Source organism: Ochotona princeps, chromosome 4, assembly GCF_030435755.1.
Source record: "Ochotona princeps isolate mOchPri1 chromosome 4, mOchPri1.hap1, whole genome shotgun sequence".
Taxonomy (NCBI): domain Eukaryota; kingdom Metazoa; phylum Chordata; class Mammalia; order Lagomorpha; family Ochotonidae; genus Ochotona; species Ochotona princeps.
The window spans coordinates 75,449,533-75,521,178 of record NC_080835.1 but is presented as its reverse complement, the minus strand read 5'-3'; the positions used below and the strand labels follow the sequence as shown (position 1 = coordinate 75,521,178).

Sequence of the window (71,646 nt, the reverse complement as noted above, 5' to 3'; positions counted from 1 at the left end):
AACTTTTTGTGTGTGTGCATATGGGTGAAATCTATTTGCCAGTCTTTGCCTGGTTGGTGTCCTCTGAGTTGGTAAGCAGGTATTTTTGGTTTAAGGACACCCTTAGAGGAGACCATGCGGCAGGTCTGGCACAAAGCATGGATTTGCCTAAGGAGTTAACGCATTTTAGGACAGGAAAATAGAGGGCTAGGAATCTGTAGCAAATCCAGGCCTATATCCAAAGAATTATGGATTTCAGTAAGGAGGGGTATGGCATCCTGTGAGGATAGTGCTATTTTGTCACCAACGAAGATCCAACCTTCTGGATGTTTCTGTTCTGAGGTGCAGAGGTTTTGTCACTCCTGTTGAGGGCAGGAGGGCTTGAGGGAGGTAGATAGAAATAGTGTGGGGGCTGTTGGTGTCTGAGTGCTAAGGCTACTAGCAGTGTGATCAGCCTTATTTTTGCCCCATGCTACTAGATCCTCAGAAGACTGATGTCCCCGGCAATGTACAATGGCCACCTGTGCAGGGAGAGAGAGAGAGCCTGGAGAAGTTTATTGATTAGTGCGGTGTTGGTTATGTGGGTGCCCTTGGTGGTGAGAAATCCTCTTTCCTGCCAGATGGCTGAGTGTGAGTAGGCTATGAGAAAGGCATATTTGGAGTCTGTATATATGTTGACCTACTTTCCCTGGGCCAGCATCAATGACCAGATGAGCACATAGAGTCCTGCCTTCTGGGAAGTCATTCCCTGAGGGAGGCACTGTGCTTCACGGACTGAGTCCTTGGTTACCACTGAATAGGCCGTGCGATGACAGCCATCGGCTCTCTGCACTGAGCTGCCATCCATGAAGAGCACGAGGTCAGGCTAAGGGAGAGGCTGGTCCTGGGGACCATTCCTACGTAGTAAATAAAAATCAATAACTTGACAACAGGAGTGTGAAGTCAGGGAAGCCGTTTGTGCAGGAAGGAGAGAGGCAGGGTTGAGTGGTGGAGACTGAGAACAATGTCTGGGTTTTCAATAAATAATAGTAGGTATAGCTCCTGGATATAGGAGGGGCTAAGTAGGGTGTGAATCTTCAATCCTAGAAGATCCTTGAGGTGGTGAGAGAACCACAGTAATGGGTGATTAGAGGGTGAGTTTTAAGGCTTCTCTCATTAGGAGAGCTGCCGCCGCTAGAGTCTACAAACATGCTGGCCAGCCCTTGGCTGTAAGATCCAGTTGTTTAGATAAATAGGCTACCAGCTGATGAGCTGGGCCCAGAGGTTGTACCAGCAGGCCTACAGTGATTCCCTGTCTCTCATCTGTGAAGAGGTTAAGGAGTCCCGCAGTCTGGCAAAGGCTCGTGCCACTTCCCTTGGGGAGGTTAGGGGTCCCTTCAAAGTCTCCTTGGCAGCCTGATAGAGAGGTTTAGCCATCACTGGGAAGTTTGGGATACAGTGTCTGAAAAACCCTATCAGTCCCAAAAAGGAAAGGATAGAGTTTGCATCCATGGGTGGTCCAAGGTCCTTAAGGGCCTGGATGCTGTCTGCTGTGACAGACTTCTGTCCTGGCTGGAGGAGAACTCCCAGGTAGGTCACTTGTGGAGAGGAGAGCTGGGCTTTGGTTGGGGAGACCCTGTATCCTTTGTCTCCCCCAAAATTTAGTAAGGCTGCTGTGAAGAATGTGAAGCCTCGAGGGAAGGGCTGCATAGAAGGAGCTCATCCACATACTGCAGTAAGGTAGAACTGCCTTGGTTATACAACACGAGGTCCTTGGCCAGTGCCTGGCCAAAAAAATAGGGGCTATCTCTGAACCCTAATGGGAGGACAGTCCACGTGAGCTGTTGTGACTGAAAATCTGGGCCCTCCCAGGTAAAGGCAAACCAATGGTAAGAGTTTTCATGGAGGGGGAGGAAGAAAGCATCCTTGAGGCCCGAAACTGTAAAGTGGGTGACGTGAGGAGGGACTCAAGAGAGTAAGGTGTATGGTTAGGAACTACCAGGTGAATAGGGACAACTGCGGTGTTAACGAGGCGGAGATCTTGAACCAAACAATAAGGCCCTGAAGGCTTGTGAACAGGTAGAATGGGGGTGTCATATGGGGAGTTGGTGGGAATCAGGAGTTTCTGGTGGAGAAGTAGATCGATAATGGGCCTAAGGCCCTGCCTGTGCTGTAGGGATATGGGAAATTGTGGTCTGGAAGGGTAGGGAACATCTGCCTTGAGGAATATCTGTACAGGCTGGTGGTGGGAGGCTACAACTGGCATAGAGGTGTCCCAAAACCCGGGGCTAACTATGGAGCAATGTAGGGGCTGTGATCCATCAGCCTGGCCACACTCCAGTAGAGGAAGGAGTGATGCCAACAGAGTCTGTGTCCCAAACATGTTGAGAGAGGCACCCAGGGTAGACAAGATGTCCCTTCCCAACAAGGGGGTGGGGACAGGATGGGATGACCAGAAAAAAATTGGGTAAAGGGTTTCCCCTCGAGAGAGCACAACAGGTGACCTTTTCTCAAAGGGTTAGAAGGGGTGCCATCTATACCCATAACTGAGACCTGGGAAGGATATGTTCGGCACAAATGGGCAGGTAATACAAAATAGGTAGCCCCCAGGCCCTGCACCACAGCCTAGTGGCTAGAGTACTCACCTTGAAAGCACCGGTATCCCATATGGGCGCTGGTTCTAATCCCGGAAGCCCCACTTCCCATCCAGCTCCCTGCTTGTGGCCTGGGAAAGCAGCAGGGGATGGCCCAAAGCCTTGGCACCCTGCACCCGCTTGGGAAACCCAGAAGAGCTCCTGGTTCCTGGCTTTGGATCAGCGCAGCACCAGCCACTGCAGTCACTTGGGGAGTGAATCATCGGACTGAAGATATTTCTGTCTCTCCTCTCTATGTCTAACTTTGCAGTAAAAATAAATAAATCTTTTTTTTTTTTAAGTTAGCCCCTGAATACTCCAAGAAATTGATGGACTTACCTTTTACCTGGAGCATTACCCTAAGCTCAGTGACAGTGATGGGGATCCTTGAGTCTGGGCGTCTCTAGTCATCCTCGGCCAGTCCTAAAGTTCATAAGACGGGGCTGCCTGGCTGGCTGGACCCTCGCGCAGAGCCAAACCGGCCAATGGGTAGTCACTCTTCCAGTGTTGTTTGCAGGCTGGACATGGCCCTTTAGGTGGACGAGGGTTTGGGCAGAATGTAGACTAATGACCTTCTCTACTGCACTTAAAGCAGGCACCAGGTGGAGTGGACCTCTGAGTTCCTTGCTGACTCACCGGCCTCAGGGCAGCTACCAGGGTTTGGGATTGAGAGGGATTTTTCTGTAGCCTAGTATCCTCCGGGTGTTGTACACCTTAAATGCAATTTTCATCAGGTCTCAAATAGGGGTCTGGGGACCCTCCTCCATCCTCCTGAGCTTTTTCCGGATGTCTGGAGCAGATTGGGAGATAAAATGGGTTGCCAGTATCGTGGCTCCCTGGGGAGACTCTGGGTCTGTCTTGGTATACCTCATGAGGGCCTCCATCAACCAGTTCAGGAACATTGCTGGATTCTCATTGGGGTCCCATATAACATCCTGTAACTTATCATAGTTAACCACTTTGTTGGAGACTGCCTGCATTCCAGCCAGGAGGTGTCAGATCATGCAGGCCATGTGGCTGCAGCCCTGCTGACCATGCTGACATCCCCAGCTGGGAGATGCATGGGGAACTGCGTCTTTCCTCTGCAGGAGTGTCAGGTCTGTAAGGCGTTGCTAGTTCGCATGATCCTGTGCTGCCTGCCAATGAGAAGTAGCTCTTCCGAGGCTAGTGAGGACGTGAGGATGGTGTGTATATCCTGCCAAGTTAAATCATAAGCTTGGGAAAGACGTCTAAACTCCTTGATAAAGGTGTCCGAGTTAGCAGAATAGGAACCCAGATGCTTCTCAATCTGAGAAAGGTCTTGGATGGAGAATGACACCTGTACCCGGACTATTCCTTCTGCTCAGCCACCTCCTGGAGAGGGCGCACACATCCTGCTGAGGCAAAGGGAATGGCAGAGTCGGGAGGGGGAATAGCGATCACAGCTTCACCTTGGGGACCTGCGGGTGTGACTGAGGTGTTAAGGGCATGAGAATGGGTACAGGAGCTGAATGGTGAAGGAGAGGAAGGGAAGAATGGCGTGCAGGTCTGAGGAATGGATGCCTGTGTGGGAGGCAGGGACCAGGAGGCCTGGAGAGAGGGGCTCAGCGCAGGTGGAGGCAGGGAGGGTTCTTCCAGCTCACTAGCACTGACTCTTGGCCTCGCCAGCACCTGCTTGCTCTGTGGCTTCCCAAAGGACAGACTAAGGACAGGTATCCCCTGAGCAAGGCCCCTCTCTGTCTGTATTCTTCACCCTGTGTTCACTGCTGTTAGCAATGCTAACATGCTTAATATTGCTAATTTGTGTACTATCAGGAGTTCCAGTGCCTGGCATGGTAACCTAATGACTAAAGTCCTTGCCTTGCACTGGCCGGGATCCCATATGGGTGCCGGTTCTAATCCCGGCGGCCCCACTTCCAATCCAGCTCCCTGCTTGTGATCTGGGAAAGCAATAGAGGACGACCCAAACCCTTGGGACCCTGCACAAACGTGGGAGATCCAGAAGAGGCTGCTGGCTCCTGGCTTCAGTTTAGTTCAGCTCTGGCTGTTGCAGCCCCTTGGGGAATAAATCAATGGATGAAAGATCTGTGTCTCCTCTTCTCTGTATATCTCACTCTCCAGAAAAAAAAAAGTTCAGGAGAGGTGAGGCCTAGCAGTGATGCAATATGGGCAGGAAGCCAGGGAAGGGTGAATGTCTACAGCTTTGTAAATGTGTCCGGGTTATTTGTAGCATGTCTCTTAGGATAACTTATATTGCTGGGGAAGCTGAGATATAGGTCTTCAGTTGAACGGATGGACTTTAGGGTAATAACTATTCCTCTTGCGGTTATGATTGACTGCATTGCCATATGGACTTGTGGTTTGCTATTTCTAGTGGGCCTTGTTCTCACCAAGCTTGGTTAATAAGGACACCTTAATAAATCCTAGACTTGTCTGGTATGATATCACTTACACCCCATGACAATGAGAAAATAGGGGTACATTGGGATTACCCAAGGTTTCTAAACTAGAATTCTAGAATTTTGTGCCTCAGGCTACTGACAGAGCTAGATTGCTTATTTTATGATCTTGCTTCTCTATTTACCTATCTTCGTTTGGGGCCCGGTGTGGTAGCCTAGTGGCTAAAGTCTTTGCCTTGCTTGCACTGGATCCCATATGGGTGCTAGTTCATATCCTGTGTCGCTGTCCCGCAGCGATGGACTTGGTGCACAGAGTAGATAATAACACACATGGACCCTGACTGATGGTCAAAGCCGTAGTTTATTAGTGGCATCAAACTTTATACACTGAGGGCCATACAGGATAAGGGAGGAAGTATTGAGCTCATCAACAAAACCATCAATGCTTTTGTTTGGAACTCTTTTGTCTTGTATATTCCACCAGGTGTTCTCATATACATACTCTCCACTCAGCTGTTCTTATGCAAATGATATCCAATAAGGTATACAAAAGGTAGCCGTTTGGTTATTCTCCAAATATTATCCATCCAACTGTAATCATGTGCTCACTGACCTTCTACGGTCACAATGTCCTCCTACATCCTGGATACTCCACTTCCTGTCCAGATCCCTGGTGTGACTAGGGAAAGCAGTAGAGGATGGCCCAAAGCCTTGGGACCCTGCACCCATGTGGGAGACCTGAAGGAGATCCTGGCTCCTGGCTTCAGATCAGCTCAACTCTTGCCATTGTGGCCATTTGTTGAGTGAACCAGCAGATAGAAGATCTTTCTGTCTCTCCTTCTCTATGTAAAATCTGACCTTCCAATAAAAATAAGTAAATATTAAAGAGAGAGAGATTGGTTTGTTTCTTTGAAATGCAGATAATTGCAGAGGGAGAGATAGAAATCTCCATTCTTTGCTTCGTTCTCCAGGTGGCTGCGCAGCCAGGCAGGGCTGAACCAAGTTCCAAGGCCAGGAACCAGGAGCTTTGGCTGGGTCTCCCGTTTTCCTCTTTTCCCAGGTCATTAATAGCTAAATCTGAAGTGCAGCTGCTGGGACACGACTTGCACCACACCCCTCCCTTCCCTAGACAGCCACTTTACCTGCTGTGTGGTTCTTTCATTATTAGAAAGACCATGCACAAATTACTTAATTTTTCTGGTGGGATCACAATTTGTAAATAAGGTATTAATAATACCATTAACTTTATAGGGTATGGTGAGGATAAAATGAGTTCATACGTGTAAGGCGCTCAGGCCGTTACCTGGTTTATGAGTGTTTTTCTTGGCTGCTGTTCTCACAATCCAGTTTCCTGGAGTGAACACCAAGGAAGCTAGCATAGGAGGAGTTAAGTACTTTCGTTACTTCCCCTGATGTGGGTGATCCAGACTAAGTTTGTGGTTTCTGTCTTCATTCTAGCCCATTCTAATCCTGGCTGTTGTGGGCACTATGGGGGTTAACCAGCAAATGGAAGACTTCTGTCTCGGGCTTTTCCTTTTTTTAAAAGATTTATTTATTTTTTATTGGGAAGGCAGATTTATAGAGAGAAGGAGAGACAGAAAGATCTTCCATCTGCTGCTTCATTCCCCAAGTGGCCTCAACAGCTAGAGCTGAGCTGATGAAAGCCAGGAGCCAGAAGCTACTACTGGTTCTCCCACACTGGTGCAGAATCCCAAGGGTCATTCTCGACCACTTTCCCAGGCTACAAGCAGGGAGCTGGATGGGAAGTGGGGCAGCTGGGACATGAACCAATGCCCGTATGAGATCCTGGTCAATGCAAGGTGAGGATTTAGCCACTAGGCCACCATGCCGGGCCTGTCTCTGTTTTTTAAAGCCAGGAACCAGGAATTCCGGTCCAGATTTTCCACATGAATGGCAGGAACTCAAGTGCTTGAGTCATCATCTGCTGCCCCAGATACATTAACAGGATTTGGGATCAGAAGTGGGATGGCTGCACTTCAGTCCAGGTTGTGGGCATCCCAAGTAACAGCTTAATGTGCTATATTATGATGCTTGGCTGTGAACACACATTGCCAAGAACTGAAACATGTCTCTCCACAATTCATAGTCAAAGCCAGGTCCTCAGTATGTGACAACATTTGGAAACAGGGGCCTTTAAGGAATTAATTAAGTTACAATGGGATCATTAAGGTAGAGGGAGAACTAACCCAACACCACTGGGGCCTTCATCAAAAAATCCTTCCTGAAGGAAAACTGTGAGAGGAGGCAGAGAAAGGGGCCACAGGAGATCACCCTGGTAACACTCTGAATTATGATTGACAGCCCCAATCTGGCATTGTGTTATGGTAGCCCTAAGAAACCAATAGGTACATATTCTACTAAGTAAGCCCAGGAGCTGAGATCAGCGGTTATTTCCTGAACATTCACTGTAATGCTTTATAGTGCTAGATGCTGGCCAGATGATGTAGGCACAGCTGCTTACATGAGAGCAGGCTCACGATTTAACAAGGCAGACACACATAATGGTGAGGAACAATTTGGCACCAGCTCAGGCACGTGTGTGCACTGCCAGCTCACCTGCCTAATGGGAAGATACATTTTATGAAGCTTACACCTGGATGAATTACTATGGTTATAGCAAAAACGTTTAAGTTGCAAGTAACAGAAAATGGTACAAGTAGCTCTTAAGTAAAATTGGAAGAGAAGATGATTTTTCCAGAGGTCATGGAGCAAGCTCATGGGGGTGAAACTGAAACCTATAGTGACAAAGTGTCGGGAATAAAACTTCTGTCTTCAGAAGACATGTGACTTCTCCATCACTTCTGTCTCATTTTCTTGGGACAGGATTTTTTTTAAAAGGCTTATTTATTTTTATTGGAAGGACAGATTAGATTAATGGAGAGAAGAAGGGACGGAAAGATGCCCCATCCACTGTTTCACTCCCAGAATGACTGCAACAACCAGAGCTGAGCCAAAGCCATGAGCCGGGAGCTTCATCCAAGTCCCCTACACGGGTACAGGGTCCTAAAGCTTTGGGTCACCCTTCACTGCTTTCCCAGGCCATAAGGAGAGACTTGGATGGGAAGTGGAGCAGGTGGAAGACAGACTGGCAACCATATAGGATGTTGGTGCTTGCAAATGAGGGTATAGCCAAGTAGCCTTTGCATTGGGCCCATTGGGACAGCATTGTTTGCTTCTTGGTGGATATGGTGGAAACTGACACAAGTCTCACCCTGACCTACAACACTTCTGACTCCTTGCCTTCCACAGCTCCAACAAGCTGGCTACTGGTTCAAAGTTGCAGGTGAGGGTCTAAGGGTCCATTTAGACAAGGGGCCTACCCCTTATTCTATTGACTTTAGTGAGAGAAGGTGGGATAATAACACATCTTCAGCCACTAGAACTAGAGAAAAAGGAGATTGTCTGAGAAGGATAGTGTGGATAGGCAGACATCCCAGAAGTTTCCTTCTATTTATGTGCTGAAGGGACTGAATGGCAGAGGTACACGGGGCACAGAGAGGATTCCCACGTGCTGGTTCACTCTCCGATGGGTCAGGCCACACCTACAAGTTCCATTAGAGACTTCTCTTGGACCACTGAACTTTCACCCGCCTAGGAGATAACAAGAAAATCAAGCATTGTGCTTCCCCTCTCTCCTTTTCTCTCGCTCAAGCCCTCACCAATGACAGGTGTGAGAGTGTGAGCAAACCTGGCTCCCTGGTGTAGCTTTGTCATCATCAGAGTTTCCGTGGGCAGAGGCTAAAATCCAGTCCTCTTGTTTTCCGATTTCGATTGTGAGAACTTCTGAGGCATTTGTACTCAAATCCTTATCTCAGAAATGCTTCAGGAGAGTAAGTCCTGGTTAAAGACAATAGCTTTAGGGAATTCTATACCTTCTACCAATATTAACATTCAAGCTGGCTTTCCGTAACTTTGTGACATTTCGGAGGTGGAGAACCATGACTTTATGAAGAGCAGGCAAGTTACCTTTTAGATAGGGACTGGGTCATTAGAAGCTTTTAGGGACCAAGAGTTTATGCCACATTGAGCTGAGCTGAACTGAGCTGAGATCTGATCTGGGAGCGTGGTTACTGGGTGGGGTGGGGTCTGTGGTGGCTCTGCAGGCTGCTCTACTGGCTGTTGCTTTCTTATCAGGGCAAGCTGTGCTCTGTGGCAGTGAACTTTTGGTGGAGCCTTGGCTATTTGCAGTGGGTCTTGAATAAACAAGATGTGCTGGAGGAGCACCAAAAGGACTTTCTGTTAGAAGAGGATTGGAAATCACAGTTATTTTTAAAAGTATTATTCAAATGTTGGATGAACTGAGACAATAAGAAATTGCCACAGCTACAATCTGTTTGAAGAAATTCCATGCCAGGTTTCTCTGAAGAGCATACATCCTGCAGTAATGGCTTCTACATGCATGTTTTTGGCATGCACAGCAGAGGAATTTGGAGTAGTTTCAAATATAAGATTGATGGCTACTGCTGTATCTGTTTTAAAAACTGGATTTTCATATGCCTTTCCAAAGGAATTTTTTTGCAGGATGAGTCATATATTGGAATGTGAATTATATCTTTCAGAGCTAATGGATATTGCTTAATAGTGTATTGTCCTTATAGACCCTTGCTCTGCTCTATGTGATGGACCTGGATCAAGGTCTGTTGCTTCCCCTTGCATGAAGGATAGTGAACGACACCTACAGGATGGGTCTTTCTTTCTTTCTTTTTTTTTTTTTTTGTTAAAAGAAAGCTGATTTTTTTTTTAGATTTATTTATTTTTATTGGAAAGGCAGATATACAGAGAGGAGGAGAGACAGAGAGGAAGATCTTCTGTCCAATGATTCACTCCCCAAGCAGCCGCAATGGCTGGAGTTGAGCCAATCCGAAGGCAGGAGCTTCTTCTGGGTCTCCCACATGGGTGCAGGGTCCCAAGGCTTTGGGCTGTCCTTGACTGCTTTCCCAGGCCACAAGCAGGGAGCTGGATGGGAAGTGGGGCCCGCCAGGATATGAACTGGAGCCCATATGGGATCCTGGTGCAAGGCAAGGACTTTAACCACTACGCTATCACGCCGGGCCCTGCATCCTTCTTTCATCATACCACATCTTGCCTCCATGCAGCCTGTTCTGGAGAGTATACAATGTCAGACAGTGGTTTGCTGAACTCTGTGGATGTGGAAAAGATTTTGAAAGTTATCAGGGTTATTTTAAAGCTAGGTGCACAGTTGGAGAACTTTGATGAGAGGAGAAGATGGCAATAATCCTTAGTAAGAGGTCGAAACCAAAACCACCTCCCGACAGAGAAGGCGCTAAGGCCCCAAAGAAGTGGGAACTTGAGATCCAGCCCTTCTTAAAACATTCCTAAGAATTCTGTAAAGGACCATTTGGAGACAAAGCACTGGTGAATTTCAATAACGCCTTCTCTGGAACACAAGTGGAAATGAATGGGGAGTTCCCATCAAACATATTGGGAAATGATTTTATTTCTGCAAAATAAATTTTTCTGTACCTTAGTTGATTCTAGTACATAATTGATTAAAATCTGGTTATAGAAGCTTGGAAAGCTTCTAAGAGGACCTACAGGCAGACAGACATTGCAAAGTTAATAACTTTTATCTAATATTTCTCAAATCAGATAATACAAAAAAATTTTAAGCCAGTAAACATAAAATATAAGTGTTTAAAGTTATCTTTGGGCCATTGGGGGACTAAAAAAGGACATAAAAAGTCAATATGTGAGTTTTTTTCCTCCTTTCATATGCTAAACTTTAAAGTTGTACTTACGAAATCAAATTTTACAAAATCCTGGAAGACTTTGATGATATTTAGGAAGTCGGGGAACTTAACCAAGTATGTATTGATTTTAAAAGTGTATTTCACTCAATAATTTTGGTGTCTCGACATGGAAAATAATACCCTAAGCTATTACAAAGTACAATATGAGGGGCATTGAAAAGGTTTATGTGGTCCAGCACAATGGCTCAATCCTCCTCTTACAAGTGCTAGGACCTCATCTGGGCAGTAGTTCACGTCCCGCCTACTCCACTTTTCTGCTTGTAGCCTAGGAAAGCAGTAGAGGAGGGCCTAAAGCCTTGAGACCCTGCACCCATTTGGGAGACCCAGAGGAAGCTTGCGGCTGCTGGCTTTGGATAGGTTCAGCTCTGGTCATTACAGTCATTTGGGGAGTGAACCAGCAGATGGAAGATGTCTCTCCTCTCCATAAGTCTGATCTGCTTCTCCAATAAAAATAAGCAAATATTAGGAAAAAAAAGAGAAAAGTTTATAGAAAACACATACTATGAAAAACTGTGCATGGACTAAAAAATTTCATTTTATATGAAAACAAATTTTAATTTCATTTTCCATGAATTTTATTTATAAAGATGTATTTATTTTGGGCACGGCGCAATGGCTCAGTGGTTAAATCCTCACCTTGTACATGCCAGGGTCCCATGTGGGTGCCAGTTCACGTCCCAACCACTCTACTTCCCATCCAGCTCCCTGTTGTGACCTGGGAAAACACTAGAGGATAGCCCAAAGCCTTGGGACCCTGCTCCCACATGGGAAATCCAGGAGAAAGTCGTGCCTCCTGACTTTGGATCAGCTCAACTTTGGGTATTGTGGCCACTTGGGGTGTGAATCAGCGGACGGAAGGTTTCTTCTCTGTCTCTCCTCCTCTCTGTATATCTGCCTTTCCAATAAAAATAAGCAATCTTTAAAATAAATATGTCGAAATTGTTGCTCGGTGCGAGCAAGAGCACACCAGACATGTCTAACGTTTATTTAGGAGTCTTTATTAACCAAACTTGGTGATAACAGGGCCCACTAGAAATAAAAAATCACAAGTCCATGTGGCAATGCAGTCAGTCATAGCCCCAAGAGGAACAAATGGTCATTATCTTGAAGTCCATCCGTTAAACTGAAGACCTATGTCCCAGCTTCCCCAGCAACATAAGTTATTGAACCATCATGCTGGGCCCGAGAATTTTTTTTTTTAATAATAAATGCACCTTTTTTTTTTTTTACTGTTATCGTTAGCCTGGACTTACACACTTACTACAGGAATCCTGAGCGAGAAATGCAAACTGCCTGAAAGCAGGTGACACAATTTCAAATGAGTAGTGTGTTTCTGGGGCTCGCAGAACTCTTGGAGGCAGGCGTGCCGGCCACCACAAGGTGGCACTCTGTCCTCAGCAGCCACAGGCCTGCTGGTCCGGGAACGTAGTCGTTTTCCCAACTCGTCTGCGTCTTCAGGGGCTCTAACTAGAGGTCTGTCACACTCCAGCCATAGTCAGCCAACCTGTTATTAGTGCCAAGGCTTCCTCCTGGAGCAATGACAGTGTAAATTTCGGCGACAGCAGAAAGGGGACAAATGCAGCTGTTGTGCATTTCAGAGTAATTGCTCCCGGCCATTTGGAGACAGCTTTGTAATAACAGCGCTCCTACAGACGCAGACAATATTTCTCTCTTCTATTTTAAATCCCCTCATCACCCTGTCTCCCGAACTCGTGACTACAACACACACAAGTCTGGAATTCTCTGTCCCCACCTCCCTCCTCAAATTTTGCAAAGTATGGCTGGTGGTCTCAGAAAGGCCTGTCCTGCTAACCTTCCTGCTGGGAGCCCCATTCTCCCCCACTTCCCCCAGTCAACTCCTGTACTCCCCAAGAATGACATTTGTGAAAAGTCCTCTTTTTCCATTCCTCCCTCAAGTCTGGCTCCTTTATCTACTTCCATCTCATCCAGCCTGTGCACACTTGGGGTGTTTCCCACTGTTTTCTAAGTGTTTCTTTTTTGTCCCCTCCAACCCAAGTCGCTTGAGTTTTCTTATCTGCATTAGATCCACAGTGTCTACCACAATTACCGAACAGAGCAAATGAATAGATGAGTGAATAAAGCAAGATCTAGATGACCAAGGGTTCAAAGCAGAGATAGAAATACCTAGAAATTGAGACCCAAATTCAAACATTTTACAGGTTGTTGTGTTTGCCCACACCTAGGCGTCTCCACAGAAAATTCCCATATGGGCCTAAAACGGAAGGTTCTAGAGCCCAGTAGTGAGCCACAGAGCACTACTGGAATAGCAAGACTTCACTTCCCAACTCTGAGGGAGGCCTGTGCACCATGACTTACTAAGACTGTTGCACGTTATGATTGAGGCAGCTTTTTGGATCTGCAGTAACTGAAAGCCTAAACACGGAAGCAACAAGCCTGTGTTCCTCCAAGTTCCTGCTGTGTCCTGTCTTCCCTCTGGACATCCCTTTGAGAGGATGTCTTACTCCCAGGGACCAAGGGTCCTAACTTGGGACACTCAGCGAGAATCCAGTGGAGGGATGACCTACCTGCACTCGTGTCTCATGGGTTTATCCCTGGCACTGCTTCTTTGTTGGTTCTGAAGTCAACAAATCTCGCTTGGACCCAAGATGCCATTGGCCACCCTGCGTGAGGTGGGTGGTGGAAGAACAGCACATCAGATGCAGTTGTGAGAAAGCTGCTCACCTCTTACTGTCATCTTTCCTTTGCGTTAACCAAAATTCTAGTTTGTCCACGTGTTAGTTCTTCCCATCTTCTCTTCCTTCCAGCTTTCTGAGCCATGTAGAGAGCATAGAGTTATGTACCTAGCAACTATCCATCTGTTAGCTCAATCCCAAATGGCTGTAATGGCCAGAGCTGAGCTGATCTGAAGCCAGAAGCCAGAAGCTGCTTCTGGACCTCCCATGAGGATCCAAGGACTCAAGGACTGAATCATCATCTGCTGCTTTCCCAGGCCATTAGCAGGGGCTGGATTGGAAGTGCAACAACCAGGGCACGAGTCGGCATCCCCTATGGGACAACACTGCAGACTGAGGTTTAGCCATCTGCGCCATGGCGCTGGCCCCTTGAGTTCTGGCCGAAAATGCTAAGTTTGTGGTGATTGGTCATGCAGCTGTCGCAGTGACCCAGTGCAGATTCAGCCCTTTGAGCAGATGGGGACACTCAGGCTCGGAGAAGCGATCTGACCGAGGCTGTGAGCACGCAGTGAGTGGTGGAGCTGAGAGGCTAAGGGAGGTGAGTGTCTCACTCCACAGCTTGATACCTTAGCAGCAGTGCTCAGGGTCATGCCCTAAGGGCATGAGGGCTCCTGGCCAAGAGGGACTCTGTTCCTGCATTCTTTGGGCATCAGAAAAGGTGCATTATCATTAAAAGTACAGTTCTGAACTCAAATCTTGAGTGTGCAGTGGGTTTGGAGAGGGCTGCTCCCTTGCTTGCCTTGAAATTCCATTTCAGAGGACAGCCCTATGGAGCAACAAAATCCAAACGGTGCTCCGCTCATAAAAACTTGCGCCTGGCCGGAGTGTCCGTTTCTGCCTTCCTCCTCCAGCCTGACCAGATGTGCTCAGAAAATTCAGTTCCCCCTGAATATGTACATCTGTCAAAATTCCTGTCAATTTCAGCATGCCTGCCAAGGGAGGGAACAAAGAGAGTTGGCGATTAACTTCCAAGAACTTTGTTGGAGAGGAATGAAGATATTTAAGGCCTATTTTGTGAACTAATTGCATTTGCATATTTATGGGATTTACTGATATAGCAGTAATTAAAAACTATTTAGTAGTCTTAAAGGACACATAACTCAGTTGCTGTTTGCATAATAAACACTTTCTTATTATGTTTGCATAATAAACCCTTTCCCCGGGCTTCTTCCTAAAGACATCGGTCCATGGAAGAGGTGCCATGCCTTCCAGGGAAATCAAGGGCAAGCGTGGCACAAGGCTCAGGGGGCAGTGCAAAGGGGTTTCAGAAGGAAATGCATGCCTAGGCACCTCCTAGGGGGCAGGCCTGGCCTTCCAGTGCCTTCAGGAATGGCCAGCTCAAACCTCAAGTGAGGTCTCAGCTTCCTGTGCCACGGTGAGGACACTGGAGGAACCCCTCAGAACTCCAGGTTTTTGACTTGAGAACACTGAACTGCTTGGAAAGACCTGAACCACATCCCTGCTCATGCTTCCTAAGAAGACAAAGGACGGTCAGGCGTTGCAGCTCAGGAGCTTTCCCTGGATCAGAAGTGCTGTATTTAAGGAGAGTGAGAAGGGTGATTTTCCCCCCTCTGGTAAAAACCAAAAGTTTAGGTAAGAAGTAGTACCAAAGCTGAAAGAACTGAGTGAACAAATCCAGACGGGGCAGCAAGGTGATTAAGAAGACCGTAGCCAGCCAGCAGGACAGACAGGAAGCACCTGTCTACAAATGACTCAGTTGATAAGTCGTTTTCACAAACCCGTCTTGGCAGGAGTCATCAGCCAGCAACCTGTGATGGGCAGGATCCCCAGACTGTCATTAAATTAGCTAATGAGGGTCATAATGTGCCTGCATCACACATCATTAGCAATGGCCTTCTAGTGACAGATGGGCATACAAGAAACTGTGAAGAAAAGGGAGGGGAGGCACGTCCCAGAACACCTTAGAGTCACGGCTTACTAAGAAGCCTGCAACGTCAGTCACCATATCCATGAAGACTGCGCATACAGGGAAGCTGCTGTGTTCTCTTCCCAGGAAAACGCTACCTGCGGAGCTCTGTGGCATATAGCCTGCCCTCCTTCTGTCCCAACTCATAAGCAGAAACAGGCAGTGCCGAGAATCTATACAAAGGGCAGGGCCTTGGAAACCAGACAATCATCTGGGAAGACCCATTTGTCTGTCCATCTTCCCCAAGATGGACATCTTCTGTTTCCCCGTCTCTCTGTAAATCTGCTTTTCCAATAAAAATGAATAAATCTTGAAAGAAATATTTCTCAGATAAACTTTTCTGAACTGCGTAGTAAAGTTCATCAACCTGGTTAAACTTAAATGTATTTTTCTTCTGGAATATTCTTTTTTGAAAGATTTATTTATTTGCTTTTAGAGATTTATTATTATTATTATTTTTTTTTTTAAAGATTTTATTATTACTGAAAAGCCGGATATACAGAGAGGAGGAGAGATAGAGAGGAAGATCTTCCGTCCGATGATTCACTCCCCAAGTGACCCCACAACGGCTGGTGCTGCGCCAGTCCAAAGCCGGGAACCAGGAACCTCTTCCGGGTCTCCCACACGGGTGCAGGGTCCCAAGTCTTGGGCCGTCCTCAACTGCTTTCCCAGGCCACAAGCAGGGAGCTGGATGGGAAGTGGAGCTGCCGGGATTAGAACCAGTGCCCATATGGGATCCCGGGGTATTCAAGGCGAGGACTTTAGCTGCTAGGCCATGCCACTGGGCCCTAAAGATTTATTTTTATGGTAGTGTCAAATATACAGAGAGTAGGAGAGACAGAGAGGAAGATCTTCCATCTGCTGATTCACTCCCTAAGAGACAACAGACGGAGCTGAGCTGATCCCAAGCCAGGAGCCAGGAGCTTCTTCTGGGCTTCCCACACGGGTCCTAAGGCTTTGGGCTGTCCTTGGCTGCTTTCCCAGGCCACAAGCAGATTTATTTATTTTTATTGGAAAGGCAGATTAACAGAGAAGGAGATGCAGAGAGAAAGATCTTTCGACTGGTTCACTCCCCCAAGCAGCCACAACAGCCAGAGCTGAACTGATCCAAAGCCAGAAGCTTCCTTCAGATCTCCCATGCAGGTGCAGGGTCTCAGGGCTTTGGGTCATCCTCTACTGCTATCCTAGGCTACAATCAGGGAGCTGGATGGAAGTGGGCAGCCAGGATATGAACCGGCATCTCTATGGGATCTCAGCACATGCAAGGTGAGGAGTTTAGCCATCAGGCTATTGCACCAGGCCTAAGAATATTCTAAAATATGTAGAAAATGTGAGAAAACAGTACCTCCCCACACAAACAATTGAGAGCAAGTTACCCCATGATGTGCCTTAAGCCTAGAATAGTTAGGGTATTTTTCTCACAAGTAAGGATTTCCTTTTACATAATGTCAAAAAGAAACCAAGAAATCACTGTTGCTATGTCACTGCCATCCAATACGCATACTCCACTCGGGTTTAAGCAGTTCTTCCCAAAACGTTCCTTGCAGCACATGAGCCAGTGTGGAACCACAGTGCCCTCCAGGTGGGGCATCTGTCCAGCCTTCTTTGGTTTGGTGCAGCTCCTTAGCTTTTAACCTTTAGATCCTTGATCTCTTGAGTACATGCTTATTTTTTTTTTCCTTGTAGAACACCCCATGGTAAGGAGTTGGCTGATATTTTCTCATGCACAGTCTCAGCGTGACAGTTCTGGCAGTGTTATAACAAATGAGCTCCTGAATCTTGTCAATTCATGCCGTCTCACGGCAGGCAGCTCCCATTGCTGAAGATGCTAATTGTCATCATTTGATTAAGATGCTGTCTGCCAGCTTTCTCCACTGAAAAGTTTTTTTTGTTTCTTTAAACTTTGTAATTAACAAGTGTTTTACATAAATGCTCTGATCTTCATCAAAGTTTCACCAACTAGTGTTAGCATCCATGGATGTTTCTTGGATGAATTAATGATCTTTATAAAGATTCCACTATACCTTTCCATATTTATGGGTTGACATTCTAATTTAAGGAAAAACTCTTTCTTCTTCCCATTTGTTTATTTAAATCAGTATGAACTTGTGACTTACTTTATTTATTTATTAGGCTATAATTTATTAGCATTCTTACTGATTTCAATCTTAAACTGTTCCATATTTGGTTAGTAGTAGCCCCTTCATGTCTTGTCTTATCATGTCTTCATCATTTTTATTTGTTAGTTCTTTGCCTTTCAGTTCAAAAAGATATTCTAGGCCTTCTTGCCCTGTCTTGGCTATAGCATCAATTTTTTTTTAATATAACATTTATTTTTTTTAAGATTTATTTATTATTTTTATTACAGAGAGGAGAAGAGATAGAGAGGAAGATCTTCCATCTGATGATTCACTCCCCAAGTGAGCCGCAATGGCCAGTGCTGCGCCGATCCAAAGCCAGGAGTCAGAAGCCTCTTCCGGGTCTCCCACACGGGTGCAGGGTCCTAAGGCTTTGGGCTGTCCTCAACTGCTTTCCCAGGCCACAAGCAGGGAGCTGGATGGGAAATGGAGCTGCCGGGATTAGAACCAGCGCCCATATGGGATCCCGGGGTGTTCAAGGCGAGGACTTGAGCTGCTAGGCCATGCCACTGGGCCCTAATATAACATTTATTTGGAAGAGTTACAGAGAGAGAGGAAGAAGGGGAGAGACAGAGAGAGAAAGAGAGAGAGAAATCTTCTATCTCTGATGTACCCCCTAGATGGCTGCAATGACTAGGAATGGGAAAGGCCACAGCCAAGAGCTGGAAGCTCCTTCCAGGTGTCCCATGTGGGAGGTGGGGTTCCACATACTTGGACAGGGAGCCAGGACAAGTCTTGAGCCATCATCAGCTGCTTTCCCAGGCTTATTAGCAGGAGCTGGATTGGAAGTGGAAAGCAAAAACTCACTCAGATAGGCAGTGACTTAACTTGCTGTACCTCAATGGTGGCCCCAGTGGTTACCATCTTCAATAAGCCTAGAAACATGACTTCTGAAGAAGCTATTTTTTGATTTGTGGGCAGTAGAAATTTAAGAAAGACCCCTGTTGATCAAAAATCAATGTTTCTTTTAATTAAAGGAGCCTCAAAAAACAAAAGCCACTCTTTGCAGTTGATTTTCATTAGACAATACCAGGTTTCCATTAGCTTTGTGTAATTCAAGAGTCCAATAACCATTGTCAAATGCTGAAGATGTTACTGCATAACTCTGATTTAGAACAGCTATTTGGATCTCAATTATTAATGAAATTAGCATCCTGAATGTCAGCAAGAGCACTGCCTTAGGTAAGGGCTGTAAAGAAAATCATATTAGCGTGGAATTTCCTCTCCTTAGGGGCTCCTCTTAGATTACATTATTCACTTAGCCGTCTCCTGCCAGGGAGATGGAACTGTTGGCCATGGCTGATCCAGGGGGCAGAACCAAACGGCAAAGTTAAGGGGTTTCATGACAGCATCATTTCCAAAACACTCATTGCTTGGTGCTGAGACAGCGTTTGGTTTCATTGAGTGTTTGCAAAACAGCTCCAGTAAGGAACTGGCAGAACAGGAGGGGCAGAGCGAAGAGGAACCTGGACGAGAAGCATTGAGTGGCCTTCCATCCAGGTGGCACGCTTGTGATTCTCCTCCTTGGGAACGCTTGCAGGGATGTGGGTGACTGAAATGGCTGCTCTGTGGCCCTGCATCCTGGCAGCTGCCTCAGGTGAGTCCTGTTGGTGAGTAGACCAGGCACTGGGTGAGCAGTAGCTCTCAGGAGCTCGTGACCGTATTTTTTATACATGTGGCTGTGTCACTTTCTGTGAGTGAATGCTTTTACTCATCATCTCTAAAATGTCAGTCCTTGTCCCTACACTTACAGATACACCCACGTATGTCGTCACACGGTGGGGCTACTTAGACATAGCTGAAAATATGCTCTGCACCGTTGGGCTTGTTTGATCAGACTCTGCTTCTCAGAAGTCAAGTTCTCCGCATCTGTTTACACTGAGGCATGGGGACATTCTGCTTCAGATTTTCTTTTATGTATGGATAATGTGTTTCTATTATCCCCAAAGAGTCTTGGTTTCATCATAAGCTGTTAGCAGCTCAAAGAGTCTCTTGGATTTGTCTTGGTGACACATGCTTATGCATCGTTTGAGTACCAGCTTTACCCATCCTCAGAAAATCTGTGTGCATAAAGGGTAAGCATATCCTAAGGACAGATCCATCATGTAAAATTATGAGTATGTTTCATTAGCTTGCAAATTTTGACTTTACAGTTCTTAATCATACTTTAGGCATTATTTTTTCCCCCAAATTTCTGAAATTGTTCTATGGTACTGATGTCAACTTTATTCAGGGTTGATTATTTTCTGTAGGATACAATTGATTCTTTAAAATACACACAAATCAAGAGGATATGCTGTCACTTTTCCAACATTCCATGTTCTGTGGTGCTCTTAGTGCTCATAAGCTTTGTAGTGTAACTGGAAGTGGAATGAGTCAATTATAGAAATGAGTAAGGAATTTGATGGCCAAGAAGCCGGAAATACATTTTTTTTTATTTGGGGAGAGAAGAAAAATAGCCAATTATCATTAAGGTATAAAAAGCAATCCTGGAAGTTGAATTTAAAGGAGAAAGCCATCTTAATTGTAAAATTAAAACCAGGAAATTTCATTAAATGCCAAATGGGTTTCTTCGCATAGAACAATTGTGAACATTAAAGTAAGATAAAATATAAAAGCAGAGGTAAGAAAACAAAAGAACTTCTTAATATCTTTCTACTGTTTTACATCATGCTTGGTTATTGTTCTAAATGTGGCAGAAAAGGTGTTTTAATAGTGTCTAATAAGCATCACTTTGCTACAAATCACAATGAGGAAATTTGCTGCTGAAAGTCTGTCTTTCAGAATTTTGCTAGATAAATATCAAGGCAGTTTGCTGTAAGAGAACTGAGCCAGTGAATGGCTGCTCCTGGAGTAGTATGCGGACAGGAGGCCTGGATGAGGAGAATGTGCTAGCTTCTGCTTCGTATTCACAAACCGTATGACCCTCAAGTTTCCCTGAAATTTAACATTATTTTGAATACTCATGAAGATCGAGTAGAAAAGCATTCTGAAAGTTGTAACTGTAAGTTACAACATATGTTGTGGTTAACTTTTCTGTTAACTCACAAACACACAGAAAATAAAACCAGCTGTTGCTGCCCAGTAATGTATACCAGCGACATGTTTGTCCTGCTTTTGAGTGGTCAACTCACTTCTGTTTCTATTATTCTCAGGGAGAGATGGATCAGTGTAGCATCATGATTAGGAACTGAGTCTTTGGATCCAGATCAATTGCGTTTAAATTCCAGCTCCTTTACCTGTAAACTGTATAATGTTGGACAGTATCAATCTCGCTAAATCTCTCATTCTCACCTGCAGTAACAGTGCACTTCTCATGGGCTCTTGGAACACCGAGCTCAAGAGCCACTGTGATCGTTCATATAAACAGTTACTGCCTGAGCCCTGACATATATTAAATATTCAGTCAGTGTAGAGATACGATTTCCTAGTAGGATTTCACCTAATATCACATACTGTAACCAAACTCAAGATACATAATCACCAGAGAAGAAGTAACTCTTTGCATCAAAGGTCCCAGATAGCTGAAGACAGGCACACATAGAAAAAGCAGCTCTTTCAAACAAGGCAAACGAAGAAATGAGTCTGTTGTATTCCTAGTTTTCTTAAATCTCTCTTTACCTACAAGTGCTTCATAGATCTATCCCTACCACATTCTACTGCCCAGAAATCTCACAAGTGAATTATCTGAAGTTCACTATTAGCATTCAAGGAGGCGATGTTGCTAGGAATCTCTTCTGGGCCTGTTGATGGCTTCCGTCAGTGTCCGTTGAAATATCACTGAACTGTGAGTCATTTAGTGCTTGTGTGAATGTCACATTGCTTTCAAGGGGCATAATTTACTGTTAATTAATGGTCACTTAAATCCTTAATCTCTCTCCTATAATTGATCTCTCTCCTTAGGCCAATTTGTATTCATAGTAGAAATGCAATTTATTATTTCTTCCCATCTTAAACAAAGAACCATCTTTCCCCTTTTGGTTTATGTAAGCATACGTAGTTGTGTATTCATTTTCTCTTTTCATAGCTCATTTCTCTTTGCTCCCTAGTTCAGCTTCTAGAACTTTCTGTTGTTTTTTTTTTTCCCACCAGAAAACATGTGTTTATCCATAGGGGACTGTTTTCTAGGAAAGATTGAAGAGGGAAATTTGAGTCCTTTTTAACACAGGATGTAGGGGACACGTATGCATAACTCAGAATTAAGTATCCTCTGTCTCAGGTCATCTCCTGTACTGAAACACATACCCTTCGGCCTCTGCCTGGCTGAGCCTTGCATTGGGGGCTTCGAAGCAAAGTGAACTCCCCAAAGTGCTCACCAAAGTGCAAGGTTTGCAGAAAGAACACTGGGCCAGCTTTGCTTTGTGCTGCCTGCCTCTCTCCCCTGGAGTGTGCCAGTAAGAGTGGTCTCAGGTAGAGAGATTCACAGCACATTTTTTGACTGTAATTCTTCACAAGCAAAAAAAAAAAAGAAAAAAAAAACCCAACTAAAAAATGGTGCCCAGTGCAAACCACCCACCCACCCATCTTAGCACCACACATTTGAATAGCAGATGCCGTTTTAGGCATCTCCTTGGGTGGTTAGGAAGTTAACATGCTCCTAAGGCACCCAGTTCTGTTGGTAACAAAAGTGTGTATTCCACCGCTGACAGTGAGTCTGGAATTGCACGTCCGGCCTCACTGTTAGCATTTTGGTCGCACTGACATTGATAAATCATAGAAATTGCTGCCTGTGGCAGCAAATGACATGACATCATTCATAAAGAAATGGGTATAAACAGGATTGTCACGCAGGGAGAAGCGATCTCATTTACAGTTTCCTGCTGGATCGCTCACACTTTCAGCAGCTCATCAAAAAACCCATCAACATCTCTGAGAGCCCAGACGATTTCACACGCAGGACACTGCAGATACATTTCACTCATACACCGTGTCAGGAGGTGTGGAATTTGCTTCAGTCCAATGGCTTGGCGAGGTTTTAAATCCCCTCAGGGATGGCGAGGCTGGTGAGCAAAATAACTTTTTGCAATTCGGAGCAAGCTCTCACAAATTTGTCACTTCCAATTGTGGGTGCTCATTTCTCATGCTTCCTTTCCCCTGGCCTCCCCTCCCTCAACACCAATCACTGTTCCCCTGCAAATCAAGATTCCTGGGCCGGAGGAAATGGTTGTTCCTTAGAACCAGAGAGATTGGCCTAAAACCAAGATCTCATTTTCTGACAAGTGCCTTTTATTTAAAAGAAAGGAGTAAAAAGGAGATTTTTTTTTTTAAAGAGAGAAGTAAGCAGGAATCAGAATCTTGTTAGTTCCACTATCTAGGCATCCTTACGATTCTTGGGGTTCACAGGCTTGTGGTTTTGCTTGGGTTATCTATGTAGTTGTTGAATTACAAAGGGAAAATCAGAAGCAAATAACCAAGGTTAAGTGTAACCTTTTGGCTAAGTGTATAGATGAGTTTCTTCTCTATGCCAGGAGTGGGTGATGCTGGAATAAAGAAAGGGCTTTGCCTCTAAGCTGCAAGGTGGCTGTCCAGTGGAATTGTAGGTACTGTTTGTGTTCTTGGTGACGGGCCTAATGTACTTAACCTTACAATTAGATTCCTTTATTGGGCACTTAGGTCAACAGCTTCCTCTTTTTATCTTCTTTAAGACTTGCTTATTTTTATTGTAAAGTCAGATTTACAGAGAGAAGGGGAGACAGAAAGATCTTCATCCACTGGTTCACTCCGCAAGTGGCTACAATAGCCAGAGCTGAGCTGATCCGCAGCCAGGAGCCTGGAGCTTCCAATGAGTTTCCCACATGGGTGCAGGGTCCCAAAGCTTAAGGCCATCCTTCACTGCTTTCCCACGCCACAAGCAGGGAGCTATATGGGAAGTGGAGCAGCCGGGACACGAACTGGTGTCCATTTGGGATCCCGGTGCATGCCAGGTGAGGGCCACTAGGCTAATGTGCCAGCTTGCTTTAAGGATCTGGCAGGGATAGGTGCTATAACACACTGGGTTGGGCTGCCACCCGGGTTGCCCACATCCAACATCAGCATATTGGTTCGTATCCCACATACCCCTAGCTTCCAGTCCAGCTGCCTGTGAAAGACAGCCTCTGATGAATGCAAGACCCTGGGTTCCTGCTGCCTCTGTGGGAGATGCAGAGGGATTACCAGGCTCCTGTCTTTGGCCTGGTCCAATCACAGCTATTGCGGGCATTTGGAGAGTAAACCAGTGTATGGAAGATTCTTGCTCTCCTTTTCCCTCTGCCTCTCCTGCTTACTCTGTCACTCTACCTTTTAAATGGATAAATACTGTGGCAAACAGATCTGTACTCTACTTAAGAGTCACCAAGCGTAGCCTGGTGGCTAAAGTCCTCGTCCTACACACCCAGGTTCCTATATTAGCGCCGATTCATGTTCCAGCAGCTCCACTTCCCTTCCAGCTCCCTGCTTGTGGCCTGGGAAAAGCAGTCGGGGACAGCTTTGGGACCATGTACCCATGTGGGAGACCCAAAAGAAGCTCCTGGCTCCTGAATTCGTATCGGCTCAGTGCCGACTGTTGCAGCCACTTGGGGAGTGAACCAGCAGATGGAAGATTTTTCTCTCTGTCTCTCCTTTACTCTGTAAATCTGACTTTCCGATAAAAATAAGTAAATCTTAAAAAAAAAAAAAAAAAAAAAAACGAGTCACCAAGCACTGAATGTTCTGAAGCTCCCTAAAATGTGCTCAGTTCCTCTTATTTTTGCCTCCCTGGTGATCCTTTTCCTTTACAGGAATTCTGGCTATGGATACTCCTCATGCCAGGAATTCTGCTCTCTATCATCTCACCAAGCAGCTCTTACAGAAATATCAAAAGGAAGTGAGACCTGTTCATGACTGGACCGAGGCCACCACCATCTATCTGGACCTGTCTGTTCACGCCATTTTGGATGTGGTAAGGACTATCTTGCCCGTTCTTATTATTGGCAGCCTCCTTTAAAATGACCTGCAGCTTCTGAAGAAGTCTGAGAGAGGTTACATTTTGTTGAGACTTTAGTTGAATTGTTAGGAGGGTTGTACTCTTCAATTTTAGCTGTTAGTACTTAATAGGCAAATCATGCTTTATAGTCTCTCAATTTATGTTATAAAGGGCAAATAGTCACAAAATCAGTTTGTGGAGCCTGGTGTGGTAGCCTAATGGTGAAATCCTTGCCTTGCAAGTGCCAGGAGTCAATATGAGTGCCAGTTCATATCCCGGCTGCTTCACTTCCCTTCCAGCTCCCTGCTTGTGGCCTGGGAAAGCAGGGAAGGATGGCCTGAAGCCTTGGGACCCTGCACCCACATGGGAAATCTGGAGGAAGCTCCAGGCTCCTGGCTACGAATCAGTTCAGCTCCAGCTATTGCGACCAGTTGGGGAGTGAACCAATAGATAAAAGAGCTTTCTGTCTGTATCTCCTTCTCTCTGTAGAGCTGCCTTTCCAATAAAATAAATAAATCGAAAGAAAGAAAGAAAGAAAGAAAGAAAGAAAGAAAGAAAGAAAGAAAGTTAGTTAGTTTATGAAATTAAGATGTTTTAAGAGTTGTGGTCATACATCAAAAATCTGGGTGAATGGAGACTTGAGGTTAACTGTGTCAGCCAATGGACATTGGGAGAGTTGCCTCAATCTTGGATTGGCAAAATTAATAGCATTTCAGAACTATCCAAACCACTTGGCCAGAATCCTCAGAACATGCACACATGAGGACCTTGGGTTGATACTGGGTGGTGGTTCCCATCCCTGGGTACTGGGACATTTTGAAGGCTGGGTGTGGCTTCTCTACTTCTCTCTCCGCTTCCCCCAGAGACAAGAAGAAATAGAGAACTTGGAAACAATGATTTCACCCACTTTTCCCTAACCCTGAATCGTTCTCACCTTGGTCAATCATGTAATGATCATCAAAAATAAAAAAATAAATAGCAATAAAAAAGAATTGTGATTGTACATATGTGAACATTCTTGAAGATAAAAGTGGTAATAGATATTTGTTTATAATTATTAATGATAATTGTAGGTTCATGAAGAAATCCAGCATATATTGCCTGGATATTTTTTTCTTTTTCAATAAAGAGAAAATGAGGGAGGAGGGAGACACACACACAGAGAACTCTATAAACACCTGCTAAGGCCTCAGCTGGGCTACAGCTAGGAGCTGCGAGCACAGTTCCTGGCTCCCACTGGGGTGTCAGACACCCAACCATCTGAACCACTGCTGCTTCCTTCCCAAGGCTGTGTTACCAGGAACCTGGAATGAGGAGACACAGGCAGACATGGAGCCCAGCTACACCCCCACAGGATGCAAGTGTCTTGATCAGCTTCTTAAGTGCTAGGTTCATTTCTTCTGCATAAAACCTAGAAGCTGAATGAATGGGCCACAGGATCGTGCACACGTAGTGAGGAACTGTTATTCTGATTTATGTGATCATACATTTTATACACTTACCATTATGTTATGAGAGCATGTTTCACATACTCTTCAACATTTGATGTTATCAGTATTTTTTTTTAACATTGAGTTATGTTACTTGGAAGGTCAGAGTTATAGAGAAAAAGAGGGAGAGACAGAAAGATCTCCCTTCTGCTGGTTCACTCCCCAAATGGCTGCAACAGCCAGAGCTGAGCCAACCCGAAGCCAGGAACCAGGAGCTTCTTCTGAGTCTCCCACGTGGGTTGCAGGATCCCAAAACTCTGGGCCATCCTCTCCTGCTTCCCCAGGGAGCAGGCAGGACAGCAACCTGTGCCTGTATGGGATGCCAGGACCACAGGAGGATTCATCTGCAATGCCACTGGGCCAGCCCCTGTAATTGGTATTTTTAACTTCAATCCTTCAAGTAAGGGTAGAGAAATATTTTAGCTTTACTTCACATTTCCCTGTTAGCTAATGATTTTGAGTTCTTTTTCATATTCTTATTGGCTCTTTATAGCTGTTTTCTTGGGAGGTGGCCGTTTAAGCCTTTTTGCCTTTTTAAAAATTGAGTCATTGATCTTTTTTTTTTTTGAGTCATTGATCTTTTTACTGAATATTCATAGGAGCTGATTTTGTATATACAGACACATACATATACACATACATATTTGTGTATATATCTTTTTATGTATAACTTTAAAAAAAAGATTTATGTATTTTATTTTTATTAGAAAGTTAGATATACAGAGAAAAGGAGAGACAGAGAGAAAGATCTGTCCGATAATTAACTGCCCAAGAGGCCACAAAGACTGGAGCTGAGCCAATCGAAGCCAGGAGTCAGTAACCTCTTCTGGTTTCCCACCTGGGTACAGGGTCCCAAGGCATGCAAGGTGAGAATCCAGCCACTGGGTTACCATGCTGGGCCTCTCTTTTGCCTTCCTATATGCAATATAGAATCAGCTTGTGAACTTCATATCTTTTTTTTTTTTAATCTTGCTGGTAATTTGGAATGCTGTGGAATCTACAGATCAACTTGAGAGAATTGTCAACAGTATTGTTTTCCAACTCTTTAATGTGGCATATCTCTCAACATTTCTAGACTAAAATTGTGTTTTCTAATTTGCTGGGTAGAAGTTTTACATATATAATTGTCTGTTTGAATGACTAGATGATGTGTCTCTTTTATTCAGTGAATGTGGTACAGTATTTTGATCCATTTTCAAATGTTAAATTATCTCTACATACTTGAAACCAATCACATTTGATTTTTTTTAAAAAAACATTTCACTGGGCCTGAAGCAGTAGCCTTGTGGCTAAAGTTCCTGCCTTACATGCACCAGGATTCCATATGGGCACCAGTTCTAATCCTGGCAGCCCCACTTCCCATCCAGCTCCCTGCTGGGAAAGCAGTCGAGGACAGCCCAAAGCCTTGGGACCCATCCACGTGGGAGACCTGAAGAGGCTCCTGCTTCCTGGTTTCGGATCAGTTCAGCTCTGGCCATTGTGGCCTCTTGGGCGGTGAACCATTGGACGGAAGATCTTTCTGCCTCGTCTTCTCTCTGTAAATCTGTCTTTCCAATAAATAAATAAAACTTAAAAAAAACCAGCAACTAGTTGAGAGATGTTCCCTCCTCAATTTTCTAAAGGATATTTTTCCTTTCTTATTATCTGATAGAATTTACCAGAGCAAACATAAAGACATGCAGTTTTTTCAAAGATGAAATCAGTTTTTTTTAACACTTAGAGATGTTCATGGTTTTGATTCCTTCATGTGTCAGTTTTGTAAATTCTTTATTTTTGAGGGAATTTGCTTCATTCAATTTTTTGAATTTCTTGGTTTAAGGTTTTCACTTTTCTTTCCATTGTTTTAATGTCCTTGAGTTCCCTGGTGACATAGGCTTAATATTGTCAACATTTACAATTTTTTTTTCAAAGATTAAAATTTGGACTTACAAATTTTGTTTTTTAATTCGCTGATATCTGCTCTTATCTTTATTAATTGTATTTTCCTATTTTTACTTTGGATTCAGTGTGTCCTTTATCTGGCTATTAAAGTAAAAAGTTAGGTAATGGATATTGAACCTCTTTTCTTTCTAAAAAATATTTGTTTATCTGAAAATTAGAGTTACGGGAGAGGGGAGACTCACAGAGATCTTTTTTAAATTTATTTTTATTTTTGATGATTTTTACATAGTTGGTTAGGACAATAAGGCTCAATGGCTACAGGAAGGTGGGTGAGAGAACCATCTCCACATTCTCTTTTTTCCTAACTGTAGCTGGGGATAAGTGAGAAGACAAGGAGAGAAGCCACATCCAGCCTCCCAGCCATCCCAGGGTCACCAATGAGGGGCATGCGCTGAGGGTCTTGCTCACGAGTTTTCAATAGTTCAACAGTTCCAAATTACTGCTGATCTCACCACTCCAGCATGATGAAATCTCTCCAGAATCTACTGGCTGACATAGTCCACCTTAAAGTCTCCGTTTGCCCAGATATTCACTGCCATCACTTGGTTGGGGTAGTTGATCAAATTTCCTGCCCTCCATCCTCTGTTGTGGTACCAGGTGTCCTCTGCAGACTCCGATATACTGTCATATCTCTAGGTGTACCCAGACATGCCGTCCACTGCTCCGTCTAAGACACTGAGGCCCATCTCTGATACATGCACTCCACAGTCAGACCATGGAACCTGCAATTCTCTCCATGGTTGGAGTTCGGAGTCCAGCAATTCAGTTGGAGGGATGTCCATAGAAACTTCATCTGAGGTGATCTCAGACCTGATTCTTGTGTATGCTTGCCAATACAGGGTCCGGCACAGTCTGTCGTCCCAATCAGCTTATGCACATGCTGGTGGTTGCAACTGCTGGGTCAGTTCTGCCTTCAGTCCTGTCTTCTACACAAACCAATGGGTGTTTATCCAAGTCTGACTGCCCACCACACACTTGGCCTTCACACAAACCAGTGGGAGCTGCAGCCTCGTCAGAGCGACCCTCAATAATCTCTACTAGGCCCACCCCCTGCCCTGGCTCCCATGTTGGCCAGTATGTACAGCAGATTGGTCCAGTTTATCCCACATCCCATTCAGCTCTCATACATGTCAATGGGCATTATAACCTAGTTCAACCCAACCAGCCCACAAACATGCCAACGGGTGCCATTCTCTGTCTAGTCAGGCCTGCCCCACTCCTGGTTTTCACGCTCTTCAGTCAGAGTGGCAATCCAAGAGGGAGGTGCCAACTGTTTCCCTACTGGGTCCACTCCCACTCCTAGATCTTGCACTCTGCAGATGATTCTACAGTTTAACTTGACAGAATTTGCCACCCATGCCAGCATCTGCCAGCTGATGCTGCAGCAAAGCCCATCCAACCCACACTTATGAGTGCCAAAGGGTGCTGTAGCCTGGCTGGGCCCGTACTACCTCCAAATCCAACTCACACTGGTGGGGGCTACAGCCTAGCCCAGCCCAGCCAGCACCCAGTACTTCCCTCATGTGACCTGACATGTGCTGCGACCCAATCTGGCCTGACCCATACTCCATTTTAGCACTCCGATTCGCCAGTGAGTGATGTGAACTGGCCCAGTTTGGTTCACCCCCAACCTGGGCCAAATGTACGCCTATGGGTACCATTGCCTGGCCTGGTCTGGGCTGCTCCCTGCTGTAGTTCTTGCTCTCACTAGCAGGGACTGTGTCCAGAGAAAGGAGTTCCCCAAGCTCCTCCATCAGAAACTCTCCCAATGCCAGATCTCACGTCCATTGGTGGGTCCATGGGCCAGCCCTTCTTAGTCCATCTCCTGTCCTAGCAGGAACAGTGGACTTTCCTGACTGGTCTTTAACCCGTTCTGGTTTTACTGTTGGGTATTACAGCCCAGCCAAGCCTGGTCTACACCCAGACACAGTTCACACATGGCTCAGCAGGGGCAGAGGCTTATCCCAGCCTGTCCTACACCCACCCTGGTTCTCATGAGCACCAGTGGGTGCTGGGGTCTAGCCCAGTCTGGCACACCCCAGACCCAGCCCACACTTGTGCTGAGGAACAATGCAGTCATATCCAGACGAGATAGAAGCCCCTATTTGGGCCCTCACACTCACCAATGGAAACCCCAACCCAGCCAAGGTGTCCCTTTAGCTCCCCAACCAGGTCTGTTCCCAGCCATACATCTTGGGAGTGCCAATGGTTACTCTGACTCAGTATGGCATAGCCCCTCACCTGTCTTGGCCTTTGTCTTTGGATGCTGTAGCCTGGCCTGATCTGGCCTGCACACAGTCCCAACTCTTGCTGGCAGGTGCTGAATCCTGGCCCTGCTCAGTCTGCTCCCATGCTTGGCTCATGCAAACCAATAGATGTAACAGCCTAGTCCAGCATGACCTATGGTCCAACCTGGTTTCTGTACTTGCCAGTGAGCTAAGGTTTCTTTGGCCCTTCCTGGTCCACCTGCTTCTAAAAGTAACCCACACATTTGCCAACAGTTGGAGTTACCTTATGCAGCCTGCCCGAACCCCTTGCCTGGACCACATACTCACCAGCAGGAGCTATGACCCATTTTGGGAGTTTCCCACGTTCCCCCACTCAGCTTACTCCCAGACCCAGATCTCGTGCATGCCAGAGTGTTCTAGGCCCTTGCCTGCCATAGCCTGCCCCTCCTTCTTAGCCTTGTATGAGCTGATGAATGTTGCAGCCCAAACCACTTCACACGCTGTTTTATGATGCACACGCGGGTGCTGCAGCCTGGACCTGCCCAGACACTTCTCAGTCCCTGTGCCTGTGAGAACTGGCAGGTTCTATGGTCACACCTAGATCAGCCCATCCGCATGCCAACTCCTGAGCTAACCAGCGGGACTTGCATTTTCACAGGGTTTGGTCCACATATCTCCCACAGAATCTAGCCCCAGACCTGGTTTTCTCATGTGAGGGTTAGTGTCATGGCCCTGCCTAATGTGACCCGTCCCCTGTTCCAATTTTCAGTCAGCTACTGGGATGAAGCCCTGCTAGAAAGGCTCGCAGCCCTAGCTGTCATGTGGATTGGCATGCGGTGGTCAGCAATGTTCCATGCTAATAAGCCCTATTCAGGACTCCCATGTGGGCTGGTGTATCAGTCTGACCCATACAGATCTTCCAGTCTCTCCCCTCCAAACCACCAGCTCTCAGTACCCTCACTTAACCTGCAAGTACAGTGGCCCCATCATTGGGAGTCCCTCAGGATTCATTCCTGACGTATATGTCCTGTTGCCTTATCCATGGATGACCCTAGGCAGTAATCCTACATGCTCAAGACCCCAGAGCTCACCACTGGTTGGCCAGCAGGTGAACTGCGGTGCCATTGGCACTCTGGCTGCCCACAAACCCAGGATTCACTCACTGCTTGGCAGTGGTGGCTGCGGCTAGGGCTCCAAGCACTGAATCCAACCTGACTCGGGACCCCCAGCAGCCACCATGCTTCCGCGAGCTCCATTCACCCAAGCCCCAAGGTCGAACTCACTTTGGCCTCTCCTACCTAGATGGTGGTAGTGGGTGATGGTGGTGGGCGGAGCCAGGGATCTGGGAGCCGAGGCCTTCGTGGTGTAATTACCTTGAAGGGAGAAAACTCTCAAGCTTAAGCAAGTCCGGGATTTGCTCACTGCTTGGTAGTGTTGGCTGGGCTGGGGCCCCAAGCACTGAGTCCAACCTGATTCAGGTATCCCCCAGCAACCGCCACGCTACTGGGAGCTCCATTCACCCAAGCCTCAAGGTCCTCATAGAGAGATCTTATGTCTGCTGGTTCTCTCCCCAGATATCTGTAATGGCCTGAGCTGGGCCCGGCTGAAGCCAGGAACTTCTTCCAGGTCTCTCATCCAGCACATGCTCTGCCACTTTTCCCGTTAGCAGGGAGCTGGATAGGAAGCAGAGCAGCTTGAACTGCCAGCATTGCAGGTGGTGACTACCTGCTACACGACAATGCTGACTTCGCTTCTCTATTCTTTCTTTCTTTTTAAAAGTAAGATGTATTTATTTTGAAAGTCAGAATTATATATGGAGAGGGACAGACAGAGACAAAGAGAGAAATCTTACATCCACTGTTTACAACAGCCTGCACTGACTGGGTCAGGAGCTTCATGCAGGTTTCCCACATAGTTCAGGAGCCTAGACATGTGGACCATCTTCCATTGCTTTTCTCAGGTCTAAAGCAGGGAACTGGAAGTGTAGCAGCTGGGACATGGATTTGCTCCTATGGGATGCCAGCATCACAGGCAACAGTTTTACTAAAAAGTCAACCCCATTCTTTTCTAATGTAAGCATACACATTAAAAAGTTAGAGCTTTCCCTCTAAACACTACCTTAGCTGCATTCGGTAAGTTCTGATGCCTTTTTTTTAAATACAGCATAAATTACATAAACTGAAATTCACCTTTTTAGAGTCAATGCCTTCCCACCACTCCCAGTTCCTGGGAATCACTGACCCAATTTTACACCATAACCTTTCATACAGTAGAACCATATAATGTTTTACCTTCTGTGTTTGGCTTTTTTCACTTCACATGATACTGTTGATATTCGTGCACATCTTGTGTATTTCAGTGGTGGTATTCTATTGCACAGTGTACTGTAATCTGTGTATCTGGTTTTCAGTTGTTGGACATGTGTATTATTTCTACTGAAGGCAGCTGTGAAGAAAGCTGCTATAAACATTTGAATATATCTTTTTAAAAAAGATTTATTTATTTTTATTGGAAAGGCAGATATGCAGAGAGGAGGAGAGACAGAAAGGAGGATCTTCTGTCCGATGATTCACTGCCCAAGAGGCCACAACGGCTGTAGCTGAGCCAATCTGAAGCCAGGAGCCTGGAGCCTCTTCCAGGTCTCCCAAGCGGGTGCAGGGTCCCAAAGCTTTGGGTTGTCCTCGACTGCTTTCCCGGGCCACAAGCAGGGAGCTGGATGGGAAGTGGAGTTGCCAGGATTAGAACCGGTGCCCATATGGGACCCCGGTGCCTGTTCAAGGCGAGGACTTTAGCCATTAGGCTACCACACCTGGCCCAACATTTGACTATATCTTTATTTCTCTTGAAGAATACTTAGTGGTATTATTGCTTAGTGTTATGATAAGTCTGTGCTTATTTTTATAAGAAAATTTTCAAGCTGTTTTTCCTAAGTATCACAATGTTTGAGAATTATATTTCTTCCACACCACCCTCAGCACTTGGTATTGTCAGTCTTCATGGTGTTTAGCCTTTTGGTAAGTTTGTAGTAGTGTCTTTATGTAGTTGTTTATTTTCCTAATGGCTGCTGTTATTGAATTTTTTCATGTGCCTATTTGCAAACCATACACCCTCTTTGGTAATAATCCTGTTCAAATCTTTACGAATCTTTAATGCACTAGGTTGCTTATTATTTCAGTATTAAGCTACATGGACACTTTATATAGTTTGAATTTATTTCTGGATTCTATCCTAGCCAAGTAAATTTCAAGTTTCTCTTATACCAATAAAACACTGTCTCCGTTACAGTAGCAAAACCAACATCTTGAAGTCTGATCATGTGAGCCTTCTAATCACCTTTTTCAAGATGTTTTGACTTTTCCAGTCCTTTGCATTTCCATATAAACGAGTTAGAATACCTCATCAATTGCTACACACACACACATACACAAATCCTTCTGGAATTTTAATCACAATTACATTGAAGCTATAGATCAATTAGAGGAGAAATGATATCTTGCCTTTACTGAGCTGCCCAAGCCATGAGTGTCATTTGCCTCTCCACTTATTTAGTTATTTATTTTTTCTTATTAATGTTTTATAGTTTTGGTGTTTTGCACACCTCTTGTTAAATTTCTTCCTGACAATTTTGTATTTTGTTGCTATTTTAAATGGTATGCTAAATTTGAATCTAGTTGTTTATTGTCGGCCTGCAAAAATGCAGTTGGTTTGTACATGTTGTCCTTGGATTCTATGAGCTTAACACCTCTTTGTAGTTTTGAAGGCTTACCTGAGTATATTCTTTCAGATTTTATATGTAGAAGGTAATGTTGAATAGAAAGGTATGTAGAAATCAATTCAATAATGTGGTTGACAGTGTTGCTAAAGTCTTCTAAATTATACTTTCAGTTTTTGTCCATTTTTACTCAATTAATTTCATAGAGAAAAAGGTTATATGAAATCTTGAATTATGATTACTGTTTGTTTCTCTTTGGTTATGTTCATTTTTTAAAAGATTTATTTATTTTTATTACAAAGTCAGATATACAGAGAGGAGGAGAGACAGAGGAAGATCTTCCATCTGATGATTCACTCCCCAAGCGACCGCAACAGCTGGTGCTGTGCCGATCCGAAGCCGGGAACCAGGAGCCTCTTCTGGGTCTTCCACGCGGTGCAGGGACCCAAGTCTTGGGCCATCCTCGGCTGCTTTCCAGGCCACAAGCAGGGAGCTGGATGGGAAGTAGAGCAGCCGGGATTAGAACCGGCGCTCACATGGGATCGTGGCACGTTCAAGGCGAGGACTTAAGCTGCTTGGCCACAGCGCCGGGTGATTCTGTTCATTTTTATTTCATGTATTTTGGAACTGTTTTTTTGGCTCTGTTACACTTATACAATTTTTGTCCTCTTGGTGATCCTATGCTCCTGTCATTATGAAATGCCCCTCTTGAATGGGGTCTTTTAAAGTTTAAGGGGAAAATGGAATTTAAAAAGCAATAGAAGATTCTGTGAAGACTTTTAAACCTGCTGATACTCCACTTTTTTAAAAATAAAGATTTATTTATTTTTATTGGAAAGGCAGATGTACAAAGAGGAGGAGAGACAGAGAGGAAGGTTTTTCATCTGATGGTTCACTCCCCAAGTGGCTGCAACAGCTGGAGCTGTGCCGATCCAAAGCCAGGAGCCAGAAGCCTCTTTTGGGTCTCCCATGTGGGTGCAGGATCCCAAAGCTTTGAGCCATCCTCCGTGCTTTCCCAGGGAGTTGGATGGGAAGCAGGGCATGTGGGACTAGAACCTGTACCCATATGGGATTCTGGTGCATGCAAGGCGAGGACTTTAGCCACTAGGCTACCTCACTGGGCTCGGTTTATTTAATTCTTATTTGAAAGGCAGAGTTACAGAGAGAAGGAAGGAGAAAAAGAGAGTGAGAGAGAGATCTTCCATCCACTGGTTCACTTTCCAAATAGCCAAAGCAGTCAAAGCTGAGCCAATCTGAAGGCAGAAGCCAGGAGCTTCTGCTAGATCTTTCATGTGGTTCAGGGGTCCAAGAGCTTGAGGTTTCCCCTGTTGCTTTCTCAGGCCATAAGCTGGGAGCTAGATCAGAAGTGGAGACTCAAACCAGCACCCACCTGGGTGCAGGTGCTACAGGCAAAAACAGCCCAATATACCATGCTGCCAGCCCTTTAAACTTTGCTCATGCTTACTTTTTCAAGGTATATCTTTGCCATCCTTTTTCTTCCTCCTTCTGCTTTTCTTTTTCTTCTTCTGATTTACTTTATTTAAAAGAGAGCACGATAAATTCTCTTTCTGCTATTTAACTCTCCAAGTGATTTTAACAACCAAGGCTGGGTCAAGTTGAAGCTAGAAGCCTGGAACTCCATCCCAGTTTCCCACACTGGTGGTGGGCCATCATTTGATGCTTTTCCAGGGGCATTAACAGGGAACTGGAAGGGAAGTGGAACAGCCAGGTCTTGAACACTGAGATGCCAGGATGCCACAGGTGTCAGCTTAACCCTCTGTGTCCCATGACTTTGTTATTTTCAATCTATTCCTGACATTTGTATTTGAAGTCATTTATTGTAGACAGCATGTAGTTAGGTCTTTTCTTTTTCAGGCAAACTGGGCCTTTTTTTTTCTTTTTGAGCAAAAAGTTAGGTCTTTTTTAATCCACATTTTATTTTGAAATAATTATAAATGTATGGGGGTTGTGAGGAGTCATACTGGGGCATCCAGTGTATCCTTCACCCAGCCTCCCTTAGTGTTGTCTTGTACAAAGATAGTACAGTGTCAATACTAGAAAAGTGACGGTGGTGCCATCTACCAAGTTGATTCAGAGTCCTCCAGTATGCTCTGTATGTGTGTGTGCATGTGCGTATGTCTGATTTTATACCACTTTATCATAGGGGTAGCTTTGTGTAGCCACCACAACAGTCAGCTGTCTCATCTGTTCCAACTGTTATCCATCACCACAGTTTTCCTGGTGCTGATTTAAAAATTATTTATTTTTATTGAAAAGGCAGATATACAGAGAAAAGGAGAGACAGAAAGATCTTCTGTCCACCAGTTAATTCCTCAAGTGGCTGCAACGGCCAGAGCTGAGCCGATCTGAAACCAGGAGCCAGGAGCCTCTTCTGGGTCTCCCACGCAGGTGCAGGATCCCAAGGCTTTGTGACATCCTCTTCTGCTTTTCCAGGCCACAAGTAGGGAGCTGGATGGGAAGCAGGGCTGCTGGAATATGAACTGGAACCTGTATAGGATCCCTATGTGTGTAAGGCGAGGACTTCAGTCACTAAGCTACTGTGCTGGGTCCCTGGTGCTGATTCTTTGTAGCAACATCCAGCTGTAATCCCTAGCTCCTGGCAGCCACCACCAGTATCTTCAGGATCTTTATGTTTTGTTTCAAGAATATTATATAAGTGGAATCATAATGTGTATAACCTTTGAGATTGCTTCTTTAGTTGAACATAATTTCCCAAATTTTTTTGTGTTGTGGTACATAGCAATAATTTCTGTTTATTCATTTTCATTATTCACTAGTATAGTACATTATTGCTTTTAAAAAGCAATCTGACAATCCATGCATTTTTTTTAAAGTGCTAGATCAAATTTGCCAAAACAATCTTTCCATTTGTTCTTTTATTCCTTAAGCCTCCCTTATTTTAGGCAATTAAAAAATTTTTTAAAAAGATTTATTTTATTTTTTATTGCAAAGTCAGATACACAGAGAGGAGGAGAGATGGAGAGGAAGATCATCCATCTGATGATTCACTCCCCAAGTGATCGCACAACGGCTGATGCTGTGCCAGTCTGAAGCCAGGAGCCAGGAACTTCCTCCAGGTGTTCCACATGGGTGCAGGATCCCAAGGCTTTGGACCATGTTTAACTGCTTTCCCAGGCCACAAGCAGGGAGCTGGATGGGAAGTGGGGCTGCCCGGATTAGAACCGGCGCCATATGGGATCCCAGCATGTTCAAGGCAAGGACTTTAGCCACAAGGCTAGGCCACCCCAGAGGGTCTCTAGGCAATTAAATTTTTAAATAATAATGTATTTAAGTATTAAAATATCTGATTTTAGTTCTTCTATTGAATTTTTAGCTATCTGTATTTCTATTATATAATATGGTTTGCCTAAAACATTCTCATATTCATCATTAGCTTATTGTAACTAACATGATGAAAACCACATAAAATGTCCATAATTATAATGGCTAGATTATATCTACCTGCCCCTCATTTTTATGCTATGTTTAATAGTTAGTTTTGTATTCTTATAAAGAATACATATTACAATATAAGGTTATTATCTTAATTTGTTTTGTTTAGATAACTTAATGATTCCTCTTAATATACTCTAATGGATGTGTTTTTCAATGTTAATATCTTAGGGCTATGCAGTGAATAATAGGATTTTAGTTTATTTTATTGATAATTAGGTAGTGAAATTTACCAAAAATTACATTTTAATCTCGGAGTATTGGGTTTACTATTTTCCCCTCATTTGATTTACTTTAGTAATTTTCCTTCAACGTAAACAGATTCTTCTTAATTGTTTTTTTTAGTATACAAAGATATTCAAATGATACTCCAAAGTCTCCTCTTTTAGCATTAAATTGTAATTTTCTAAGTTTTTTTTTTTTTGTTCATTCTAGAAGAAGTATGTATCTTCATGCCCCCTCAAAAATATATCTAGGTCTCAGCGTTGCAGCATAGCAAGTAAAGCCGCAGCCTGCAATGCTGTCACCCTGCATGGTCACTAGTTTGAGTTCTGGCTGATCCATTTCTGATCCAGCTCTAAGCTAATGGCCTGGAAAAGTAGTGAAGGACAGCCCGAGTGCTTGGGACCCTACACTCACGGGAGAGACCTGGGGGAACGAGACCTGGGGGAAGAAGACCTGACTCCTGGCGTCAGCCTGGCTGCTCTAGGCATTCAGGGAGTGAAGCAGCCGATAGAACATCTGTCTTTTTCGCGCTCTCTGTTTCTGTAACTCTGCCTTTCAAATAAATAAAGAAGTCTTTTAAAAATATGTAAATTAATAAATCTAGTCTCACCTGTAAGTGAATACTGACCTAGAATTTTAAAGACCTAATGTCTGAGAACTGTTTCTTCACCTGGTTAAGGAGAATATTGTTCTTGCCATGTGTCAGTAAGCGATTCTGCACTGTGCACCAAGCAGTCTCCAGTGGTGAAAAGTGTGATTTGAAAAGACACTTCCTATGATCCATGGCATGTGACCCTCCCCCCGCCAGGGCAGAGGCACCCTGCGTCTAGAGTAAACCTTCTGCCTCCTGACTTCATCTTGATGAAGACAAAATAGATCTGCTCGGGTGTTCCTTTAGGGGATGATTGGGAGATAAATATAGAAAAAGAGTAAGGTATTTCTGTCAAAGTGTATCAAGTATATCAAATTGAAACATTCTAAATCTAACTCATTCTTTCTACTTTGGTAAAAGAAAGTAAAATTATATTCCTGATGGTAAGAAGAACACCATTATTTTCTCAAAAATGTGTTTTCCCCTGTTGTAGAATGTTAAATATATGTTCATGTGTATGGCTAGTTTCCGGTTGCAAGTCTGGAAAGTTCTAGCATCCTGTCCCTCTTTTATCCCTGTCTTCTTACTTACCTCATTTTCTTCATGCACTCAGTGCTACAAGCAACCTCTACCTGCAGCTGTTTCCAGCCTTATGCTGTTCATTCTGCTGCTTCCTTCTCTTCATTCCCCATCTGCGAAGTATTATATTCCTTCAAATCACGGCACCTAAGATATATTTTCCTCATTTCTCCAGGGTGACAACAGTGTCTCCTTCCTTTAAATCCCCTTAAGCCTGTTTTTCTTCTTCTTCTTGCGCGTATTTATGTGTTAAGCTGTCATGCATCCCAATTTATCATCAGCTATTCATATTCGTCTCAAACCTACACATAACCATGTCCATACATTTTACTCTGAAGACACTGGATCAAGTCTTACCATGTGAATGAAAGAATAATGTACAAAATCTGAGTACCAGCTCTAGGCTTGTCTTTATAAATACCAGGAGACCCTGAGTATGTTTTGCAACTGACTCTGTCACCTCTAGGAAGGCTGAATCTCTGGTTCTGTCCAGGGGCAGGGACAGTTTTGAAGGACTTGGCAAAATGGCTCACAGACTCTACCCTGCTAAGGACACTCAATTGTGAATAGATAACTTGGATGCATCTGCCAGCCACTTGACTGCTGGCGATTTGTGTTTGGAATGAAGAGCTTTCAGCCCAACTTTCATCACATGACACCTCGCTTCCATGATAATGTTTTGCCTCCTGTTTTGTTCATATAAAAGACTACAGTCTTGTCGGAGAATTTCTTGGTATTATGAGTACCTTAGGGAAATCTGATTATAGCGATAATCTACTCAACACAGAAGAGTTTCAATTTGTTTCTATTGAGTTTCATCAATTCCGAATCCCAGATACCTTTGTATTCCAGTCCATTGACTGGAGCCTCGCAGCCAGACGTTGAGGCATCTGTTTCTATAGTCTCCGGAACTGGGAAAGATAAATAAGAATGTGGGAGAATTATCTGTATATTTGCTAACCACCAATTTAGATCTAAATAGACTCCCTCTGTTAGGAAGACTAATGAATTCCAATTCTCTGAAATATCCTTTGCTTTTAACAAGCAAGATGGAAGGTATCTAAAGAAAGAGAAAGGCAGAGAGCCACACAGAGGGAAACGCTGTGAATAATGCCACCAGAGAACCAATTATGTACACCAGCTGGCATTGAGGGACTTGTTTCCTTTAACAAAAAAAGAAAAAAACATTTTAGTTTTCGCCTCAAACTACTTTTTACATTGTGTTCTGTGGGGCTGGATGACAAATCTTCCCAGCCACCCCCGTCATGTGTCAGAAAAAAAAAAATTCTTAACATTATTGTTACATTTAGTGTGACAAAGCAGTAGGCAGGAAGAGAAAAAGGACCCAAAGCATGAGACTTGGCATGTTGATAAGATAAAATGATAGTGAAAACGAAACACTGGAATATCCCGCCTTTGGACTAGGTCAGCGAGATGATTCATGACCTGGCGTGGAAGGACACCGTGTTGATGTACAAGTTTGTTTCTTGGGAAGGGCAGGGCAAACAGCTCTATCCACCAGAAATCTAAGTTGGATTTTACGTATTTTTTTTTTAATTCTGTTTATGGAGACCCTGAAGGATGGGTACTAAGCCTAGAATTGGGCCTTTGCTGCTTATGCAGGTGAGACTTGATACATTTCATGATCTTTCAGCTGGTAGAATTTGGAAGGAAGTGGTGTCATCTAATCCTAAATTCTCAGTAGAGGTCTTTTTTCAACTCCCAAGACCCCTGCTGAGCCAATCTTGGCTGGGAGTCCCCTCTGGTCCTCCTACGAGCTGCTCCTCCGGGAAATACTTGTGAATTCAATCTTTTCACTTTGTACATCACTTTAAAAGCTGCCTTTCCCAAGTATCTATTTGAAGCCCATAAAAGTCTGTAGAATGAGTTCATTCAGCCCAGCCTTTGCTGTGCCATGGCAGCGGGTGACTGTGACAGCTCACAGTTTTGTCTTCTTTCTCCAGGTATGGAGAAATGCATATTTGCCAGCAATTTGCTTTCTTGATTGTTAAAAGGGAAAACTTGAATCTAATAAGTGTATTGTTTTCTCTTTCCAATGATGCAGCCTTGTGCAGAATGCCTGTGCATGACTATCAAGTCTGCATACTGTGCAATCCCAGGGGTACTAGAAGAACCCTGCTGCATCACACCATCACTCCCCATTTCCTCTAGCCCTACCTCCCCTTCCACCTACTGTCTCTATGAATTTCACTACCATGAGTACTTCATGCAAGCAGGCTCAGTTAGTATTTGTCCTTTCTGTGACTGGCTTATTTCACTTAGCAAAATGTCCTCACCATTTATTTATGCACCATGTGTGAGAATTTCCTTCTCTTCTAAGACTAATATTCCAATTTAAGCAAAACATTCTTATTTTCCTTGTCTATTGATATGTGGATATAGAGTTGTTTCCAGCCCTTGGTTACTGGGAATAGTGCTGCTGTGAACACACGTGTACAAATATCTATCCAAGTCCCTGCTTTCAAGTTTAGGGGGGTACATCCTCAAAACTGGACTTGTTGGTGTGTATGGTAGTTCTATTTGTTATTGTTTTAGGAACTGTATCATTTTACATTGCCACCAACAAGGAATGCCCAGCAGTTCTTATTTCCCCACATCCGTGCCAATATTTATTGTTGTTTCTAGAGTATCCTAATGAGTGTGAGCTGCTACCTTCCTGTGTGTCTGCTTTGGATTTCCTTATTGATGGATGATTGTATTAGTCAGTTTGAACTAACACAACAAATACTGTGGAGATTTATTCCTTAGTTCTGGAGGGTGGGAAGTACAAAGTCAAGGACCTAGATGGTTTAATCCTTGGTGAGGCCCCATTTCCTGACCTGTAGATCACCTTCATCCTATGGATAGAGTTCTTTCTCTTCCTCTCCCATAAGGCCATCAGTCCTATCAGATTAGGATTCTGGGGTTACAATCTCATTTAACCTTAATTACATCCTGAAAACCCTCTTTCCAAATACACACACTGGATTTTAATTTTCATGAAATCCCATGTATGCATCTGCTTTTCATTATTTTAATTAAAATTCCTGAGAGGAGCATCTTGGGAAAGCAAAGGTTTATTTTCATATGCAGTTTGGAAGTGATAATTCAGGATTGAGTGCCGCCAGATTATGGTGAGTGTGGACTAGAGAGAGCAGCTAGGCAGAATATGAACTCTAACAATCAACCCTCTCAAGAGAACCATCCTGCAAGGGCATGCCATCAGACCCACCTTTCAGGCACAAGTACTAGACCAAACCCCCACCCTTTATCTTGCGTGGATTTTGAGGAGACAATCCTATTCAACCCATAACAGCCCATCGATTTTTTTTCCCTTTGTGCTTCTGGTGTCATAATATCTAAGAAAGTGTTGCCTAATTCAAAGTGATGATGAATTATTTCAATGTTTTCTTCTAAGAGTTTCATAGTTTCAGATCTTCCGTTTGGGTTAATGATCCATTTTAAGTTAGTGTCTATGTGGTGTGATTCCTTTTCTTTGAATCATCAGGAACATTGTAGATCTCAAAGTTCTAGAATGTTTTTCACTTGATTATATATAAAAAAACTGTGAAGAAAGTGTTTTTTGGTTGCTGTTTTTGGAAATCTTAAAAAAAATCACTGAGTCATTGCAGAATGGAAAATCACATTTATTATAGCATCTAAAATAATACCTCATTTACATTAAGCCATTTAGTTTTTTTATAAGCATAGCAATCCAAGTAGGGATAGCTTAACAAGAATGGCTGATGAGATAACTCTACACTCTAGAAAGATTATGAATAATATTTTGATTACAAATAAAAGTTTGGTCTCATCTTTTTAGCTCAGAGTTGGCTAAAATTACAAGTCACTTTTTAACTTGATTAATGGCAGAGCAACTAATTAGAATAGAAAATAGATTAGCAAATCATTCAAGATGTCAGGCGTTGGCAAAGTGTCATTCTCTCATAAATAAATAATACAATAAAGCATATAGCAACAGGTATGCATACCAATTAGGAACTTAGAATATTCACATATGGAAGGGTGATGTTTTTAGAATCACCATTATCTTATTCAGCTTTATTTTCTTCCTCTGAGTTGTCATACTGTTGAGTTGGTCTTTGATTTATTGATATTCTGAGACTCAGAGTGGATTTTTTTTTTGTCTTGCAGGACGCACAAAATCAAAAGTTAAAAACAAGTGTGTGGTACCGTGAGGTAAATGATCATGTTTTCTTCCTTGTGTACTGGCTTTTAGATCTGCTATAAAATATAATTATTCTAAGAACCAGGTACTATCTTTGTGCTTTAAGGTGCTTAGATGTGCAACAACCCTAATTTATTAAAATCTATGTAAGATATATGGACAGAGTTTATGGTTGGGGCACTGGCTTTAAGATTTAGGTGTGGGGCCCAGCACCATAGCGTAATGATTAAGGTCCTCACCTTGGACGCACCGGGATCCCTTATGGGCGCTGGTTCTAATCCTGGCAGCTCCACTTCCCATCCAGCTCCCTGCTTGTGGCCTGGGAAAGTAGTCGAGGATGGCCCAAAGCTCTGGGACCCTGCACCCGCGTGGGAGACCCAGAAAGAAGTTCCAGGTTCCTGGCTTCGGATTGGCGCAGCACCAGCCGTGGCGGCCACTTGGGGAGTGAATCATTGGACGGGAGATCCTCCTCTCTGTGTCTCCTCCTCTCTGTACATCTGCCTTTCCAATAGAATAAATAAATCTTTTTTTAAAAAAAGATTTAGATGTGAAGTTCTCTCCCCTGATAAAGAGAATCTAGGGGCTCACAAATTGGTTTATTAATCCAAATCTCTCCCCTGTTCTTTAGTGAGATTGACCTTGCCTCATTTTGATAAATACTCTTTCTGGTCACTCACCACAGGTTTGGGATGATGAGTTTTTATCCTGGAACTCCAGCCTGTTTGATGAGATCAGCGAGATCTCCCTGCCTCGAAGTGCCATCTGGGTCCCTGATATCATCATTAATGAATTGTAAGCATGCCAGGTGTATCTTTATGGGGTTTTGGACTGCTGTGAACTTCCAGTTGCTGCTTACTTTAAGGGTTGTTCATTTTTGTTTGTTATTTTGTTTCTCAACTTGAAGGGGAACACATTGTTGGGAATAGTCAAGTCAGATGTACCATGAGTTGACTTCATCTGAGACGAAGATTTGATGAGTAATGACTGAGGTCACTCATTAAGTCTGTGTTGGCACAGTAGCCAATGAGTGAGCCTATGAGGCTGGGACTGCCTACCCTGTCTCCATCAGGGTGCATCATCTCAGGGGAAATGTCATCCCGTTCTGAGGTGCTAGGCTAGGCCTGGATCTCTCAGTCACTGCCTCCTCAGAACCAGTCTCCTGTTTGGGAAGGACTAGAGCCCCCTTTGTAACAGTTCTCTGTGTTCTTTGTAGTGTGGACACTGAACGATCCCCTGACCTTCCCTATGTGTATGTGAACTCATCTGGGACAATTAAGAACTCCAAGCCCATCCAGGTGGTCTCTGCGTGCGGTTTAGAGACATATGCCTTCCCGTTTGACGTCCAAAACTGCAGCCTGACCTTCAATAGCATCCTGCACACAGGTAAACCACGGGAGCGGCAGTTCATTTGTTGGGAAGCACACCTTCACTAGGTTGGCCCACACAAATGACAGGGTATGACATCATGCTCAGGCTCATTTTATTCTCACATTTATAACTGATTATTAAAGCTAAAGCTCTAACTACCTTCTTGCAGGTATTTGGTTCTTGCTGTAGCTCAGGCCCAGTGGACAATGTTAGAGCCCATTGCTATTGTTGGCTTGTGCAGCCTCCTGTGCCAACGAGAATGTCACAGACATCACAGGACAAGCTCTGACCTTGCCTGTCAGCTCCATTGTTCCACGGAGAGTGGAGAGTTAACTCTTAAGTCCTAAATTCATAATTGTCACAGTTGTGTGTGTGTGTGTTTGTGTGTGTGACTAGAATAAAATCAAGACTAGTAATGCTGTATTTTGGGGACGGGGAAGGGTGGGGAACAGGAGAAAAAAAAGGGTCTGAATTGGGAGGAAAACGTGTGCTGATGCTGGCGCCTCAGTCTCTACCTAGGGAAGTCTATTGCTTCTGTTGTTTCCAGTGGAAGATGTAGACCTGGCCTTCCTGAGGAGCAGGGAAGACATCAACCGCGACAACATGGTTTTTCTGAATGACAGCGAGTGGGAACTGCTTTCTGTGTCATCTGTGTACAGCATCCAGCAGAGCAGCATCGGAGATTTTGCACAGATTCAGTTCAATGTAGGTTCTGCCCCTGCTGCCCCATTTTGCTGCAGTCCCTGGCTTCCTTTCCTGGGCTGCAGGATCCTTGTTCCATTCCGGATCCTCAGTTATGAACATCCAAAAACAGATGCGTCAGTGGCTTTGCACATGCAGCTGCACCCCAGCATTGCAGAGAATGGTGGTCCAAGGAGAGACCCTGGACCCCTGCTGGGGATACCACCCAAGTGCATGGGGAGAACATGCTGCTCAAATACCAGAGACCCAAACCAGCCCCTTCTGTAGAGATCCTCTTTGAACACATACTAATATTACAACTTCTTATTGCTACTAAAGAAAAAAAATCAAGGAAATTCACACAACAAACAGAAAACTCTCATTAGCATTAGTGTTCTGAGTGAATTATCAATTCTAGATGATTACATTTTATCTTGGGTATCTGAAGAGATTGGCCCAATCATTGCCAGCAGCACCCTCAGAAACCACTGGTGGCTTCTGGATCAGAGGGGACAACGTCCTGAACAGGACATGAAGAGAAAGCATCCCTAGGGGTGCTGCATCCCTGGGCATGCTCTTAGCTGTGCTGCTCTTGGGTGCATCACCTGTGGTCAGGGGGCCATGGGATGCAGGCTAGTGAAGCCTGCTGCTTTGTATCATAGAGGCAGCATGTCTCCCAGTAAGGCCAATGCAGCTACTAGGCTTACGTCATTAGTATTCAGGGGTCCCCTTGGCTTTACTGCAAGTCAGCTAGTGGTGGCCATCATGGTAGAGAGGAGGGACAGGGGAGGACACCTTCATGCCAAATCATAGATCTAAATGGAAAGCAGTGACGTGAGCAGGTCAGAACTGCACACAAGGTGAAGGTTCCTAGAGACAAGACAGGAACAAGAAGGATAATGTTGACCAGTGCTTCAGTTGTAAAGGAGATACTAAAGGATGGCAGAGAAATAAGCTCTTACTGAGAACACAGGTGTCCCTGTATTGGTCCAGCAAAGCTCTGACATAGCTGTGATGTAAATTTGACACATGAATAACACTGGCTGATAACGAATCCCAACCCACATCTTCCTAGCACTGGAGTTTTGGTACTGGCCTGGAATGTTGCTTGTTTTTTAGCAAATCTAGCATTGTGGCCTGTTTGTCCACTTTTTTTTTTTTTTTTTTAAGTGAGGGAAAGGAAGAAAAAAAAAGAAAGGTTTAAAAAAATTTCAATGAGTTTCTTGGCTAAGAGTAAACACCTCATTAATTTTAAAGATATCAGCCCACAAACATTATTAATGCAGCTCGAATAATGGCGAGCATTAACAGGAAATGCGAGGGAGTACCACGTGCAAGGTGCAACATAGTCACCTACCAAGCGCTCCAGAGAGCACTGCACACATCATTACCTACACTGCATGGAGGAGACGAGCAGGTAAACAAACCTGCACATGTGCACACACTCACACATATTCCATGGAACAGCTATTATTCACAGTTACATGCCACTGTTCACGCTGGATAATAATTTGTCAACAGTCCCTGAAGCTTTCCTGTGATGAGCAAGAAATGGTAAGAGATTGCTTAACAAAGGGGAGGTCCGTGAGTCTAGAAGTCATGGTCCCGATACCTGGCTTGAATCCCTGCTGCTCTTCCTTCCCGTTAATGTTTGCATGGAGGCTGGCTTCGTTTCATTTCTTGGAGCATTTCCCCAAACCCCTTTGCTCTGGTGGCTCACATGGGTGTCTAGCTGAGTGGCTTCTATCCTGGTCTTCAGAACAACTCCCAAGTAGAGTCACAGATCATATGTACTTGGCAGGGCAGGGTACTAGACTTGGGAGAAATTCTTCAGCTTTGGAAAGACACAGGTTCAGCATCTATCACAGCTCTCCATCTCTCTTAACCCCATCGCGGCAATATACACTGTGCCTGAGCTTACTGCCCACACATCCCACTCTGAATTTAGCATCCCAGGTATCCAGATGCCCTTCAATTGTTCTTGGCCAGCGAAGTGAAATTCAGAGTCCAGTTCCATTCCAACATGGGCCTCACCAGTGTCCTAACGGGAAAGGGCCAACTCATCTTAATCTAATCATTCACCAAGTCTCAGTTCAGGCTACCCAGCAGGAGGTTGAGGACAGGTGGGGCAGGCAGGCGAGGCAACAATCTATTCTAAATACATCATCGCCCTGGGCCTGATGGGCACTGCTGCCATTTATACTTAATCAAAAGCTCCGGATGCCCTGTTAGTTCCAACTTAATGTGCAATCATAGCTGTGGGCTCCGGGACACGTATTGTTTATCTGAGGGCATTGCTGACGCTTTGGAGTCAGGCTGCATTCCACAGGGGGCCCAGAACGTAGGCACTTGTCCCTACAAGGATGTCTGTGTGCAGCCTGGGACCTGATCCAGCAGTGATGGGAGGGGAGGCTTCCTGCAATACATTATCGGAGGTGCCGGCTCCCAGAAACAGCAGGGTGAGCATTCGATTTCTGTATGGCAGGGTTTTAAAAAAAAAGTAACAATGAGAGTAGGAGTAAGAGAATGTAGGGATAAAATTTAGGAATTTATGTTGGATGGAAAAGGGTGCACAGCTGTGGGGACTAAGCTGAGCCCAACCACAGACATCTTCCCACCAAGCAAAAGGCTCATTCAGGCAGGAGTTGGGGTGCCTGCAGGGTGTAACAGAGGATACAAAGGGGGTTTTTTTGGGAGGAGAAAGATGCTTCATTTATACTTTTCCTTTCTTTTCTTCTTCTTCTTTTTCTTTTGTAGATTAGTGTTTTTTGTTGAGATAACCATTGATTGCAGCTCATATACTTGATAGAAGCTTCTGAGTGTGTACATGGACACACACACAAAGGAGAGAGAGGGGGGATTTACAGCTCTATATATCTTTCCAGGGTCACTTAAGCAGTATAGGGATCACCAACTTTCTGCCAATCTAGCATGATAACTCACAGTCCAGATCCAAGAAGCTCCCACTCCAGCACAGGATCTCACTCGCCTGACGGCATCTTTCCCCTTCGTTCTGAACTGGGAATGTTGGGAGGGGCTTGGAAGAGGAGGCAAATGGCCTCCTGTATGAAGTGTGAGTCTGGGCGTCAAAATTCCAACTATGTCATAAAGACGGTCATGCAAAATTGAGTACTCGTGGGGTCTACCGCCAAGGAGGCCATTAGAGGCTAACCTTGGGGCCTATTCCATCTCCAAGGAGCTCTCCACACACACATTCTGAATTAGATTGATCTCTTTCATTAACATGAATAGGCTCCAAATACCTTTGTGTACTTATTATTACCTGGCTTTAATGGATAATGAAATTGTGGCATAATATTGCTAACACCTGAAGGGTGTCTAATGGAGAACACGGACTGAAACTAAAGTGTTTTGCTTCTCTTTGGAATTTAAAGGCATCAGCTCCTTTAGTCCATTGGAAATGATGGGCTGTGGGCAGGGCCAGTTGTGTAGGGAGCCGTGTCTCGCTGAGCTGGTGACATTCCGTTCCTGCCCTTCCCAGGCCCAGCAGGAACTTGACATGATCCGCAGCAGTGCTCTCGGTAGGGTAGCGCTCACCTGTGGGTAAAAGCAGCGTTATCAGCCAACTCCAACTCTGTCCCATGAACGTCTTTTGAGCTTTTATCAAGCACCAGGTTCAACGGTAAACAGGACATAACAATCAACAAAACAAGGCTCCTGATCTCCACCACCATTCTCAAAACCTGCCCAGTAGGAGACTTAATGACTGTCAGCACAAACAGCATTTTCTGTGTGCCAGGGACAATGTTAAAGCGTTTGTTCATCTAGTCCTTGCCTCCCCATGCTTGAAGTGGGTGCATTGAGGTACACAGCAGCTCCTTACTTAACAGATATTGCATGATGATAGAGCCTGGACTTGCACCCAGGCAATGTGACTCCAAAAACAGGGTACCTTTGCCTCTATCACACTGACACACAACTTGCCACTGCACAGTATAGTCCAGCTCCATTCTCTGCCATCTACCCGCTATGCATTCCTATGTGGGCCGCCTGTGTTGGTCTCACAAAAATTCCATGATGAGGTACTCCAAACTAAGTTCTGGAGGCATGGAAGTCTGAAACTAAGGCTTGGTTCCCTTCAGGACCTCTGAAGGAGGTTCTACTCCCAGGCTCTCTTCCAGCTCTGGTAGTTGCTGGCGGCCCTTGGTATTCCTTGGCTTTTAGACGCACCACTCCATCCTCTGCCTTCATCTTTCTGTGGCCCTCTCTGGAAGCTTCCTCTCTTAGGCACAGCAGCCATATTAGAAAAAGGGTCCACTCTGCTCTAGGAAGATCTCATCTTATTCACAACTTCAGTGAGCCTATTTCAAAATAGGGCCACATTCTGAGGAAGGACACAATTTCTTGGGGGCTACTATTTAACGCAGTGCAGCCAGCCTACTACCCTATGCCCGTTCCTCCCGTGATAAAATTCATAGTTGCATCACAAGCGAAATACCTTCATTGCATCCCAATACCCCAGAAAGTCTTAACTCATTTCAGTGTCAATTCTAGGTCCAAAATGTCATCTAAGTAATAACTCCAAAGGCCTAGAATCTTATTACCTAAATCGTATAAATCAGGAACAGGCTCTGGTCTATTAAGGTGCTCAGTTGCTCTGTGCCCACAAAATTGTGAAGCAGCCAACTTCCAGAGACTGCTCCAGATCCCATAGCAGTCCTGTCCTACCCACAGGACTTCTAAGTCCAGTACTTAATGCCTGGCAACCTGCTCATGTTTAAGGAATAAAGGGTTCTGAAGATCAAATGAAAAGATGAAAATATTTCTGGAAACTGTATGATAAAGTTAGGTGGGGTTTTTGTTTTTGTTTTTGTTTTTTTTGGTGTGGTTTTGGAGGGCCTATCTGTACAGGAGAGTTTAGTGCTTTGTGTCGCAGCAACTCTGTCTACCCTTTCACTTGTGTCCTTGTCTTCTGCTCCCAGCTGCTAGAGGAATAGCCTGCTGGCAGGATCAGCTGCTTTGCTTGTGGGGTTTGGTGCATACCAACCACTTGTTCAAAAAGTTTCAGGAATCTCTAAATGCCACTAGTAGAGCATTAAGCCAAGTGTGGGGCCTTTCCATGTGTGGCCACGTGTAACTGCCCAGTTTACATCCCCCATAAAGCCAACAGCTGCCCAGCCTCTTAGCTCTTGCTCTATTTTTTCCCTGATACTCTGGGGACATGTACTCTGATAAAATGGTACTTTCTCAAAAATCAGGGACCTTGAGCAGTCAGCCACCTGTCAGTGGTTCTGGCCCAGTGTTGAAGCATCTGCAGAAGCCTCTGGTGCAGGAGTTATCTCAGCCTGTGGTAGCCATTGGACTTAGCTTAAAGAGCAGACCAGTTCATCTTAGATGTACTCAAGATGTTTGGCAAATAAACTGTTTTGTTAAAAAGGTGGAAATCAGAGGCATGAAGAGTTTGTCTGCTCCCCCAGGGCCGCTGAAATCAGCCCGTAGAGACACTTGAAATGGGAGAAGCTCGGAACTCCATTCTCTTGGCCTAAGTCTGGGCTCTTCCATGTTGCTGATTATCCTGTTCTTCAGCTTGGTATTCTTGAGTTCTGCCCCCCCCCCCTTCTGTAATATCTGCCATGGAGTATCTAGGATGTCCCATTTTCACCTTCCAGAGACAGCAGGCTTGCTCATCCCTGCCAACCCCGAAAGGCAAGATCATCAACGGTCCTTGTTAGGTCACAACACAAACCCCCAGGGGGACCCTGACTATCTAACTCCCTTTCCTCTGTCCCCAACTTAACCAGAACTGGCTCAGTCACAGTTGAGATGGGAGCTAGAGAGGTGCAGGTTGATGGTAGTTAATTCTCTTATTGTTTTTCTTGTTGACTGCACTTTGGTAGAAATGTGTTTTAACCAAATTATTGCAAAGCACTGAGTGTCTCTGTGGTTTAGATACCTGCAACCAATTATGTTTAATGTGGAAGACAATAGCCAGACTACAATCCACCAAATGGCTCTGGCCTGCTACGCTCCACTGAGTCGGGATGCACTCCCAGACCTGACAGGTGGGGAACCCCAGCTCTCTTCAGTGGGGTGATATCTGAACTCCTGCCCCAAACCTCTGCTCTATTAGCCTCTGCACTTTCTCTTGGCATACTTCCAGAGCAGGAGAGGACCACAGGGAGATCTGAGGTCTGGTGGGATTGAGGGCTGCAGCTATGCTGTAGTCAGAAAGAACACGGGCTTCAAAGCTAGAAGGCATGAGGAACTCAACTTATATGTGGGGCCAGGGCTTTTTTTTTTTTAATTTATTCATTTTTATTGCAAAGTCAGACATACAGAAAGGAGGAGATACAGAAAGATCTTCTTTCTGCTAATTCATTCCCAAGTGGCTACAACTACCAGAGTTGAGCTGATCCGAAGCCAGAAGCTTCAGCCAGGTGTACTATGCAGGTGCAGGGTCCCAAAGCTTTAGGCCATCCTCTACTACTTTCCCAGGCCACAAGCAGGGAGCTAGATTGGAAGTGAAGTAGACAGGACACGAACCAGTGCCCATATGGGATCCTAGTCATTGAGCCATTGTGCTAGGCCCAAGGGCCTGAGCTTTATTATCAAAAATCCACAAAATAGAAGATACTACCTACTAACAAGTTTGTAATGAGGAGTAAATACATCACATCATACACATGAAAGCACCTCACATGCCATCTGACTCCTGGAGAGCATTCCTTTGTTGGCCGATTGGAGCAATGGGAGATTCCAGATTCTTTCTTTCTCCAAATCCACTAGCAAAAGGCCTGGAATGTTCTTTTTCCCGGTACACATCTATTGAACACCCACTATAAAATAGGCCTTATTTTGGTCTCATGGTTGGGGGGATATCACCTCCCTAGGGTTACAATAAGGTGAGGGTACAGAGTAGTACAGCCCTGCCTTTCCCTGGCTTCTCTTTAGGAAAGATGGGAAGAGAGAATGTGTTTGTTTGTTTGTTTGTTTGTTTATGTTTTAATTTACATCGGAAAGGCAGATATACAGAGAAGAGAGAAAAAGAATAAGATTTTCCATCCCCTGGTTTACTCCCCTAGTGGCCACCACGTTGGAGCTGAATTGATCCAAAGCCAGGAACCAGGAGCTTCTTCTGGGTCTCTCACGTGGGTGCAGGGTCCCAAGGCTTTGGGCCATTTTCTATTGCTTTTCCAGGTCACAAGCAGGGAGCTGGATGGGAATTGGGTAGCCAGGACCTGAACCAACACCCATATGGAATCCTGGCACATGCAAGGCAAGGACTTTAGCCACTAGGCTACCGCACTGGGCCCAGAACATGTGTTATTGCAGTTTCCCATCACCATCCCAGAGGAGCTAGGTATAAAGAAAGTGACAGTCATAGTGATTTCATGAGACCCCGGAGAGTTGTGTCTGGTCCCCATAGTGCAGGCCAAGCAGGGCAGTGTTCCTCTAAGAGATCCTTGCCCTCTGCTTGCCCCAGTTCTTGCTCCTGGAGACTGAGCTTTTGCTCCATACAGATGGAATCCCTGGTCAGGCCTGACAAAGTACGGAGACAGGAAGAACAGAGGCAGGAGATGGGAGGGAGGGAGGGAGGTGGATAAGGCAGTGCTTATCTTGCCATGTTCAGCCAAAAACAATCGCCAGGCTGGCCACACTCCTAGGAGAACCTGCCCCGCCGCCTGCACTGACACTGCACTGCTCTCTCTGGCCTTGCAGTCTGGTCTTCCACTCCCAGCCCTCAGCTCCTCTGGGCCTGAGTGGGAGCAGCCTCCCACCCTCCAAAGCACCAGGGCAGCCCTACATCCAGCCCACACCGCGCAAATAGCCCCTTTATTGAGCTCTCCTGAAATTCCACAGTTTAGATGTGCTATTCATTCTTACCCAGACTCTGATAGATACACAAGTGTTAAAGATCAAGGGCATTCCAGGTAAGAAGACAGACCAAACTGAAAGCATCCCAGATCCATTGCATAGTCAGTGCTTTAAGAAGAAAGGATTTGGCTTTGAAAGTTTCTCACTGGCTGTATAATTTTGGATAAGGAAGTCAACCTCTTTGAGCCTCAGTCTCCTCACTTGTGAAATGGAGACAGCAATGCCCAACCCTTAGACCTGTGAGAACTGAACAGGTAAAGCAGATGTGATGCTTCAAAAGGTTTTTGGGGACATGGAATAAAACAGTAAGTTTATTTTTGGTGCGAAAGATTCTGAAATGCTTACACATAGTTTTTTTCATCAAATTTTGAAGACCTCTTGAACACATAGATTTTTTTTTTTTTACTAAAAATAAGTTAATCTTTTAATTCCATTTCCCACAAACTATTTGACTTGTATGTTTGTAACAGTCTAGTGCCTGGCTCACAGCGAGTGGCAAATAACTGTTTCTTATAATTATTACAACTGTTTGTTCTGTGTTGAGCCTTAAAGGATTTTTCCCCTATTTTGTAGAACACAAAATAAACCTCAACTACTCAGAATGTTCAGATTATGCAAACAGTGGGACTTTGTAGATTGTTCCTGACTATGGACTTGGCCAGTCATGAGTCTGTCTAACAGATGTCTTGTCCCTGGCCAGGTGGTGATTCGCAGGCGTCCATTGGTCTATGTTGTGAGCCTGCTAATTCCAAGTATCTTCTTAATGCTTGTGGATCTGGGGAGCTTCTATCTGCCACCCAACTGCCGCACGAGGATCGTGTTCAAGACCAGTGTGCTGGTGGGCTATACTGTCTTCAGGGTCAACATGTCAAATGAAGTGCCTCGGAGTGCAGGGAGCACCCCTCTGATTGGTAAGCAGCCTCAGGGCTTCCAGACACCCATCTTAGGTGACACCTGCCAAAGATGTGCTGCTGCATTGCAAACTACAGGAGGAAGAGGATCAGAGCCTCTGCTAACTCTGCCTTCTCTGCTCTGCCTCTTCTCCCAGGGGTCTTCTTCACCGTCTGCATGGCCTTCTTAGTCCTCAGCTTATCCAAGTCCATCCTGCTGGTCAAATTCCTCCACGATGAGCAGCACAGTGGGCAGGAACAGTCCCTCTTGTGCCTTCTAGGGGACACCGAGGCTAACAGACCCAGAATGGAACCCAGAGCCCAGCACGCTGGGCTAACAGGTTTGTGAAAATTAATGAGATCACTGCTGTATCATGCTGTATCATTCTCAAAACTGATCCCCCACTCTTAAGGTACCAGGCTGTGTTCTATGAAATATTAAAACACCTGCTTTTTGGCCTCCACATTGCAGGCTGCCTCCCATTTACCAGCCCCCTCTCTTTTTAAAGTTTTCCCATTTCAACTATTTAACCAAATAATTGATTCCAGTACTGGTCTGGGCACATGCATGTGCACACACGCATATACATACATACACATACATTGAGCTTGTATGTATTATAGTTCTAGTTGTTCAACGTGAAAAGTAAAGCTCAGAGTCAGCTAAAGTTGACTCAGGAAGCTCAGAAAAATCTCCTAGTTGGATCTAGCTCCCACACAGCCAACTTACATAATAGAGCTCTGACTTGTTCTCCCAGATTCCCTTCAGTTCAGCCCTGCCTCTCCTAAGTTGGCAATGGAGTGGGATCCCACCTCAAACACAAGCCAGTGCCCAGTTCTGCTGGATGCATCTAGCCGCTTCAATGGAAAATTCCAGGGGGGCCTTGGGAGCTCCTGGGCTCACCTGAGGGTATGTTTCCTCTGTCCCGCAGGATCCTCAACTTGGCAAGACCAGCAGGCCCAGGCAGGGACCCTGAATGAAGTCTGGCTACAGCTCCAGTTCATCCACAACTCCCTTCGGAGTCAGGACCAGGTGGACCAGCAGGAGGCTGAGTGGCTGGCCCTCCTCTACCGCTTTGACCAGCTGCTCTTCTGGAGCTACTTTGCTGTGCTGGGGCTGTACACCATCACCCTGGGTTCCCTCTGGGCACTGTGGAGTGGTTTGTGATGGCTGTAATGGGCTCGTCTCCTTCACGTGCTAGAATTGTTCTTGTTGAGGGCACTGAAGGAGAAGGAATGGTGGATTTGGAAGTCCTCTCCCCATTGCTTCTTTTCACTAAGGCTTAGTATAGCATCCAGCAGACCTAGGGGCAATACATTCATGATGAAACTGTCTAAACAGTACAAGCTACACAAGAAAACATAGCCTTCCTTTATATCCCAGTACATTTCCCCCAAAGTAGTTGTCCTTTGCAATTCCTTTCAGGAAACTTCCAGGCTTATATGTGCATACATGTATGTTTAGACAGCTTCTTTTTTTTTAAGTGTAGGGGGTTGCATTATGGCTTAGACCCACTGCCATGCCTGTGATGATGGTATCCCATATGAGCACTGATTGAGTCACGGCTGCTCCGCTTCTGATTCAGCTCCCTGCTTATGGAAAAGCAGAAGACAAGCCAGGTATTTGGAGACACAGGATCCTGGCTTCAGTCTGATCCAGCACCGGCTGTTGTGGAAATCAGGCAGTTCTGCATCTCTCTCTCTGTGTAACTCTTTCAATTAAATAAACAAAAAAATTTTTTAGGTATAAGATTACTGCATCTTTGAGTCTTTCCTTTGTCATTTACTCAACACAATCTTTACTGAGTGCTGATTAAGTCCTAGACATTGTTAGGCACACCAGAGGGGACAAACAGATCAGTCACATATCAGTCTTCATTAGATTTGATCTCACAGTCAGCCTTGTCCCAACCAGAACACAAAAATCTCCACCAGCCCACACCTTTTGGAAGCTCTTGTTTCCAGTTATCTAGCCAAGCCCACTGCCTCCATCTCCCTCTGGGGCCTCCCCAGCAGTGCAACTTTGCTGGAGCAAATCCAGGTACCAAGACTTCAGGGAAGAATCTGGCACAAATTTCAATGAGCACACACCCTGGGTAAGGCACACAACCCATGGTCCTTGAGTTCAAGGGATTTAAGATCGAATGTCTTTGCACTAGCCGTCCAGGGCTACCACATTTAAATACTGCACATTGGGTGGCTTAAACCAAGATTTTTTAAAAACCAGTTTAGGGGGCTGGAAGTTTAAGGTCAAAGTGCAGGCAGAGTTAGTTTCTTCTGAAATCTCTCTCCTTGGCTTGCCTATTGCTGACTTTCTGATGAGGCGTCTCGTGGCCTTTTCTGTGTGTGTGCACATGTCTATGCCCAGTCTTCCTCTTCTTACAAGGACACCAATCGTATTGGGTGAAGGACCACCCATAAAGACCCTATTTAACCTTCATTCCTTCTTTCAAGGAGCATTCTTTTGGTCAACCTATGCAGTTTTTTCAGGACACAAATCACTAACATTCATATCACTGTGGAGGTTTGTTACTTGCAGAGTCACGAGTGAGCAGCGTGGAGACCCAGGGAGGAGCTGCAGACAGAGTCTGAAGGTGATTCACTGCTGGCAGAGTCCCCTCTTCTTCCAGGAAGGTCATTCTTCTTCTATTAAGGTCAAAACCAACTGGAAGGGGCTCGGCAGCGTGGCCTAGTGGCTAAGGTCCTCGCCTTGATCCCATATGGCCGCTGATTCTAATCCCGGTGGCTCCACTTCCTCTCTATCTCTCCTCCTCTCAGTATATCTGACTTTGTAATAAAAATAAAATAAATCTTTTTAAAAAAAAAAAAAACCAACTGGAAAAGGTCTGCCGACATGATGGAAGTTATCGGTTCTATTCAAGATCTACTTATTTAAATTTTCATTTCATCTAAAAGTGCCTTCCTAGAAACATCTAAAAGAATATTTGCCCCAATATTTAAGTACTGGGGCCTAGCAAGTTGACATGTAAAATTATCCCCACAGTTTCAGTGGTCTCTCACTCACTGCCCACCTGTGCACACAGCCACTAGGCCAGAACAGCAGAGCCCTGGTCACCTGGCACCCGAATCCTAATATAAAAATCCAATGTTCCTCGCCTAAAATACCCTTCCTTAACATTTGCCTTTCTTTGCTTTTCATTGTTTCACACTGTAGTCTTCACTCCAGCCAAGCCATCCTCCTCAGAAGCTTATTTGCATCTAAGCTTCTACTTCTGTTCCATCCATTCCTCTTTTGCTTCACCAATCTGTGTGTCAACTCTGTTACAGAACGCTGTCCCAAATAACATCCTCCCTCTGTATTTCTCACCGGATCTCCCCCATGGCTCTCTTCAACGTCTCTATCTTACATTGCCTTATACTGTTTTCCTTTGGAATGCCTTGTGGCCTCTCTTATATCGATGCACACATGTGCATGTGTGTGTGCACGTGTGATTTATCAAGCAGGCCACACACTCCTAGCACCATTAACCTGGTTTCTCTATTTTATCCCCGGGCTAAGCCCTGGCCCGTACTGATTTGCTTGTGTTGATTCTAGTATCTACCACAGAGCACCCCACTTGAACTCACTGTTGATGGTGGACACACCGTCTGAGGGACAAAATCGATGATCAGACACCCAGGCCCTGGACGTACCCCTAGGCCCAATCTGGGCAGTCGTCCGGAGGAAGATTAGTAGCAGAAAAGGCCGTGGGGTTGTAATCATATTCGGTTGCCGAATGGGGACACAAAAGTCCAAAGCTGTTTGCTGGAAGCTTTCTCCAGTACTAAAATTGCCTTTTAAAAAACACATGCTCCCCCCATCCTCTCAGAAGAAAAAGAATTTAAATTCAAACAGCCTTTATCTGCATCATCCCTCTCTCATTACCTCCCAGTTAGTGCTCAACACCAATTGTCCATGAAATTCCACCGCTGCTGTTAATGAAATGAGGAGCATAAGAAGTTTGCCGACAGGAAGTGTCCATGTAAACTTCACCTGTTTCCTTCCTCCCTTCCCTCTTCCAACAGTGGCCTCCCCCGCTGGCTCACTCTGATGCTCTGTGCTGGCCTCTATTAATTCTGGCCTTCTCTGCTTGCTCTCCTAGTTCATGGAGGAGGAAAACAGGAAAAAGCCTGCCATGGGGTCTCCACTTCTGCCTTGGAGAAAGCACCAGATTAAAACACAGGAGTCCTGACCTGGGTTCTGGCTCCATCCTTCTCTAGCTACGCGGCATGCAGCTAAGCCCCTCTGACTTCTCTTTATCTTATTTGACATTGGGACTGTTGGAGTTTACCCTATCCAAATCACTGGAGTTGTGAGAATCCAAACAAAACAGCATATTGACCAACACTTTGAAAAGTAAATGACTTATCACCAAAGATAAGATCCACCTGCTGTCATCAGGTAGGTCCCAGTCTTGGATCCTTGCTGTGGGCTCAGCTTTCCAGCTCCTTCTCCCACAATCAAGTGCTGGGCTCAGGCTCTCCCCAGTAGAGGTGAAGCCTAAACCAACTCCAGGGCAGGCGCTCTCTGCCCAGTGTTGGGTCACCCTGACCACATAGCGGGCCCAGCAACTCATTCTGAGTCCCAGGGTCAGGTCTGCCTCCCCACACTGCCGTGCTACGGACACATCCACTCGATGACACTTCTTGCTAGGACAGTGGCCTTGGCCGTGGAAGGAACACAAGGTGCCAGCAGCCCTTATAGGAGCAGCTCTGGCTTAATCCTTTCAAACACTTATTTCATGATTCTTGTTTCACCAAGGGAAGAAACTGAGGAAGAGAACAAAATGGGATTCTCCCAGCTGTGAATGCTCTCGCCATATGCTGCTTCCCAGAATCTAAGGTAATTTCAGCATTCACCAAGCACCTGCAGCTCCAGTTCTGAGGACGGCACCAATGTTTCCAATAGGGTTAAGTATACACAGTCTCTAGCCTGGCTAGGTAGCTTTTGGCTCATCATTACCACTCAAGACAAATTTGACTACTTCTTAATGACCTCCCAGAGCCCCTGCAGCCTTTTGGGTCCCAAATAATCAGGCGGCAGAGCCTTTCCCTTTGCTCCCCAAGTATACACTCTCCCTACTCCTAACTTCTGCCACCTGCGGTGGGACCACTTGTCCCGGGAGCCTTGACAGTGGAGGGAAGTTGAACTTCTGGCCTCTTAACTGTCCTGTTGGACACCACACGTCTGTCCTGGCCTGACTCTTCTGGCTGGGTTAGAAACGAGACAAATGGAAGAACACATCCCAGAATGGGGCAGCCAGCATCGCACCGCTCTGATGAAATTCAGGCTGCCTCAGGTCTTTCCATTTCTCAGGATCTAATTATACACCTGAAGACAAGGTCAGCACGAGTACAGCAAGCTTGGATTTTTACCCTCTGAAACTGCTAGGAGATGTCAGAGGTGGGCTGGCAGGTGGTCAGCCTAGGACAGAGACCCCAGCTCCTGGGCTGCTTCCAGAGGCTGCAGCCCTAGCTGTGCCCACCTCAGTGGTCTCTGTGCCCAGCTCAGTATACCTTGTCCTGTCCCCAAGCTCAGCCCCATCTCAGCAGTCAGAACCGCTCAGCCCTGAGTTATCTACCTGCAAGAGCTTCACAGGCAGCTGAGCCACAGCGGGAGGGGCTTTTACGAGCAGCCACGCCTCCCACCTCACTGCGGCGGCCGTAATTGAAATGACCCACACCAGTGATTAGATTAGGGGGCTGAAGGAGCGCAGCACGAAGCCCCCCGGACCCCTCCCTCATCCTGCCGGGGAGGTGATGTAGTTAAGTTTGTGCTTCATTTGGCAGAGGCCATAAAGCGGCAATGGCAGACTGGCATTCTGCAGGGGCTGGCAGGCACCGCTGGGCTGGGCAGGCTCTGGGTATGGCAGCAGGTTTCAGGTCCAAGGGAGAAAGCCCCTTGCTAAGCCTTTGCCCCTGGTTTCTCTCTAGTGTCCCTACAGCCTCATGCTGGACTCCTGGGACCTGCAGCCTACATGGATACAGCAAGATTCTCAGTCCTGCTGGGTTATTTTGGGTGGGGGGCTGGCAGGGAGGGTCCCTGGAGATGAAGTCTGCCTGTGGATCCCCAGCACTTGATCTCAGGAGACCCCACTCCTGCCCTCCCTGCTCATCCATTTTTGCAGAACTCATGGCTGACAGCAAGGCAGCCAGGCGCTGTGTGCTTTCCACCTCTTCCCTGCGTCTCTGCTGCTCGGCTCTTCTCTGTGAGCCTCCTCCCCACTTCAGCTAACCCGACCTTCTGACCACCGAGACTGGACCTGGCCACGTTGTGACACAGCCGAAGCCTGAGTTTCTTTTACTCCTTCCTGCTCCCCATCCTCACCTACCCAAGATATTTGTCCCCATGCTGCCCAAAGGGCCTCTCACTGCTCCAAATTTACCTTTCTGAAGTTCATGTGCAAAACCAGTCAAAATCCCTCCACTTGAGCCAATTACTATATAGTCATTTAAATTAATCTATGGCAGGGGGTGGAGGGCAGTTAAGCAGCAGTGAAGATGCTATTTAGGATATCTAGATCCCGTATTGGAGTGCCTGGGTTCAAGCCCTGGTTCTGCTCTCAGCTCTAGCTTGCCGTTCATGCACAGCCTAGGAGGGAGGCAGCAGTTGAAGGCTTGCGTCGTTGGTTCCGTGCCACCCACCTAGGATACCCAGACTGAGTTCCCAGCTAATAGCTGGGGAGTCAAACATCAAATGGAAGGAAGATATGTCACTTTGCCTTGCAAATAAATGATTAAAACAAAAATCTGCAGTCAGTAAAAAATAATAAGATTCTTGTATATTCAAGTACACATTTAGTGAGGCAAGTGTTCATGTCTAGTGTTTAGATTGCAGTCCATGCATCCCTGGAAAGGCTGAACAGAGCGTCAGATGTGTGCAAAGGCCCAGGGTGGAGACAGTTCCTCTTCTGCATCATTAGGGTTACTGAGTAGTGTATTGTCAGGAAAGCTGTTCACTTTCCTGTGAAAATAAATAGTGATAAATTCTGGTGAAAAAGCAAAAACAATGTTTTTAAAACAAAAATTCAGGCTGTATGAAGTTGGGGGGCAAATTTTAATAAGTAGAAAATGAGCTTATTTGGTGTTTGTGGAGGGTTTTACCAATTACCAAGCACTGAGTAGCTAAGTGCTTTGGATGGGATTCTAGGATCGCAGCATGCCAGCCCCCGGGCAGCAGGGAGCTTGTTCCGTTCCCTGCTGTATTTTCATTGTCTATACTGAATAGACTGACAGAGTGAGACTAAACCAGGGTTATCAAGATCGCTGGGGTTATTATGAGGAGAGCTTCTCATATATCTAGTGAAATCTCATTCAACAGGGCTTTCATAACAGCCCCAGTATTATCATTCCCATTTCACAGCTGATAAAACTGAGGTGCAGAGGAATTAGGGATATTGTCCTGGAATATTGCAAGTGGAAATATTAGGACTCAGCTCTAGGTGCCCTGGGTCCGGGTTGCACTCTGACCTTGCCCCCTTGCCCGTTAGCTTTTAGAAGCAACTCCTGGTTGCCTGCTATGTATGGCGATAGAAGAAAGGGCTAGGGCTGGAAGGTGAATTACTCAACTGTGCAATTCATTGGGTTTCTAAGTCTGGGCAAGTGATTTAACTATCTTAGGACCCAAAATTCTTAAAAGAGCTCTTTTGTCCAGCAATGAGAATTTTGTGGGAGAAAATGCTTTAAGCGCCTAGCTCGTTGCCTTGCCTGATCACCACCTTGCTGCAGGGCTGTGATGATCCCAGCCTGAAATCCCAGGGAGGTTATTTTTCTCATGTTTCTTATATTTCTGAACAGCCTTTGTCAACCACAAGTGGGCTCCTCGACATGTGATGCCTGTACCAAAGACAGATTCTCAGGTCTGCCCACACCTACTGACTCAGAAACTGCATTCTAACCTAACCCCGGGGGCGGGGGTTGGGGCAGCGCTGCTTCGCTTATTCCTTTGTGCATTGCTATTGGAGAAGCAGGGCTCTAAGGACCTCTGAAGGTAAAGGGAAACAATGGGGCTGGCACTGGGAGACCAGAAGAGGGTGGTGGCACAGGGACAGTGCAACATCACATGGAGCCTGCCCCTGCTACCAGGGCAGCTGGGCCCGCCAGGCACCTGCCAATCACTGCGCCACACTCAGTAATCTCCTCTCCTCACAATCAGAGCAGTCATACAGTCAGTGCAGCTGGGCGGCTGAATTATAGGCTGTGGGCAGATGGCGGAGATGGCTATGTGTGTGCCATTCGAGGGGAGAGCGATGGGAGAGTAAAGATGGCCCCTTGCACCAGCCTCCTTCCCCTGATAGCACACACCCCCTATCTTTGAAGAAGAGGCTGCCAGCACAGTGAACCAACACTCCCTTTCCCCCAGGGTCCTCTTGTTGCCCTGGGAAGACCCCTGGTGTCCCCTAAAGGTTGAAACAAGGCCATAGTATTTCAAGGGGCCCTATGAGTCCCTGTCTTTGTGGGAGGAGCTTCTTCCTGCCGACTCATGTCTGACAGTTGTAGCCCTTTGGTTTACCTGATCTCCTTCCCCTCCCCCAAGCTCTCCCCAGCCTGAGGATCAGGTGGAGGTAGGGATGAGACACGAGGGACCACCTTGTGATCAAGTCACCTTCCCCTCACTGCTAGTCAAGAGTTTCATGGAAACATCTTAAACACTTGAGAAGGGCTTAGGCAAGAAGAAGGTTTATTTGGGTTTACAGTTTTGGACACTGCCAGTCTGAGACCAGGTGGCCCCTTTTGTCTGGCGTCTGATGAGGACAGGATGTTTGTGGGGTAATTGGCACATTGTGAGCCAGGCAGCAGAGTCGGAATCTAGGCTGCACTCCATGATCCCATTAAGTTCCATCCTTAATCCATTAGCATCAGGCTCTGGGGAGCAAGACTTTTAACACACGGCCCTTTGTGGGACAACAAATTATCTTCTAAACCGTAATACCCTATCTCCGGCATCCAGTCCCAAGGCTGCCATAGAGCAGGATCATGGAGAGATCTGGCTGCAAGAACATTCACTCATTTTCCCTGAAGGGCAGCCAGCCAGGCCATGCTGGGAAAAGCACCTTACTGCCACTTCACATTAAGGACCTGGGTGCCGGGGAACAAGAGGCAAGGAAGGCAGGTTGCATTGCTGTTACTGCCCAGGCCCCTACCAGCACTTGCGAAGAGGGACTGCCTGTGTGGAGCCAGCCAGCCAGCACTCTGTCTTCCCACCCTGCAGGCTCTCACCACTGTGTCTAAGCCTTGGTCCCTGGGCAGGGCCGATGAAAGCTCTCTGCAACTCCCAGCCCTACCTTTGTGGGCCAGATCTCCAACACCCATTAGATGTTATAGGATCCAGCTTCCAGGGCTACCGGACATAGCTCAGGGTTGCACCGCAGTCCTTCGGGTCTTCTGAGCATCTGCAGATGCCTCTGGCCTCTCTAGCCAGTTCCCCATTCACACACAAACCCCTTGCCCTTCAGCCACCAAGCTGCTCTCTGTGCCACCCTGAGTTTGCCAGGAAGGCTCTACGAAGAACTTGGAACCCAAGCTTGTCATTGTGGCTTCATCAGTCTGGAGTCTATTGTTTTAGCACTTTGGGCAGAAGACAGAGAAAGAGAGAGAGAAAGAAAAAGAGAATTCAGGAGGGGAGTTGTTAGAGTCCGGGCCAAAGCCTCCCCAACCCCCTCCTCCGGACGTCAGGGTGTGAGCTAGTTAACCCCCAGAGAATGGCAAAGAGTCTCGCTGGTAATGCAAAGAGCAAACAGAGTCTACTGCGCCAGCATGCTGGGGCCAGACCGCACTTGGGGCACACAGGCCAACCAAGCCGGGCTGTCGACCCTGAAGGAGCCCAAGACAGACGCTTATATAGGCCCTTTTGGGCTGGGAAATGCATCAAAAGTAACAACCTTAGACATGCTAATTTTTTATGGCCTTCAGCACAGGGAGCCCGTTCTGTTCCCATACCCACTATCTTTATGGCTCATCCCATTCTCACACCCTTATCTTCCTCCTGTTCCTGGAACTGGAGAAGAATTGCTTCTTGCCCCCACCCCCGCCCCCTGCACCTGGGTTCACAAAGTTGCAGGACAGCAAAGAACAGATTTATCACTAAAACGGAATCCTCCCAAAGTCCACATGCCTCCTGGCCTAGCAAAGTAGCAGTTTTTCAGCACAAAGGAATCTCACACTGCCTAGCAATAACATTTTACCCACACTCTAACAGAATCTAGCTATTGCGAAGCTCTCATTTTGTTGATGAGATTGGGGGAAGATAATGATAAAGATGATGATAATGAAATTATTAGTTGCTGATAACCAAGGCACGTACTATGTATCCTACATTGTGTGAGACTTTTCGATAACTGTATCTAGTTTAGTTCTCATGATAATCTTCTGTAATAGGGGACACTTACAAATATATACCGAGTCCAGACACACATGAAAATTTGCGCATTTACACCGTGAGTAGGGTCCGGCATGATGGCTCAATGGCTAAGTTCTCATCTTGCAAGCACTGAGATCCCATAAGGGGGCCAGTTTGTGTCCCAGATGCTTCACTTCCCTCCTAGCTCCCTGCTTGTGACCTGGGAAAGCAGTAGAGGATGGTTCAAGGCCTTGGGGCGCTGCACCCGTGTGGGAGACCTGGAAGAAGCTCCTGGCTCCTGGCATCTGATAAGCTTAGCTCCGGCCACTGTGGCCACTTTGGGGAGTGAATCAGTGGACAGATCTTTCTCTCTGTTGCTGCTTTTCACCATAAAATCTGATCTGCCTTTCCAATAAAAATAAGTAAATCTTTTTAAAAATTTATGCAATGAGTAAACCAAAGAATGGAATTTGGTCTCAGGTTTCTCTGCTTTGATGTCTAGCAGCTTCAATCTTCTCATTTGAAAAGGCAGTTGATGGTAAGAATAGCTCAGGGAACCAGGGAGGCAGTAAGTGAACTGGGGCTGGAGAGGGGAGGATTGAGTACTACAAAAGAAAAGAATGAGCATTCCTGAGCAGGGTTTCCCCTGGGGCTGAGGCCCTGAGACCCTGTGCAACTGCGGCCACCCCCAACCCCTGCTGCCAGCTGAGAGAGAAGCAAGCAGGAAGCAGAAGAGGAGAGTTCCAAAATGGTAGATCAAGAATGGGCAAGCAGTGGGCTAGGGAAGGCTGGCACTTGGCCCTTGGCAATCATACAGATCCAGGAAAGCCATGGGGCCAGTTGGAGGTGCAGTGGACAAGGAAGGAGCTTAAGAGCAGATGATACACCCAGTACTGGGGCACTTCTCTCCACAGGAAGATAAAGAAGTTGCTGGAGAGTCAACCAACTCTAAATTCAACTCCTGGCTCCACTGCTTAATGCCTGTGGGGCCCGGGCACATTCAATCACTTGCTAGGGCCTCAGTTGACTCATCACCTAAGATAGGTATAATGATGATGCCTCACCCAGAGGCCATACATTGTGAGGATGTGGTACAGGATTTAGAAAAGTTGCTCAGAAATTCACTCTCCTTTCTCTTCTGGGGCCCTGGCAATAACTCCTAACTAGTGTGCTCTGGGACATGTATTTGCCTACCTTTATAATAATAATAGCAAGAGCAATAGCAACCATATCTCCCATGAACTGAGCATTTAGTGTGTGACAAGCACAGAACTCAAGACACTTAAATACTCTTGAAAACTGTAGTGAGTGCGATACATCCATCTCCTCAAGCTCCAGAGATGCTGGCTGGCTTGTCCAGCACCGTGTGTCTGGGACATGGCACAGCTGGCATTTGCATGAGCACAGTCAGGACAAATCAGGTCATGCTGTGAGAACAATGACCGCCAAGCTGTGGTAGCTGATAACAGCCCAGTGCATGCCTACTGCAGGGTAAGCACATACATCCTCACTTGGAGATGCAGAGCATGGAGCAAGCTCCAACTGGAACATCATCAGTCACCAGGGCAGAGAAAGAGATCTGGAGCTCTTTGTAAGAGAAAGGGATCTTTGAGAGAAAGTGAATGCCCAAAGTTTTAGACTCCGGCAACTCCACCAGGGCCTCCCATGTGGCTGCAGGAGCCTACATACTTGGGCTATTTTCTACTGCTTTTCCAAAAACTGGAGAGGAAGTGGAACATTTGGCACTTGATCCTGGTCTGGAAGACATGTCTATCCCTACTATTCAGTATTCCATTGTCCTTGTCATACAACACCATGCCAACTGCTGGAAGACCATGAGATACAATCCTTGTAAATATCCAGGAAAGGCAAGAAGGGAGCTATCTGGAGCAGTGCACTTAGAGTTACTGCACTGTTTCTCATCTCTGCCCTAGGCTTCCTCATCTGAAAGGTGGGCATAATCACTTGGCCTTGCAAGAGTGTTGTGGTGAATAGATGACACATACACAAAAGTGTGCAGCCTTGGAGCACAGAGTCATGACAGTATGTGCCCCATGGGAAGTTCAGGAGGGGCCTTGTCTGCTCAGCCTTTGCTTAGTGCCATGACAAGTCAAGCAATGAAATTCAGAATCCTTTGAATGTGTCCCCCAAAGGTGCCAGTGCTGGAAGCTCAGTCCTCAAATGCAGCAGCATTAGGAGTTGGTGTGGATCACAAAGAGGGGAGGGGTCCTGGTGTAAGGGCCTTAGTTCATTGGACTCTGCTCTCAGATAACATTAAAGTACTTTTATGGGAGTCCTGTTGGTTATCTTGAGAGGATTGCCATGGAGTGATCCCCAGCCTCTCTGGCTTTCTCTCTGGAGATGGGAACTCTTGCTCCTGTACTTGCTCCCACCTTTGTGATGTCACTCCCCACAGGGCCATTACTGGAGCCAAGCCAATGGCAGCACCACCCCCTTAGGCCTTCAGAACCGTGAGTTACACACGTTTCTTTGCTTTAGAAAGTTCTCAAGACTCAGGGATCTCGTGTAGAAATGGAAAATGAGCTGGACTGCAGACTCTGCAGCAAGAGGTCATGCTTTGGTCAGGATCGCTGCTCTCAGTGGGAGTGAAGCTGCCTTCAGATAAGTCAGAGGGGAAGGGTGACTGGCAGCGAAGGCAAAGCTGCTCATGTCAGCAAGCACTCAGTGATGTGTACTTTTGGAGGGCTCTTCATTTAGGAGTAATTCTCAGAACCAGGAGGATTGAGGGAGTTCTCTTAGGGAAGCTGGTTCTAACCAGAAAAACACATCAGGGTCTATTGAAGGGGTGAAAATCTCCAGAAGAGGAGGAAAGAAGATGACTTAGCTTGGAACACTCCAGAGGAGGAACATGAGGCTACAGGGCTGAAAGTTACTCGGGACAATGTACGGTCCTCCCACAATTTTGGTCTCTGAGGATCTGAAGTTTTCTTTAAAGATTTATTTCGTTTATTTGATAGGCAGAGTAAAAGAGAGCGAGATCTTTCATTTGCTGGTTCACTACCCACATAGCTGCAGTGGCCAGAACTGTTTCAGGCTTAAGTCAGGAGCCAGGAACTGCATCCAAGTCTCCCACAGGGGTGGCAGAGACCCAACTACCTGGGCCATTTTCTGTTGCTTTCCAGGAGTGGAACAGATTCTTAGGACTTGAACGTTCTGATTTACAACACAGTTCTCATGGGTGGAGGCTTATCCTATAGTGTTGTAATGCTGGCCCAGATCTGTAGTTTCGTAGAACATGAGAAAATCAAACTGTGCAATGGAAGAAAACTGAACCTGGACACCTTCCAGCTCTAAGACTGAGAGAATTAAAGGGTTCGAGAAGAGAAGGCATATCATTGAAAGGACTTTAATAATAAAAATGCAGCCTCAAAGCTAGGGGTTGCAGGGGCAGAAGCATTAGAGAAACAACTTTGAAGATCACTGTAAGAAAAGTTCTTCAGAAGCGAAGTGAGCCACTGTGAGATCAAAACTGAAAACCTGTTTTCCAGGCATTGGAGAAATGTGGGTGTTGGAGGGAGCCTAGACCACAGCACTTTCAAGGCCCACGTGGATTTTCTCTGATGCCTGTTTTCTCTGGAGCATTGCGGTACAAAGGCAGGTTTGCGTCTGTTAGGATAGGCAGAAGGTCTGGCTTTAAACTTTCCCACAAATGTTGAGATGAATGAGACTGTAGTCCCAGAGCAGGAGGGTCACATGACCTGTTCAGTGGGCCCTGCCTCTCCACCGGGCCGTGTGACTAGTGGTGCCTTTGGGAAAGATTAAGTTATAAGGTCAAAGCTCTCATGAACAGGATGAGTAATTTTACAAAAGAGATTGGAGAGACTATATGGCCCCATGAATTATGGCTTTTATCACTTCTGTGTAGTGGGGAACTGCAAGGGGTGGGCTTCAGGATATCTGAGGGGTGGGACATAATTTGAACCAGGTGATGCTGACATTGCCTCCCCCAGTCCAAATAAGAATTACTGAACTACATGACTCCTAATGAGAGTCTGGCAAATTTGGTAGACAAGGCACTTCTTCATTCCTGCTTTGTCATTTGGTAGGAGGCAGTTCACACAGAGTTGATGACAGAACTATCAACTGCTTAAAAATATTCCTTTGATTTTTTTTAATAGGTCGTGCATTTACAAGGTAAAAGCATGACAGGGTGGAGAGGGAAAAAATATCTTCTTTCAAATGTGCCTTTCATCTATTGACACATCCCCCCCTAAGGTTTGTGTTCTTTTCCTCTTTGCCTGGGACCCCACTGGAAAAGACTGAGGTGAGAAGCACATTCTCAAGAATGTGGTCCTACTTAGCTTATGGTTCTGAGAAGCAAGTCAACAAACCGCTCAGAGTCGCAATTCTTCATTTCTTAATGAAGTTCTTCATCTGTGAATGAACATCTTAGAGTGTTACAATGAATTCAAAGAACCTGCATGAAAGTGCATTGTGAGCCAGGTAAAGGCTGGTGAACATGCTTATTCTCAGCCTGTTCTCTCCCCTCAGGAAGAGCCAGCGGACGGCCACTCCATGGCCCTGGCTTCTCAGAGGCTGTGCAGAGGATGGGTCGGAGATGGGACTCATTTCTGCAGGATGGGAGGAAATGGCTAAAATGGTGCCAAGTGCAATTAAAGCGAGATATTAGAAGAAACTTTGTTTTGAAATCCCAAGGGCTTTTTCCTTTTTTTTTTTAGGTCTTTTGTCTTTGAAAACTTCTTAGGAAAAACACCAATAAGGATACATTAAGCCTCTATTGTTCCCAGAAGCAAGAGGAGGGAGAAAATGGCTTCTCCTGCCCCTTCCTCTCTGGAAATTAGAATTCAGTAAGAGAGAAATTCAAGACAGCTCCTGGCTTAGTTCAGGTTTGGGCAGATGGATGAGTGATTCTCACCAGGAATGGTGTGGCCCTCTAGGTCCCTTCCTTTCTGGACTTTATTCTCTTGTGAAAGAGAAATTTAAACCAAATAATCTTCTACCCATAGGTCCAACTAAGGGATGACCAGATAGGCTACCAACCCATGATCAGCTCCATTAAGGCCTGGGCTTTGCTACCATCTTACCCCTTCTAGATGCACTTTCCAGAATGACCTTCTCCACCTAGAGTACCTTGGCATCTGCTGTGCTGTTTGGGGCATAGAGGAGAGAGATGTTGCTCTCAAGGAGAGGAAATAATCCAGGACTTGATGATGGAAATATCAATATATGGGGGAAACAGATGAGAGTTTTCTCTCATTTGAAGAGACTGGAATATCCCCCTTCTTGGATTTCTGTAAGACATGGAGCAAGGTTGAAAAGAAAGGACCCTGCTTGCTCTGCCATTTCACATGCCCACAATTCTCCAGTCCCCTATTACACAGGTGAAAGATTACTGCCTCTCTTATGGAGATAAATTCTCACCTCTCTACAGTCTGGCATCAGCAAGATCTCCAGGTGGTGGAGCAAGGACCACAAACCCCATGCAGTTCTCCGGGTTTCCCCTCCACTGGTGATTTGTTCTTTCAGATCACCACCAGAATGGCCTAATCAGGCACCAAGCCCCTTTTGCCCTTTGTGCCCAAGTGTGAAGGATATGTATTGGAAACTGTGCTAGAAGAATACAAACTGAAGGATGAGGTAGAAGGAGTGATCGGGCTGTGAAAGACTGAAACATGAATTTGTGAAGGGTTGGGTCTGAGCTCTATACCTCTCCTTGAAACAGCTCTGTCAAGTTCAAGGAAACAACCTAATCTCATAGTTCCTTGCTTGTGCTTTGCTTCTTCATTTCTAGTCCTTATCTTTCTTTACACGAAAGACAACACCTCCCAGGGACTTGTCCATCATGTTGAGTTTTTGCGGTCAACACTGAGATTAAAAAAGAGAAGCCCTATGGAACTACAATGTCAGCATCTCTGAGAGACCTAGGAAAGTCCTATCCCCAAGGTTATGGCAGAGGAGAAGCAAACCATCCTTAAAAAAAAAAAAAAGATTTATTTATTTTTATTGGAAAGGCAGGTTTGTGAGAGAAGGAGACACAGAGAAAAAGATCTTTTGTTTATTGGTTCACTCTCCAAATGGCTGCAACAGCCAGAGCTGAACTGATCTGAAGCCAGGAGCTAGGAGTCTCTTCTGGGGTCTCCCACATGGGTGCAGGGTCCCAAGGCTTTGGGACATCCTCCATTGCTTTTTCAGGCCCCACACAGGAACCTGGATTAGGAAGTGGAACAGGTGGAGTACAAACTGGTGCTCATACTGGGTGTCAGTATTTGTAGGTAAAAAAATTCACCAATTGCATCATCGTGCCAGCCCCTAAAAAACCATCCTTCTAGTGGCGGCCCATCTCACGTACCCAGATCCCACAGAATAGCACAAGGAGGGTCTTTAAAAGTTCATGGAAAACTCATGTTATCAAAAAAAAATTATGAGGATTTCAAAAGTTATTTTTTAAAGAAATATTTATGATTTATTTGAAAGATGTAGTGACAGAGCAGAGAGACAGAATTTTTCATCTGTTGTTTATTCTCCAAACGGCTGCAGTGGGCAGGGCTGTGCCAAGCTGAAGTAGGGGCCTGGAACTTTATCCAGATCTCCCACATGGGTACAGAGGCCCAGGTATTTAGCCCATCTCCTGCTACTTTCCCAGGTGCATCAGCAGCATGCTAGATTAGAAGCAGAGCAGTTGGTACTTGAACTGGTGCTGTAGTATGGGATTATGTTGCTCCCACTGTGCCACAACACCAGTTCTGAGATTGCAAAACATTTTTTTCCAAAACCAAATAAGCTCATCTTTTAGCTCAGTGTTTCCATAAAACTGTCTCAGCCTTCTCTGATGTGGGCCAAGGAGCTACCCCGTGGGGCCTGATGTTATTACGAGTGATGGACTTTTTAAACCTCTTTATGGGTTTCAAAAGGTCAGGCTCTTTGGTTGTAAAAGTTTTTACAGACCAGTTAAAAATTTATTGCAGAAGATGGGAAACACAGCTGCCATGGGACACTCTAGGGCCGGGAGTCTGGACGATCTCGATCTCGGCTCCACCAGTAATCAGCTGCAGGGAATTAAGGCAAGTCAGAGGGGCGCTCAGGGCTCGATGCTACAGTCTAGGAAATGGGAACAAGACAAGTTATCAGTGCAAGACCACATGCCGCAGCCTCGGCCCTAGGCAAGCACGTGGGTGCAGTCCTCCTCAGGGTGCTGGGAGTGCTGGCCGTGCAGAGAAGGCTCCGGCCTGTGGGTCCTCAGATGCAGAACGTTTCATTACCCAAGCTGGAGGGCTGCCATGTGCGCCTCCACTCCCTGGGAGGAGCCTGGCGGTCTGCAGGCAGAGCGCAGCAATCAAATTAGCCGCACCACTGTCTTGTCCTCAGCCCCACCAGCCAAGCCAAGTTCATCAAGGCCTCTCACTAATCCTTATCTTGTTTAACAGGGGGCAAAAGTGACTCCACAATTTCATCTGAGGCAATTTACACGCCGCCACTGGCCACAGCTCCGGCTCCCCACTGTGCGTTGTGTCATCAACTCCATTAATAGGGAATTTCTTCAGGGGAAACTTGATTGCTGCTCCATCAGAGGCACGCGCAGGCAATACATCTCCATCCCATGCTGTGGCCTGGCCGGCTCCCTCTAATCCTGTTACCCAAGG

At 45.6% G+C, this 71,646-nt stretch overlaps 1 protein-coding gene and 1 pseudogene across 1 annotated transcript; both read left to right on the top strand.

Annotated features, from left to right (window-relative positions):
* Window positions 1-9,096: 9,096 nt before the first annotated feature.
* Window positions 9,097-10,515, top strand: LOC101517150 (cyclin-C-like; annotated as a pseudogene).
* A 7,945-nt stretch (window positions 10,516-18,460) lies between these two features.
* On the top strand, window positions 18,461-55,363 carry HTR3B (5-hydroxytryptamine receptor 3B). Its single transcript, XM_004585083.2, has 9 exons — window positions 18,461-19,137; window positions 24,296-24,456; window positions 42,877-42,921; window positions 43,593-43,702; window positions 44,124-44,293; window positions 44,826-44,983; window positions 53,496-53,706; window positions 53,844-54,026; window positions 54,618-55,363. The coding sequence occupies exons 1-9, from the start codon at window positions 19,083-19,085 to the stop codon at window positions 54,851-54,853; spliced, it is 1,329 nt and encodes a 442-aa protein (XP_004585140.2). The 5' UTR covers window positions 18,461-19,082; the 3' UTR covers window positions 54,854-55,363.
* Window positions 55,364-71,646: the final 16,283 nt, after the last annotated feature.

Bases quoted from the DNA above. Each gene is read 5' to 3' on its own strand.
- HTR3B (XM_004585083.2), top strand. From the start codon at position 19,083: ATGTGGGTGACTGAAATGGCTGCTCTGTGGCCCTGCATCCTGGCAGCT. The intron at 24,457-42,876 runs GTAAGGACTATC...TTTGTCTTGCAG, and splicing joins TTCACGCCATTTTGGATGTG to GACGCACAAAATCAAAAGTT. The intron at 53,707-53,843 runs GTAAGCAGCCTC...CTCTTCTCCCAG, and splicing joins AGGGAGCACCCCTCTGATTG to GGGTCTTCTTCACCGTCTGC.